This window comes from Stylophora pistillata, chromosome 1 (genome assembly GCF_964205215.1).
Source record: "Stylophora pistillata chromosome 1, jaStyPist1.2, whole genome shotgun sequence".
Lineage (NCBI taxonomy): Eukaryota > Metazoa > Cnidaria > Anthozoa > Scleractinia > Pocilloporidae > Stylophora > Stylophora pistillata.
The window spans coordinates 11,027,928-11,100,016 of NC_142519.1; the positions used below are offsets into that span (position 1 = coordinate 11,027,928).

Sequence of the window (72,089 nt, forward strand, 5' to 3'; positions counted from 1 at the left end):
AAGCAATTTCCTTCGAGACTGCAAAATTGAGAAAACTTTAGGGTATCAGTTAAAAAAAAAGGCAATCTTGCTGCTGCGTTAAATAATAATACTGCAATGGGTATACCCTGCAGGGCAATGCTGAAAAGCCTAGTCATAAATTTAGTCATTTTCCAGTTTTAGCCCTCTTACTCACAAATGTTGTCTTACATGATGAGGCCAAAACTCCTCTCAAAATGAAGTAGGATGCATATCCTCAGGTCACAGTGCTTTTTATGTGGTTTTTCCCAACCTGTGTGTCGACAAAATGAGTTTTTGGAAGAGAATCACAACTAAATTGCATTTTCAAAACGGCTGCTCCCTGCTACATGTCAAAAATAAACTTGAAGATTTCATTTCTTTTAAAAATGTTCTCTGACTGCTATACAAGAAATTACATTTATACCGAACATTCCAACTGGCTGTGGCAACTCCTCCATCCTCAAATATGAATGACCTTTCATATGACATTCCATCTGGATAGGATTGCTTGAAATAGTCAGGCATGCCTGGAGGATACTTAGTGAAGCACCTGTTTCCATATTGAAACGCTGTGGACAGTATGTCAAAGGAGAACGGAAGGGGTTTTCCCTTGGGCTTGGTGATCCATAATTCGCTCATCTGTGTCCCTCTAAAGAAAGATGAAAAGTGGTGTTGGAAATTGTTTTCACAAACGGCTCATGTATAACTGGAAATGCACGAGAATTAGAGCGAACCAACTATTTATTGCCACAATTCGAACTTAAGACAAGTACTGCGAAACCTTTCATATAAGAGATTAAAGTATGGTACATGAATTTAGCTGTGACTGAGCTTCTCGCACTATTCTGGAAGTTGATGAAGAACTCAATGTTATGGACCATAGGTAACTTGCAAACTTGAATAAAAACAAGCTTATGGTTCGTGACTGAAAATCTTCTGATAAATCTTTGGGTAGAATCCTCTTTCTCTGTCCCTTGACGTTCTCTTGTTTCTAATGCATGGTAATGAAATAATCTAAGCTGTTCTGTTTTTTAAGAGACACTTACTCGTAAGGGCTTCCAATTCCTTCACCTTCAATCGTGAATTCATGGCCATTGACACAGCCCTCCATATGGTATTTCGTCCTCATTTCGTTTGTGATACCCTGAATAAGTAAAAAGAAAATAAAAAAGATTTTTCAACTAACTTTAATGATTCTGAGACATTGGCTGCTTTTCCAGCGGATTACATGTATTGTTCCACATTATTTCAAATAATGGTAATTATTTTTTCCACTATCTTGAGCCATATGAAATCATCACGAAGCACCTCACGCCATTTGTGTGTGTTTGGCTGTAAACTTGATTTTCTTACTCTTTGACCTTCTTTTCAAAATATATCCTTGAGCTGCAAAAGTTTTTTGCATCAGAGATTAACACTGGATGGAATTTCGCTCCAAGGTGAGTTGGAAGCTCGCAGACATGCAAAATGAGTCCATGACTGACACATGAAGTTAGCTTATAATTAATTAAGCTAAAGAATAGGATCAATAGCTCTTGGTACGACATGTTTATATCTGTGGTTTGTGGGGCGCGGGGCATGCATCAGCTCTCATAACCTTTCCCTTTACAATTGCGAATCCTACTTGAGAACATGTTAGAACGCGTATAAAAATTTAAAGTCCCCTACGAACTCGAGGATCATTGCTTTATTTCATTTTCATCCGCTTGTCAAATAGAATGCATTTAATTAAAGATTAAGGTCAGATTCCTTCACGGGAAAAGATAAGCCTAAAAAATTCGCCCTGCTCCCAACGTGTGGACTCCTAGTCAGTGGCAGCGCCCAACTGATAGCGGGGCTCCCGCGGCGTGGGGCAGAGCCCCATACCCACGGAATATTGTCAACCTCTTTTCGTTTGGTTGCCACGTGACTGATCGAGCGTACGTAAGTGCCTTCAGATTGTACGGGTAGGGTAGGGAAGACCATCAAAACGAAGGGAGGGGTGTCTCAGGCGAGTCTTGGCAACTGCACATCTTTTATGTTATCATTAATATTACGAACTTGGTAGCTCCGCTTTTAGGCTTGGCTAAATCTATATATTATCTAGGAGGCACAAGTTTAAATCCTGTCGAAGCCTAAATTTTTCAAAGCCTCTTGTCTGTAACTGCTAAAATTGCAGCTCACCAGCCAGGATCATTGCTTTACTTGAGTATAGTGTCAAGTCGTAACGTTTGCAGAGGATGTTTTGGGTGTGGCATAACGGTTTGCATGAGGACGATTCTATTTTATTCCTTGTTTGCAGGATCGACTCAGTTGCAATTGCCTTTGCTTTATCAATTACTATAATTCACTTACTTGCTTTGAATGAGACATGTTGAGGATAACTGGCTTGATTTTCAAAACTTGATTTCGGGTTTAAGATAATCTGTTGTAGTTCACTCCGTCGCCAACCAAGCTGAACTGACTGCAGTGTTAGGGTGGATTGATTTTAAGGCTAAATAGAGCAAAGATTCATTGATGATGATGGTCACACGTGAGCCATTATGTGATTTTTTGATCATGATGATACCACGTGAACTATCATGTGAAATTTAACAATTGGTTCATGCTTAACGCGCGTGTATCGTTGACGTATTCAAAGATAAGAACTCCAAGACCAAACAGTCTCATGCATTCATTGTTTTTTCGAATTGACTCTCATTTAGCATACTTATTTATCATTTGGGCGCCAAAACATGTCTTAATCGGAATGGAACAGAAAAAGAGATTTGAAAGTTTTGAAACCTTGCGGCTAAACTCATAGTGGCTTTTAAGGAATTAGATAGGATTTGCACGCCCGTACTACGTCGTGACGCGGCATATACTTGTTTCCCGCAGTCTTTAGATGAATGATTACATAATCATGGAAGAAAAATTTATCGTCGAATCGTCTAAAATAAAAGTAACTTTTTGATTCCTTGTCATTGGATAAGGGACTGTTTATCACATCACCTATGTAATGTATTGGTTAAGAACCTTTTCCGTTGGTGGAAGGCTCACTTATGGAAAAATCATTTATTTTTGTAATTAACTTGCCGGCTAAGTAATGAGTTATCAAATTGATTGATGCTTTTCTATTAACAAAGTTAAAAAAAGAAAAACAGCGCCTTTAAAGGTGGCACAAAGAGATGGCTGCTAAGCTATTCATGACTGATTCGATAATGTGAATTGACCACCTTAGTGTATGTAATTTTGAAGATGGCATTTTGAGCGTCAGGGTGAATGACGAAGGTCTTACGCTCCAGATTTCAGCTTTAGAATCTCCAATGATCATTTGTTTTTAATCCATTTGCGGTCTAAGTCGGTTGCAGACAGACACAACTGATGACATAATCAGCGTGAACTGTATGTTTTTCGGAATTTTAACTTCGAATTTTAGATCCACCACCGCCGTCTGCATACAACTTTTTAATTTGTTTTCAGAAACAGGCTATTTAAAGTTATATATGAACGCGTTATAAGTATTTTAGCTTCAAGACCGTCACAGTTTCATCAACAAATTGAGTTAAACCTGGAACAGTCTTTTTTTAACTCTAAGTCGGTAAGGCATACATCATGAAAAGTAGCTTTGAGAAGCCACACCGCTTTGAAGTATGCTGGCGCTTTTTTCCTTTATTTCAAAACTTTGCGTCTATTCCTTATCAGAGAATTTCAAGTTTGTTTTACGCTGGATATTTAAAAACACAATTACAATTATCTGTAAAGTCAACGGTAGAAAGTAATTATTAAAATGTGATACGCTTGGCATAATGATTTTTGCCACATGCAGTTTAGACTATGACTCCACATGGCAGTAACAGTCCATGTTTTATGAGGTACATCAATTTTTCTTTTCAAAACGTATACTTCATTGCTTTTCCCAAAAAGATTAAGACGCAGCAACACGCGTGTCAGCGAAACAAATGGCCCTTTTAAGCTGTGGTGAGGTTAGCAACTCACTTGATCGTTTAACGAGAGGTATCAAGACTCTGGACTCTTCTCTTTTCATTCTTTTCTCGAGAGCTACTACAGCTTCGACTACCACAATGCTTCAATTTCTTTACTTAGCGAGGAGTGCCCACGTATTAAATACAAAAATCACAGACATGTTTGGGCTAGCTGACCGTGGGAGTTTCCATAGTATATACGTTCTTTTCGCAAAGGGGGAAATTGGGTGGTTAGCTCCGAAGTACTTGGTGAGCACCAAGAAACCAATTAAACGTCAACGATCGAGCTACACACGAGAATTGCGCGCACAAACAGGATCTTCAGTATGGGCAAAACCCAAGGTCAGCTTTACCGACACAAACACGACCACCTATTAAACTAATTATTCTCAACCACACTGAACAAGCGATTAATATGTCTAACACGGTAATAAGGAAGTCCGTGAACTGAGCCAAGTTCAAGTACATACTAAAAATACGAGCTCGAGATCGAAAGTATAAAACTACCAAGATAACACGTAGGCACAAGAGGCGAGACTTAAAAGAAAAGGGGCTAAAAATAACAGTCCTTCAAAAATACCTCACAACAAAGCACGTGTTTCATTTTTCAGCTTTGACGCACATACAACCAGGTCAATGCAGATAAGTTGTTCAATCATTAGTCTCTGTCGTCTATTTTAATGAAACAAGCGCAATTTAAGTTTTTCTTAATCGAAGCTTGCATGTAAACGTAAATTGTTGCATAAACGTCGAAGTTTTGGTCGAAAAGCCGAGAAAAAAGGTTGCGTGTCAATGTTGCCATGCAGTTGATCTGTAACAGCCGCTAAATTACAACCGATACATGACTATATTAGCGTACTGGTCCATTGAATGAAAGGGATTTTCAATAATACCATGTCTGTTACTCGAATGCACGCCTCATTTTTGAAATACAATTAACTTTCAAAATGAATTGCCTCAAGAGAATTTGGGAAAGCCACTGAATTTATTTAAGAATTTACGGCATCTAGTCCTTTGTAGAATGTTAAATGCCGCCCATTTGTTGCGCTATTCAATTTAATGATGGTTTGCCTAAAGCGGCATCTTTTAAGGCCGAACACAGAGACAACTGATAACATCATCAGCCGGGATCAATCGCAGATCCAAACAGAAAAATGAAAACGACGCACATCGAAAAGTGATTTGATAAAGTTACTCAGTATGCGAGGGTGTGCATTTCTCAATCAACATTTAGCAAAAAAAGGAGTTAAAGCAGAAATGAAAAGAAAAATTATGAGTATTCCCGAGAAAGGGACAAAACCATGATACTTGTGTAATATGTTACTTACGCAACACGTTTACGTGTGTAATCATAAGGAGCTGTCTGAGCGGAAATAGAACATTGTCAGACAATTGAATTTTTTTTTTTTTAAGTCCCTAAAAGTGTTGACTAACTTATCCCAGGGAAAGTTCCAAAATGTTCTAATTGCACGCATATCTAATCGTGTGTGGCAATGCGCGCTATCTTATTAAAAAGGTGCATTGTAGTGATGAGGGCTAAATATAGAGAACGTCCGTGGGATGCTTGAGACACAGGCAGCCCAAGCTCACTGCTAGAAAAGCGGACGTGACTCTTACAGTGTTGCGCAACGTTTTATATTTGTAAAGGTTTGCATGGGATGTTATCGGTGTGCCTTAAAAGAGAGAAAAAATGTCTTGTTTTGAAATAAAATGGACTTACCTTATTGCCTTGTTGTTTTCTTTGTTGATTACCGTCGTCTCAGGCCATTTTGAAGCGTTTTCGGCGAGTTAGCGCTTCAAAATGGCCTGAGACGCCGGTAATCAACAAAGAAAACAACAAGGCAATAAAGTAAGTCCATTTTATTTCAAAACAGGACATTTTTTTCTCTCTTTTAAGGCAAACCGATAACATCCCATACAAACCTTTATAAATATAAAACGTTGCGCAACACTGTAAGAGTCACGTCCGCTTTTCTAGTAGTGAGCTTGGGCTGCCTGTGCTTGAGAGGGTTTCGTCAGGATTATGTCTGCGTATTTTTCTTCTCTTTAAATCCTAGTCTCCTTTATTGTTCAATATATGGCTTCCTTCTGGCTCTAATGTAAAAATGCAAAAGCAACGTGTTCTTAATTCACCTTTGAAAATGAAACTCAAATTGCCTACCTTTGCCATCTTATTTCGTTTGAGCGATTTTGTTGATGCTTATATGCACTAATAGGTGTTAAGAGTTTACCGAACTTGCGTGATACGCAATTGGCGCGCGCAAGCTTTGAAACTTGATAGGCGTCGAAACTTCGTAATCAAGTTATGCGTACGATTTTAAGTTTTTGTGTCAGTTTGGAGTTTCTGATTCGCCATTTTCGAGGTTGTTGCTTCCGAACAAACTGGTGTTCAGCAACCAGACGAACTTTGTAATGTTTTAATCAATAAGCTCTGAGTGCCGAATTTTTAGTTGCAGTCCCCCAGTTGAACAAAGGATTCACTTTTGAGACGGTGTAATCATCGGCTCCAGCGAAATCAAATGGCTGGTTTCTGTATATAATTTAGAGTTATGTATAAGTAAAATATGTCTATTTGATATTATCTGAAATTAGCGCTTCAGGGCAACTACACGATAAATTATTTTCTTAAAGAACTATGCGCTTTCATCAATCTTTGAATGTTATCCTTCAGTAACATTTTGGGTAAAGCAATAAAAACACTAATGTGGCCTTGAATTAATGTAAAATATTGTAGAAGTCCGAGCCTTCGCCGCTCAATGGCATCATCAGGGACGGATAAGATAAAATATTCTGCGAGGGCCGAATAAAAGGGAGAAAAGTGTCACTATACTAATGAGCGAGTGTCACTGTGAGAGGATCCAGTATGATATGGGAGGCGTTAGAACAATAGGTCCGCGAATTCAATGCATTCTTCTCGGGAGTTAAATGTAGGTTTGTTTTTCCTTATGTAAAACGCTTTAAATAGGCTGAGGTTTACCGGGTCGTTTCCCAATGTAATGATTTTGTCTTCAATGCCTTTGTAATCTTTGTTTTGGCATATAGCGATATGTTTGTTTACGGATGAATTTACGCTTCTGAGATGTTCTTTCACACGGTCGTGGATGAAGCGAGTGGTTCTCCCGATGTAGTCTTGGTTACAGTTTTTGCATGTAATTTTGTAAACAGCGTTTCTCAATAAACACAGGTTGGTATGTGCGATGGGGCAATTGTCTCCTGTACATGTACTCTCCGTGATTTTGTAAGAGGGCTTTTCTGAGGGTGTATGACTTGTGTGCGATGCGCACAGGTATTCCCTCTTTACGGAAGATGTTAGTGATCTTGTGGTCTAGCCGTTCGGAGATGTAGGGGATCTTCAGGTATGACTGTTGTGTATTCATTTAGTGGAGACACACACTCTTCAGTTGCTTACTATTATTCTGTCTTTATTCGTTGATCAAGTATCTTCTAAGCTGGTGCAATAGTCTTACTTAGTAACAATACTTTCACATCACTCAGTAATCTTACAGTAATATCACTAACATTAGTACAAGTACTTTTACTGTGTTCTCAATACACTACATCCTTCCTAGGCAACGTTCAAAGAATCATAAGAAATGTAATTAATGCTATCAAAAGTTTTGAAATCAGAATATGGTTACTTCAATAGTAAACGAAATTATCACAATCCTTCGTTGACTCAACTACCCTTCCTGACCTTGTGGTGATGACCTCCGGGTCACTCTGGGAATTTTGCTCCACAACCTTACTAGAGAGCTCGGTAATAGTTTTCGCTGAAGAATCATTAGACTCCTTGGACTTAACACTAGTGTCTACGTCTATGTCATTACCAATATGCTTTCTGGGCGCATGTTTTAGGAACTTCGCATTGCGTGTTGAAGTGGTGCCCGTGTCCACATTGACTAGACTAAACGTTTCTCTCATTTTGGTCTCAATAACTACCTGTTTTGCAGGAGAGAAAGTTGAATCTAGTTTGGTTGGCTTCATATTGGCGCAAAGCACGGTGTCACCGATTTTGAAATCATGCCGGCGGTTCTGCATGTTGCTTGCTATTGTGATAGTCCTTCAAACGCGCTTGATACAAATCGCATTTTGATCGATGTTCGCGGTCGAGTGCCGATAATGCGCTATCTGAATTGAACTCTATGTGCGGTAGTTTTGTTCGAAGTTCGCGATTGATTAAAAGCTTACTAGGTGACTTTCCACTAATTTGATGCGGACTTGCTCTGTAAAGTATGAGAATCTTAGGCAATTCTATTTGCCATGATTTTCCTTCGCTGATGGCTGCTCGAAAGTTTTTCTTTAAGTATGGTGAAATCTCTCTAATATTCCGTTGCTTCGCGCATAATATGAAGAAACACGAATGCGTTTTATTCCACACGATTTTAGAAATGCTTCAAATTCCGCGCTGACAAACTGTTTTCCGTTGTCAGAAACGATTTCCGGCTCTGGAAACCCAAATCTAGTGATCGAATGCTCCCTGAACTTTGTCGTCGAAGTCAGTTTATAACCCGCAGAAGATAATTTAAGGTTACTTCAAAGGCGACGAAGGTAGTTGAAATCTCTTCACAACCGAAACATGAAGTTTCAATTTACTTGTTCAGTGCTGTCGCCCTCAGTGACCTCTAATGAATGAGAAGTTGGCGTCTCAGACCCCGACTACATGCAAGTGGGTTTCAATGGGGTGATGGCTTTTACGGCTTAAGGTTAAAAGTTTGGCCATGTTATGACTAACGGTTAACATTATTCCATTATTGTCAACAGAAATGATCTTACGGTTAACTTTTTCACCACTAACGGTTTAAATTAGATAATATCAACGCCTAACGGTTTAAATTTTTGGCCGTTTCACGGCTATCAGTTAACTCCACCGAGACCCTCAGGCATGGAATATTCCTGCTAATTCGTCCAAGCCGTTAGTCGCTGTTATGAAGTGGAACGATACAGTCAACTCTGGTTCTTGTGGCAGTGCGTTCCCTCTTTACCTTGATTTCATATCCTAACAGGCCACACCGCTTTGAAGTGAGCTGGCGCTTTTCTCTTCTATTTCAAAAGCGTGCGTTTAGTCTTTATCAGTGAACTTCAAGTTTGTGTTACGCTAGGTATTTCATAAAAAAAAATTATCTGCATAGTTAATGATAGAAGCATTAAAACATGATACGTTTGGCATAGTGATTTTTGCCACGTGGAAATAAGGCTGTGACTTCAGATTGTGTATGTAACGACGTATGCTTAGTTGCTTTTTCCAGAAAAATTAGGATGCAACAACTTAAACACATTTCCTCACAAGCGTGTCAGCGAAACGATAACCTTTCTGAGCACTTGGTTAATTTTTAAGTTTTGACGCACATCCAGCCTAGATCAACATAGAGAAGTTGTTCATTTCCCTTAGTCATACACTTTCAAGAAACAAGCGCAATTTAAGTTATTCTTAATCGAAGTACGCATATAAAAGTGAATTGCCGCATAAACGTCGACTTTCTGGTCGAAAAAGCCGAGCAAAAAGGTTGTCTTTCAATGTTCATTACAATGCAGTTGATCTTTAACCGCCGTTAAATCACTTAGTGAACCCTTAAGTGTTTTGGCGGTACAAGGTTAGTGGAATAGTAGATTGAAATTGGTCAATAAAGTAGAGAACAAAAAAAAGAAATATTGCTGAGATTGGGAGTAAGCCTTGTTTTTGAAATACACTCAGTTAACTTTCAAATCGAAGTGCCTCAAGAGAATTTGGGAAGCCCGCCGATTTAATTAATCAAGTTAGAGAATACACGGTGTCTGGTGTTTTGTCCCATCTTCCTTCCTCACGGTATGGGTCCATTCTCTTCAAAAGCTACATTTTGATTTCCAATATCGCGACGCTTTTGAGTTTTATTAAACGCTTCGCCTTTCATTATTCCTTCTTGGCATTCAAGAGTGTGCAATTTTAATAAACATGCCTCCCATATGTTTCCCGGTTAGCTCAATCGATAGAGCGCTGGACTGTTGTGCGGGAGGTCGAGGGTTCGAGTCCCGGCCGGACCAACACTCAAGGTCTTAAAATAATTGAGAAGAATATGCTGCCTTTTTATAACATCAAGAAATGGTTAGATATTCTAATCTTCTCGGATAGGGACCAATAAATGGAGGTCCCGTCTCCTGCAGGGTTAGGGGTAGGAGACGTTTATTTCCCACGCACGAGATTACTGTGTGATGAATGTCCTTCCCTGGGCTGAGATGGGTGGGTTTACTGGGCCCGCAGTAATTGGCGCAAGCTGATGCGGTGTCCCTGCCTGTCGGCGAAGCTAATAATCTAAACTAAACTATTCATTTAATTAATGCTTTGGCTAAAGCGGCATCTTCTAACGTCAAACAAAGATACAACTGATAACATAATCAGCAGGGATCAATCGCAGATTCAAATAGAGAAATAGTCAAAGACTGCATGTGGCTACTGGTATGAAACAATTTTTAAAGCATTGAAAAGAATGGGAGGTTGTATAATGACGCTAGACGGTAGTTTTGAAGACCGTTTGTCTCATAAGCAAAAGAGAAAACTTGCTGCACCCCATATATTCAAGAGTAACCTATTCCACAAGAGAAAGATGATTCAAGAATATATTGTCTAATTGACATTAAGCAATAATTAATTGCTAATAAATAATAATATTAACGATAACAATAACAATGGTAATGTCATAACAATTTAAAGGGGTCAACCCGAAAGCCTCATGGTTCCCCTATCCTCTGGGCTCCAACAATGATTACCCAGGTTTCATTTGATTTCGCCCGTTTATTGTAAATAATTTTCTTGTCTTGTTGCAATTCCTTTTTTTGAGACTTTTGTTTGAAAAAGGCATTGTGCGTCACAAGATATTCCACCATTCCGCCAATCCACCATTCGTGCGCTCCCTCATTCTATTGAATAATTCAAGACTTGCTCGCTTCGCTTCGGCGTAAGTAGCTGATTAAAACTGTAAAATGCTCTCTTTTCAAAGAAAAGAAAAATTCGTCAAAGTTTCTATGAAGTGCAGATTACATCTATTGCGATATTTCTGCAAGGAAAAGTTTTGGTTTAAATTATGCGTCGGCGGTGTCAAATTGTTTTGAAATGTTTATTGTCTTTTGTAGTATCACGGCAAGAATATTGAAAAGATCTTATCTTCGGATCTACATAATTTGCTGATTTCATCTGTAAAATGCTCTCTCTTTAACGGATAATTTCCCTAAGTCTTATGATGTACCGATCACACTTATTAAGATATTTCTGCAAGAAAAAAAATTGTCAGTTTTAAATGCACGGAATCCTGAAATGGTTGCGATATGTTTTGCCGCTTTTTGCTGTCTTCCGTTTTGTCACGTCAGGAGCTGAAAATATAATGTGCTAGTGGCTATAAGCCAGAAATCACAAAAGGAGAGAACTCGACTGTGTATCGAGTGTGAATGTCGAACTACTAAGATACTCCGAAACAGCAATAACCAGCAGCGAGAAACGTTGGGTCACAATTGGGTCAAGATCGGAATTATATTGTTAAACTCACTCACTCACTCACTTATCTCGACAACACATGAGGCTTCGCCTCCAACACAACCAAAGAAGCTGGGCAAAGGGATTTAATACTGTTACCCGGTACGCTAGGGTGTGCATTTTTCAATCAGCATTTAGCAAAAAATGGAGCTAAAGCAGACACTGAATGAACTGTTTTAGCGGAATTCAAACAATATCAGACAATGAAATCTTTCTTTTGTTAACGTTCTAAAAACTATTTATATATGGTTGTATGCACGCTTATCTATCTGAGTGTGACAACATGCATTATCTTTCAAGAGCGGCCTACTGTAGTAAAGGGGGTTGAATGTAAAGAACGTCTGCGGACTGTTTGACAGGATTCCGTGAGGATTAGTTTTTGCGCTTTGTGTCTTGAAAAGGGGCATTTGTATTTAAATTTTTGGGTGGGCCTTTCCTTTTCCCGGCGGTGGTTGGCAGGGGGGGGGGGGGGGCGTGGCTTAGACCATCAAACTCTGCTTATCAACACAATCAAGTGTCTTCGTGTTTATCTTCTCTCTTAATCCCAGCCTCACCTATTGTTCACTATATGAAGATTTCTTCTTCTAACTCCTCCGTAAAACGTCCAAAAGCAAAGTGTTCTTTCATTCACTTTTGAGAATCAGACACAAATTGCCTACCTTTGTCATCTTATTTCGTTTGAACGATTTTGCTGAGAGACAGACGAACTTTGTAAATTTTTTAAATCAATAAGGTCTGAGTGCCGAGTTTTTACTTGCAACCCCACCCCCCCCCCGTTTTTTTTCTTTTGAACACAAAGGATTCATTCTTGAGACGTGTACTCATCGGCTCCAGCGAAATCAAACGGCTGGTTCATATATATATATCTATAATTATAATTGTGGGAAATTGTCGTAAATGCTGCTAGAAAGAAAGTGCTCAATACACATGGGTGTAGAGCGAACTACAATTCAAACTGAATAAAATGCAAGGAATTATGTGTGTTTCATTTTAGTCAGTTTGAAATGTATCTATAATTATTTACATTAAATATGTATATTTGACTCTCTCTGAAATTGGCGCTTCAGAGCAACTACACGATGGATTCTTTTCTTGAAGAACTAAGCGCTTTCACTGCATGATGTTGAGCAAAAAGACAGACGAACCCTATTTTTTTTTTTTTTCATCTTTAAGGTCTGAGTGCCAACTTTCTAGCTGCAACCCCCCTACTCCACTCCCCCCCCCCCTCCCCTTAACTTGTTAGCTTGAACGATGGAATCATCCCGGAGACAGTTTAATCGTCGGCGCCAGCAAAATCAAACGGCTGCCTTCCTATTTGTATGTACATCTTTTAATTTATCTGAAATTGGCCCTTAAGGCTAACCTACCTGATGAATTAGTTTCTTGAAGAACTTTGATATTAAAGCGAGTTCGTCTGACCTGTTAGTTAAGAAAAGCTCTAAAGGTGAGCATGCACATCCATGGCCTTTTGACTCTACAGAATGTCATCGGCTCTTTTAACTGTTTTCAATCGTTCTTCTAGCTTAAATATCATTTAGTGACAAACTCATTAGCACATAAAGAACGGAATTAAGAGCGAATGTTATTAATGGTCAAACATTGGTGGCAACTGCTGAAAAATCAATTTCGCCCATATTTCAAAGTGAGGTAGGCCTCAACGGGAAATAAACCACTGTATACTTCCTTTGGCTGAATATTGATTTGTTTTCGAGAAAATTGATAATAACTGAATTCCACCAAAATGCCACTTTGAAGCTCAAAATTCCAGACGAGTTTCGGTGCATAGCGCCACGAATTGAAAACACTTGGACCGATAAAAAGTACCAAATCTTGAAAAACAACACCAAAACATGTGTTGACGACAATTTGAGCGAGTCTGGGCTCCTGCAATCTTGTTAGTCTTTAAATAATATTTGTCCCATCATGTTATTACCTAAACGAAATGACAGATCGCTTTAACTACTTTTGAATCTATAAAAACTCTGGTGCCAGAGCTCACGCCTTAGCTTAACGATGCGTAGTTTTATGCTATTTTTTTCCCATCATGATAATTTTAGTTAACTATTCATCCTTTTTTGTTGATCACGAAAGAAACGTCAATTTTTTTTAAATTAACTCTTCAAATGACGTGCAACTGATCACTGTTTCATTGATGTAGAAATGGTGTTGTGTCTAGGGATTATACTCGTGTATGCTGATCGAATACTCTTTGAATTTTTTATAACCCGCAGAAGATAATTTAAGGTTGCTCCAAAGGCCACGACGGCAGCAGAAACCTCTTCACAACCGAAACGTGAAGTTTCAATTTACTTGTTCAATGTTGTTGCTCTCAGTGACCTCTAATGAATGGGAGGTTGGCGTCTCAGAGCTCGACTACAGGCAAGTGGGTATCAATGGGGTGATGGCTTTTACGGCTAAAGGTTAAAATTTTGGCCATGTTATGACTAACGGTTATCATTATTCCCTTGTTGTCAACAGAAATTATTTTACGGTTAACTTTTTTAGCACTAACGGTTATAATAAGATAATTTTAACACCTAACGGTTAAGTTTTTGGCCGTTTTACGTCTATCGGTTAACCCCTATTGAGACCCTCAGGCATGGAATATTCCTGCTAATTCGTCCAAGCCATTGGTTACTCTTATTCAGTGGAACGGTACAGTCAACTCTGGTTCTTGCGGCAATGCGTTCCCTCAGTACCTTGATTTCATATCCTCAATAGCGAGCTGGGAGCGAGAAAATATTTCGATATTTGAATAATTTTCGCTGAACAAAATGATTTTATATATTGAAGACCGTCAGAGATTTATTAACAAGTGCAGCAAAACCTGGGATAGTCTTCCTTAACTCTAACAGGCCACACTGCTTTGAAGTAAGCGGCTAATGTTTTTTTTTTTGATTTTAAAACCATGCGTCTAGTCTTTATCAGCGAACCTCAAGGTTTTGTCACGTTGGGTAGAGCATAAAAAAATTATCTGCAAAGTTAATGGTAGAAACTTACTATTAATACTTGATACGTTTGGCATAGTGATTTTTGCAACGTGAAGTTATGACTGTGACTCCAGACTCAGCGACCTCCTTTTAACGACGTGTGCTTAGTCGCTCTTTTCAGAAAAATTAGAATGCAACAACTTGAACACATTCGCTCACGCGCATGTCAGCGAAACGATAACCCTTTTAAGCACGTGTTTAATTGAGTTTCGACGCACATCCAGCGCAGCTCAACTTAGAGAAATTGTTCAATTTCTTTTGTCATATGCTTTCAGGAAACAAGCGCAATTCAAGTTATTCTTAATCGAAGCATGCATATAAGAGTTAATTGCTGCAAAAACGTCGACTTTCTGGTCGAAAAAACCGAGGAACTGAAAAGGTCGTCTGTCAATGTTCATGACAATGCAGTTGATCTGTAACTGCCGTTAAATCACTGAGTGAACTCTTAAGTGCTTTACGGGTACAAGGTTAGTGGAATAGTAGATTGGAATTGGTCGAGAATATAGAGAAAAAATAAGAATTATTGCTGAAATTGGGAGTAAGCCTTGTTTTTGAAATACAGTTAAACTTTCAAATCGAAATGCCCTAAGAGACTTTTGGGAAAGCCATTAAATTTAATTAATGAAGTTTAAAGAATTCACGGCGTCTAGTCTGTTGTCCCATCTTCCTTCCTCACGGTTCCTTCCTAGCGGCCGATACAAGCGAAGCAAAATTTCGACGACAACTATGAGTTTCGCAAATGAAGACACTATGAAGCGAGGATATATTTTACGGACAAGCCTTGAATCGTTTATTTTACATAGTCGTGGTATCCAAGTACTTATCGTAAACTGAGATATGAATTTATAAGGAGAAGCTAAGCTAAATTCGAATAGATAAACCAATATTCCAAACATTCCGATATAAAGGAAAGATGCAAAGCTAGCTAAAAACTGAAACAAACTCACAAAAGATATATATATATATATATATATATATATACAAACTCACAAAAGATATATATATATATATATAAGCACCAGGAAAGGAACATTAGCACTTACATAACAGTCCCGCTTGTAAGAATTTAATCAAAACGAACTTCAATATAAGATAGGTGTTCAAAAGCGAAACGGGAAATCCAAACAGACACCTTTATTCCAACAGGGAAAACTGTAGACTCACAGTAAACGACAAAGACCATTGAACAAACCGCCAAACGATAAACTAAAAAACTTTTCAACTCCTATCTAAAAATGGCACACGTCAAAAATTAAATAGGTCCGCGTGATTTGCTTACAATGGGGACCTTAAGCAAACCACGACGGCGACGGCAACGAGAACGTTGAAAAACAATAGATCTAATTAGCAGAACAACAGCTCAGCAAGTGCATTTTAAAACTTAGTACATTTCTCATGCGTCCTTTGCAAAATGATAACGTGAAATCAGCAAAATTTGCGCCGTCTGCGAACCGAAACCGCAACGGCAAATTATTTCAATTTCCAATTGCAACTCAACGCTACTTTAATACGTTATGTTGAGGTTGAGTTGTACCGTATGAGATGGTAAAGACATGCAGCCATTTTCGAAATTCTAATTAAAAGTAGAAATTCATTTTTTAATCGACGTCTTCCTTGGCGTTGCTGTGCTGACTGCTTAAAGTCCCTATTATTATTATCAACCTACGTAATCCCAAAGCACGCGCACGCGAGTCGCGCGCGCACAAGTTTGTTAACGTCTTCTTAACAGTAGGCAAGAGGCGCTCTTTCGATAAAAACGTCTTATCGCTAGCCCACAGCAAGACAACTAACCAAAATGCGGTTCTGGGAGGAACTTAAAGATCACGTCCCTAAAGGACTAACAGTAGTGTCATTATTGTGGTTTAACACCTTTAACATGAAGCGTAGGGTCGATTGTTTTAACTTTTGAGGGAGAGGGGGGGGGGCGGTGGGTGACTTTGAAAAAAATTTCCTGCATGCGCTTGTTGGAAGAATAAAATTGCATGCAGCTCAAATGTAACAGAGGAAAAAGGGCAATTAGAACGGAAATATATATCCTGCACAGCAGATTGCTAGAAAAAAAATTTCTTGATGACCTGAAATCACCCACCCCTCCCCCTCAAAAGTTAAATGGTCGGCCCCTTATAGTGAATCAGTGTTCGATGGCAAAGGCGTGGCAGCCGTTACAGGTCCATTACTTTCAAAAGCTACATTTTATTTTCAATATCGCGACGCTTTTGAATTTTTTAAACGCTGCGCCTTTCATTCTTTTTTCTTGGCATTCAAGAGTGTGCAATTTTAATCAACATGCCGCCCATAAGTTTGCGCTATTCATGCTTTGCCTAAAATGGTATCTTCTAAGGCCAAACAAAGATACAACTGATAACATAATCAGCAGGGATCAATCGCGGATTCAAATAGAGAAATAGGCAGTCAAAAACTGCATGTGGCTTTTGGTAGAAAACAATTTTTAAAACATTGAAAAGAATTGTAGGTTCTATAATGACGCTAGACGGTAGTTTCGCTCCGACGAAGGGCTAACGCTCAAAACGTCAGCTTTTTTACTCTTTACGGTGGCCAATTTACAATTTAGACTTAGCTGATATTACCAAATTACCTTGTTACCCCCACCGACGCAGCACCACAGTTTCTTTAGAAACTTACCCCCTTTATAGTTTTGAAGAACGATTGTCTCACATGCAAAACAGAAAACATGCTACATCTTATATATTTATTAGTACCCTATTCCGCAAGAGAAAGATGATTGAAGAATGTGTTGTTTACGTGACATTTAAGCAATTATTAAAAGGTAAAAAATAATAAAATTAACGATAACAATAACAATAGTAATGTCATAATAATTTAACGGTACTAGCTCGAAAGCCTCATGGTTCCCTATCCTCTGAGCTCTAAAAATGATTACCTAGTTTTCTTTTGATTTCGCCCGTTTATTGAAGCCACAGGGACATGAAATCAAGATACCGAGGGAACGCATCACCGCAAGAACCAGAATTGACTGTATCGTTCCACTGCGTAAGAGAAACTAATGGCTTGGACGAATTAGCAGGAAATATTCAATGCCTGAGGGTCTCAATGGGGGTTACCCGATAGCCGTAAAACGGCCAAAAACTTAACCGTTAGGCGTTAAAATTATCCGTTAGTGCTAAGGAAGTTAACCATAAGATAATTTCTGTTGACAACAATGGAATAATGATAACCGTTAGGCATAACATGGCCAAAATTTTAACCTTTGCCCGTAAAAGCCATCACCCCATTGATACCCACTTGCCTGTAGTCGAGCTCTGAGACGCCAACCTCCCATTTATTAGAGGTCACTGAGGCAACAACACTGAACAAGTAAATTTAAACTTCACGTTTCGGTTGTGAAGAAAAGGTTTCTGCTGCCGTCGTGGCCTTTGGAGCAACCTTGAATTATCTTATCCGGGTTATAAAATAACTTCGACGACAAAATTCAAAGAGCATTCAATCAGCATACACGAATATTATCCCTAGACACAACACCATTTCTACATCAATGAAACAGTGATCAGTTGAACGTTATTTGAAGAGTTAATTTAAAAAAATTGACGTTTCTTTCGTGATAAACCAAATAGGATGAATAGTTAACTAAAATTATGGGAAAAAAATAGCCCAAAACTACGCATCGTAAAGCTAAAGCGTGAGCTCTGGCACCAGAGTTTTTATAGATTCAGAAGTAATTATAGCGATCTGTCATTTCGTTTAGGTAATAACATGATGGGATAAATATTTTTTAAAGACTAACAAGATTGCAGGAGCCCATACGGCAAGTGCAAACTGTGGTCTTTAAAAACATCAGCAAGTGCTTATTTACAGAAAATTGTACGAGAAAAACGTGTGAGTACGATTTAATATCCATGAAAAGAAAATCACGAGACAGCTTATGCAGAAGTAGCACGCATGAATGACGTTCAAAATTGATTTATTTAAACTGTGTAAAAGTCATCACGCGTTGAGAGAAAAAAAAACAGGTTTCTCAGTGTTTTGAAAGTTCTCTAAGCTAAAAAAATAAACACGGCTTACCACTTCAGGCGTCTGAATCTGATGCTTTGTTTTTTTATACAACGTTTAAAATTTTTTTACTGAGTTTCTTATTCTACCGAATGATTTCTTTTTACTCATCTTGCACCACAGGTGACCCAAGCTCTCTTTGAGAACCACACAAGGAACACAATTTGGATATGGATTTATAAGGATTTGTGTGGGATTTTCTACAAGATATCCATAGAGATAGTTAAAAGTGAAAATATTAAATAAAAATGGCTTAATTTATTCCATACGTGTGTTGTTTGCTCCTGGTGTCGTTATTTTACCGACTTCACTTGATTTAAGCGGTTTTTTTAAATCTAGGAATATTTCATGACGATATTTACTTACTCAACCTCGTTGGTTGATTACTAAACAAGTCTTATTCAACATGTTTTAAGACCGGTGGTTTCCGAAGTAAATTTGAGCAACCTTGTCCAAGAGCTAACCATGATGATGTGTTGAGTTGCCTCGCAGTTTTTTATGAGTTCTCGGAGATAAAACCTTGATGATTGTGCAAGCGGAAGAAATTGCCTTTTTCGTAATATGTAAGTCTGAATTGGGCAGGGGAGTCCATTTGTCGATTGTCGGTTAGAATTTCATTAACGTTGTCGGTAGTCGGTTAAAAAAGTTTTCAATTTTCGTTGCTTGTAGGTTAATCTTAGTTCATGATTTCAAACGTAAGTTAGTTATTCATATTTGTTAGGTAATTCAGACAGTTTCTAGCATGCAATGCAAGCGTCTTATTACTGAGGGCGAGTTGACGTTGAATAGTTTGCAATCGTTGATTTGACTAGCCATGTTTTATTTGGAGCTTGAGTGGGCGGTGCGGAGAAGGGGCTGGATAGGTTATTAAATAGTTTTAAGGATGTTTACAGAAGAAGAATTGAATTTTCTGACGTTGTTTTAGCTCCGCTCAAACAGTTCCTGATCATTACTTAGGTAAACGTGTTATCTAGGTAAACGTATTGTCCCTTTCTCTGGAATACTCATCATTTGTCCAATTAAATATTTTTTTTGATGTTTTTTTTAAATGCCGATTGAAAAATACACAGTATAATAATAATAATAATAATAATAATAATAATAATAATAATAATAATAACAATAATAACTTAAAGGGATTAGTTCGAAAGCATCATGGGTGCCCAATCCTCTGGGCTCCAACGATGATTACATAAAGTACGGTTCTTTTCATTTCTCCGTTCCATCGTTTCATTTTTAAAACATAGAGACCGTTTCTGCAATCTAAATTCACAGTCTTAACTTCACGCTGCAATAGCCGTTGTGTGAAACTTATCACGATTTAATAACTACCACTAAATTTGCAGATAATTGTCATCGAACTGTCCAGCGTAACACAAACTTGAAATTAACTGATAAGGAATAGACGCAAAGTTTTGAAATAAAAGAAAAACGCGCCAACTCACTTCAAACTGATGTGGTTTTCACAGCTACCTTTCATAATGTATGCCTCACCGACTTAGAGTTTATTCTAGGTTTAGCTGCATTTCTTGAGAAAGCTCTGACGATCTTAGAGCTAAAATACTTGTAATGCGTTCATAGATAAGTTTAAATAGCCTGTCAGTTCTGAAAAAAAAGATTAAAAAGTTGCATGCAGACAGTGTTGGTGGATCCAACCATGTCTGTCTGCCACTTTTGATCGACTTATACGGCAAATCAATTAAAAGAAATGATCATACCATAAACGAGCCTTTGATCGACTGAACGGGTCACTAACCAACAAATTGCCTTAAACGCCAGAAGCGAGCCTTCGATCAACGAAACAGGTTACTAACCAGCACATTGCATAGTCTATAAAATGTCTCATATCCAACAACAAGGAATCGAAAGAGTACTTTTATATCAGAAGATCTGACATGTGATTTCGGGCCTCTTTTAGTTAAGCTTCGGTGCAGGGCAAACATTTTACTGAAAACTGAAGGGCTTTTAGAAGGAATCCTCCTTATCTCCTTTCAGAAGGACTTCAAGAGAGGTGTCCATTTCATCATTCAGTTAAGTAGGCTGTGTTTACTTGAGTTAAGCGCAGTTAATCGCTATAAAAAATCATACAGGCTAATCGCATGGAGGCGGGCGAACACCACGTGTACGCGTCTAAGATTAGTGGGACGTTAGTATTTAGATTGCAGGAACAGCGATGCAAACATTGTAAACCAGGGGTCGAAAGTTCAATTCTCTCACGGGGCTGAGCAAGATTCGTTTTTAAGTACGATCTCTAAAACATTCGCAGCACCACCTCCATTTTAATTATCTTAGCTGAGATCGGGCGACTTGATTCAGGATAATACGAGCTACACACGAGTTATCGAGCTCTCTGCTCTCGCTTCACCTTAGCTCGGACGTTAATCGTTTTTTGACACTGTACGGCCGGAGTCCTGTCCTTAGACGTATAAGAGAAAATATTCGGGATAACCAACAAGGCTGAACTCAATAGTCCCCTGAAGGGAACGTTCCACGGTGCGGATCAAGGCAGATTACAGTTGGTGCCAACGACTAGCCTTAAACGCGCTCATTGTAATAATTTCAATCGGCATGATATAATATCAGTCAGCTAGTTGTGTTGCTTACCGAGACAGCCACAGTGCAATCATTACTATTTGATTTCCCCAGTTTTTGTTACTTTTGTGTGGCCAGGTTTTCACCTCTCTGGTTGTGTATGCCTGGAAGGGATGTACAGTTTTGGCTTTGTCAGCATAGGTCATGATACTTACTCGGTGGGAGTGTTATTACTTTATGCCATTCATGTACCATTTGTGCTGTTGCATCTTTTGTATGCCTATAACTACCTTGTGGTGTTATAAATCACTTATTTGTGCCAGATTGTTTTATACTTTCATCTCTCTTCCTTTTATTTTATTTAATGATCCATCTTATGTGGGTCCTAACAGTTCTGACTTTGTCAGCATGGGTCATTATACTTACTCGGCGGGAGTGTTTTACTCTGTGCCATTCATGTACCATTTATGCTGTTGCATCTTTTGTATACCTATAACTACCTTGTGGTGTTATAGATCACTTATTTTTGCCAGATTGTTTTGGTTGTGTATGGAAGGGATCTACAGTTCTGCCTTTGTCAGCATGAGTCATGATACTTACTCGGTGGGAGTGTTATTACTCTGTGTCATTCATATAACGTTTGTGCTGTTGCATCTTTTGCATGCCTATAACTACCTTGTGGTGTTATAGATCACTTATTTGTGCTAGATTGTTTTATACTTTCAACTCTCTTCCTTTTATTTTATTTAATGATTCATCTTATATGGGTCCTGAGGTTGTAGATTCTGCGATCGATGATTTAGTTCGTTTTCTACTCGACATATTCGCCCTTCGTGTCGTCGGCATTTGTCATGTTATCTCACGTGTCTTTTCATGTGCCGCGTCTGAGACTTCGTTTCTCAGGAGCGCTCTAGCCCCGAATTAGTATTCTAGTGCAGTTTTAGAGGAATGGCCAAATGTTTCTTTGTTGGGAACACAAATTTTTTTTTCTCTCCCGGGTAAAGATTTATATTTGCCGGACCGGGTTCATTTGAATTCCAATGGCCAATACCTATTGTACCGCAGTTACCGGGGCGCCATCTTAAAAGCAATTCGCATGCTTTAAAGTAATATTAATAATAATAATAATAATAATAATAATAATAATAATAATAATAACGGTTTATTCACAGTATATCCACATGAAAAGGTGTGGCTCTTCATCTGTGAAGGCTTACGATACTAAAATTTAATATTAAAACTAATTTATAATGACTAACTAAATTGTAATAAAAACTATACATGAAAGTAAATATGCAGAATATATTGGTTGGTGGTGGTGTTTGTTTCTATATCTTTACAAGGAAGACAAAGCGCGTGCCTTCAAGAACGCCTTGCAGAGCCTGCAGTATTCTTTAAAATCTGTGCAATTCCTTATATTTGCTGGAAATTCGTTAAAAATAATGGCTGCTGAGTGCTGAAAGGTGCCTTGTACAAATGGAACATAAAGCCTTGGAGCAACACTGGAACGGATATGCCAGACGGGTATAACGACTTGCAAATTTAAATAGGAGGGCCAGTTATCAGAATACAGTGCTTTAAAAATAGTCTTTAGTAGCGAGTAGTCCCTTAGCTCCAGGATAGGTAGCCAGCCAGGATCCAAAATGGTAGATATACTGTTTGCATATTTACAAGTGATGTAACTAGCCATAGCGAACTGGAGCCTTTGTAATCTAGCTGAGAGGAACTTTGGTAGTGGATAAAAAACAATGTCACAGTAGCTTATTTTAGACAGAATTAATGTTTCTACCAAATGTTTCCGTAGTTTAAAATTAGTAAAGTTCCTTATTTTTCTTAAGGTTCTCAGAGTCGCATAACAAGATTTAAGAATAATATTGATGTGAAATTCCCATTTAAGATTTGAGTCAATGTGTACCCCCGGGAGTTTTGTAACATTTATACGTTCCAGTGATTGACCGGAGATTTCTAATCCCAACTCCAGATTTCCGAGAGAATGAACATGAGCCATCTGTAGAGTTGAGATAAGAATGGCCTTGGTGTTCTTAGAATTTAGGGCCAGGTTTGAATCATTGTCTTGTCAGGTTTGATTTGTTTATTTTTGGCGATGAAACTTACCCCCTTTTGGCGGTCTTTTAATTAGGCTTTAATGCTGGGCTTTCTATGGACACCTTTTTCTTTTGCATTGTTGGTGTTATATTTCTTAGGTTTACTTCGAAATTCTTGGCTCCCCCGTGTTGTTTGTGTTGACATGTTGCTCGCACATATTGTGATGGGATGATATACCATCTGTTGTTCGTGTCTTTGTCTCCCTACCTCTTAACAGTTAAGCTATGTTGTACTTGTAAGGAATTTTGTGATAATTCCTGGTTGTTGGGGGAGCCGTTGTTGTTTTTTTGTTTTCTTTTGGCCTTTTTTATGGGTCATGCTGGTGCGTCGACTCTCTTTCTGACATGGCTTGATCCGGCCTCTTATTTTATTAGTCAGGTGTGCATTATTCCAAAGCCCGTTTTTCCGTTTTACTTTGTTTGAAAGGATTATATCTGCAGGATTCTCCTCTTTTTTCATCTGTTTGCAGATAATGCAACCTAAGAGGTCAAGAACCACCAAATAGGTCAGTGAGATCTCAGACGAGTTCACAAGACGACTTGCGCCAACCTCCCAGTCTTCTCCGAGAGCCACATCCTCCAAAGGGGATGACGTCACAGAAGCGCCAGCCTTTGGGGCCCCTCCTCAACGGCGAACCTGTCGACACCTCTTATCCAAACCGCTGTGAGTCAGGTCCAGGAACAACTTTCAGGTTACTCAGGTAGTCCAACTTTTCCAAATACCTTCTTCGTCTCATCAAGTTTACCTGTTGATGCTCGAGTTTCTTCGAAACTCAGAGCAAAGATTCTCAACAATGAATTTATTGACTTTGGGGCTTTGATCACCAACCCAATTTTAGATAATAAGTATCAAGTCATTTTACAGAATGATAACGGGTCTACTCCAGCACTGGCATTAGAGCCTGTTGCTAAATCCAAAAAGCTTCTAAATACTTCTTCGTGGACAAGCAGTTTTCTTATCTACGTTCGAGTGTATACTAGCCAGTTTCCTTCAAAGGCCCCCGCCCTCATGAAGTATAGGGAGATCATACAGGATTTGGCAAACCGAGGGCATGATTGGCACTTTTATGACGAAAATTTTCGTTATTTGCGGTAGAATTAGCCGTCTGCTTTCCCATGGGGTACTATCCATTGGGAATGGTGGATGTAATCCTACTGATAATACGGTATCTCGGAAGCTGAATCACCCTGTAAACTCTACCAGGTCGAGCCCTTCGGAATCCAGTTCTGTTCCCAAGGGTTATTGCTTTAAATTCCATAGGGGCAGTGACTGTCGAGGATGTGCCTTTAAACATTCCTATCCCAAGTGTGAAGGTGCACATCGCATGGGTGTTTTTGTAATTTCATGGCCAATCAAAACAAACAACAAGACATAGCCTTCATGCCAACTCCTCCGTTGCCAAATCCTTCTTTCCCAACACCACTAAAATTTGAGAGATTGTTGAATCGATTGTCCGGGTATCTCCATTCAACTGTGTTTTTTTTTTTGTCTGGATTTAGAACATGTTTCCCTTTACATTTTGATGGGTCACGCGAGTTAATAGGGACCTTAAGCAGTCGGGACGGCAACGCCAAGGAAGACTTCGATTAAAAAATAAATTTCTACTCTTACTTAGAGTTTCAAAAATGGCTGCATGAGCTTACTGTCTCATACGGCGCCAGAGCTCAACTTCAGCATGACGCATAAAAGTAGCGTTGAGTTGCAAATGGAAATTAAAATAATTTGCCGTCGCGGTTTCGGTTCGCAGACGATGCAAATTTTGGCGATTTCACGTTGTTGTTTTGCATAGGCCGGCTAAGAAATGTACAAAGATCAAAATGCACGTGCTGAGCCATTGTTCTGCCAATTAGATCTCTTGTTTTTTCACGTCCTCGTTGCCGTGGCTGTCGTGGTTGCTTAAGGTCCCTAATGCAGGCTGCAAACCTTTTATCTGCTCGTCAGCAACCAGAAGTGGTTGATGCCAAAATTGCAAAAGAACTAGCTGCTGGTCGCTTAGCCGGTCCATTTCAATCGCCCCTATATCCCAATTTGTTGTTTCCCCCCTAGGTGTAGTCCCTAAGAAATCACCAGGGAAGTTTCGCCTTATTCATCACTTGTCTTTTCCCAAGGGTTCATCTGTGAATGATAATATTCCCGTGATCATAGCACAGTTAAATACGCATCTATCAGGGATGCCGTACGGGTTATCAAATTGGCTTGTCACGGTTGTTTTTTAGCCAAAACTGATATTCAAAATGCTTTGCGTATCATACCAATCCCACCAGATGATTATGGACTCTCGGGTATGCAGTGGCGTGACCCCCCCCTTTTTACTTTGACCGCTGTATGCCTAAGGGTTGTATAAGCTCTTGCAGGACATTTGAAATTTTTAGCACTGCAGTTTAATGGGTTGCCCATCATAAGCTAAAAATAGATCATATCATTCATCTGTTGGATGATTTTCTAATCATTGCCCCAGGAAAGCACATTTGTCAGACTCAGCTAGATTTGTTTATTGATCTGTGTTCATATATTGGCATTCCCATAGCACCTGAGAAAACCTGTGGCCCTCTTACTACGTTATCTTTTTCAGGGATTGAACTAGATTCTGTGTTGCAGGAAGCTCGTTTGCCTCCGGAAAAAAATACGTAAATGTTCTTCTTTGATTTTAGAATTTTTACTTAGGAAGAAAGTCACCCTGCGGGAGATACAAATCTTTAACGTTCCTTTTAAATTTTGCTTGTCCCCATTGTTTAGCTTCTCTGCCTGACCCCACTAAATCTGAAATGATCAAACTCGCATTGCGGGGTTACAGTAAAATGAACCCTTCGAGGGACACTCGGTTACCCATTACTTTACCCATACTAGAAAATATCATCTTGGCCTGGGAACACACAAAATCATCCCTGTATAGCAAAAAATTAACTCAGGCAATGTATGCTGTTGCTTTCTTTGCGGCCCTTAGAGTTGGTGAACTTGCTCATTGGGGCAGTCAACCGGGTCAAAATATCATCAGTACCAGTCAAATAGCCCCTTTTACAGTTGTGGGCTTGGTGGCCAAGCCTTTGAACAGGAGTGAGGCAAATATAGTTCATTACCTTATGGAGCTCTACAGTGTATTAACGGTGTTAAGGCTGATAGTTTCGAAAGAAACTGTTTGGGGCTGCGTCGGTGGGAGTAACGAAATAATTTGGATATATCAACAAAGATGAAATGGTAAATTGGCCACCGTAACGATTACAAAAGCTGACGTTTCGAGCGTTAGCCCTTCGTCGGAGCGAATAGAGGAGTTGTGGGTTGTGTGTGCTTTTAAAGGCAGAAAATGGAGCTACGTTATTGGTGGGAACATGGCAGCGAGAAAAACAAGAATAAATTAGTGAACTGAAAAGTGATCATTGATCCCTGTGGGATTTAGACTGCCGGTTTGAAAGATGAGCTTTTGTTCAAGATTTTTACGGCTTTCCGTGCTACCTAAGTGTAAGGAAAGACCGCAGATTGCCATGTGTTGCTTAGAATGATTAGGTAAATTAAAATGTCTAGCGACTGGTTTCGATGTGTCCTTGTCATTCCTTTCCTCGTGTCGAAGGTGTTCTCGAAATCGGTCACCTAGTCTTCTGCCTGTTTCGCCGATGTATATCTTTTTGCAATAAGTGCAAGTTATGCAATAGATTACCATTGGCGGAGGTGCACGTGAAGTGATCGGTGATCTTAATGGATCGTTTAGGTCCCGATATTCTATCAGTGTTGTGAATAAAAGGACACGTTTTGCATCGTGCACGAGCGCATTTAAAAGTGCCTGGTTGGTCATTAGTCTGAAAAGAACTTCTGACCAAAAAATTGCCTATGTTTTTGTCGCGTTTGAATGAAATGAGCGGAGGCTGCGAAAAGATAGTACTTGTCTCTGGATCGTTTTAAAGTAATTTAAAGTTTTTAAGAATGATGGATTTAACTGAGCGGTTGTGAGGGTGAAACGTGAGAGTGAATGGAATGCGGTCGGAATCTTCCTTATGCGACGTTTGTAGTGCTGAATGTCGATCAATAAGTTGGGCGCGGTGGTAACCCGCTTGAACGACAGAAACAGGGTAACCACGTTTATCGAAAAACTGGCACATCGACTCTGATTTGTGGTGGAAATCAGAGTCATCACTACATAAACGACGAAGTCTTAGAAACTGAGAAAAAGGAATGGAATTTTTAACGTGAAATGGATGCGAAGACGAATATAACAAGTAATTATGCGAGTCTGTAGGTTTGCAATACACACTAGTGCATAAACCGTTACCTTCAATTGAAACTTTGATGTCTAAGCGACACATGGCAATCTGCGGTCTTTCCTTACACTTAGGTAGCACGGAAAGCCGTAAAAATCTTGAACAAAAGCTCATCTTTCAAACCGGCAGTCTAAATCCCACAGGGATCAACGAACGCTTTTCATTCCACTAATTTATTCTTGTTTTTCTCGTTGCCATGTTCCCACCAATAACGTAGCTCCATTTTCTGCCTTTAAAAGCACACACAACCCACAATTCCTCTACTCGCTCCGACGAAGGGCTAACGCTCGAAACGCCAGCTTTTGTATTCGTTACGGTGGCCAATTTACCATTTCAACTTTGTTGATATATCCAAAATATTAACGGTGTTAACCTGAAGGGATTAGGTAGGGCCTGCTTAGGAGCATTTGTGCAGGGGCCAACTGCTTCCTAAAATGGCAAATGTCCCGAGTATAAATTGAATGTGTAATCATAAGCCGCTGTAATTTACAAATGGCTGCCGAGCAGGGGCCAGCAGTTTGACCTTTTACGATAGGTTTATTTGGTAGTGCTGGCTTCGGGGACATTGGGGCAAGGGCCCAATGTTTCCCCTCTGGTCCACTTCTCTGGCCTGCAAGTAGGTGAGGTTAATAAAGTAATTTAGTTAACGGTTTGTCATTTCATTCTAGGATGACCTGCTTAAGGGGCGGTTGGGCAAGGGCCAACTGTTTCACTAGCACGATAATAATTTCATTGGATACTAGCTTTCAGTTTATCATTCCCGCCAGGGCGCACTAGGCTGGTTTACTTGCCAGTTTAAGCCGCGTTGTTTTCTTACAGTAGTTTTTGTTCAGGCACTGTGCATTGCTTGGGCTTCGGATGGAGCGGCCCTGTCTCTCGGGTCGATCAGGGCTTTGGCGTGTTTGCCCTCACCTTTGCTGGGGTTAGGTTTTATTTCCGGTTTTACTGTTATTTGATTTGGTATTAAAAATAAACGGGCACTCAACTGAGGGGCCAAATTACGGCAAATAAAGGTTGTCCGTTTAATTCTCCCAGCAAACCGAGCTCACCCCTAGCAATGCACAGTGTACAGCACTAAGTTATTGGCAAGCGAGCAAGAGGCATAAATGACATTTATTACCAAAGGGATTAAATTATTTTATGCAGCCTGCGCCGCGTTTTATCATTATCCCGGATGGTTACATCCGGGACTTACAATGGCAGATACTTAAACATCCGAACATGTGATTTCGGGCCTCTTTTAGTTAAGCTTCGGTGCAGGGTAAACATTTCCTACCCTATTAACCCGCCCATCGTTTTCGAGCATTCTCATAGGTGCGTTGAGTTCTCATTCGAGGGGTGTTTGCCCTCACCTTTGCTGGGATTAGGTTTTATTTCCGGTGTTATTGTAATTTGATTTGGTATTAAAAATAAACGGCCACTCAACTGAGTGGCCAAATTACGGCAAATAAAGGTTGTCCGTTTAATTCTCCCAGCAAACCGAACTCACCCCTAGCAATGCACAGTGTACAGAACTAGGTTATTGGCAAGCGAGAAAGAGGCATAAAGTACTTTTAAATACAATTTGAAGTCAAATTTTACAAAACCGGGCGGGGTTAATCCCCGCCCGGTTTTGTAAAAAAAATTATGCTCTAGAAAAAGTTAGTTTGTATTTTAGCTTCCATGATTATTCAATCATTCGTTTCGTAAGAATGCGGAAAATAAGTAAATGCCGCGTCGCAACGCATTGCGTGCGTGCAGATCCTATCTAGCCCTAATTCCTTAAAAGCCACTACGATGGCCCTGCCTACATGAGATGACGAGTGAAGTTTCACTTTGCTGCAAAGCTCCGGTAGAGTTTGGGCCGCGATGTGTTTTAAACTTTCTTTTCTGTTGCATTTCAATTGAGACAGACGTTCTAGCGCCCAAAATGATAAATAAGTCTGCTAAACGAGAGTCGATTCGAAAAAACAATGAATGCATGAAGCTCTTTGAATTTGGAGTACTTAGCTTTGGATACTTAAATGACACAAGCGCGTTAATTTCAAACAGGATATATTCAGGTCTGATTTTCGCTATTGCATAAATAGCGCTATCTACTGCGAGGATCGTGCATCATACGTAAGGTTGAGTAAGTAAATATCGTCATGAAATATTCGTAGACTTAAAAAAACGCTTAAATCAAGTGAAGTCGGTAAAATAACGACACCAGGAGCAAACAACACACGTATGGAATAAAGTAAGCCATTTTTATTTAATATTTTCACTTTTAACTATCTCTATGGATATCTTGTAGAAAATCCCACACAAATCCTTATAAATCGATATGCAAATTGTGTTCCTTGTGTGGTTCTCAAAGAAAGCTTGGGCTACCTGTGGTGCAAGAAATCATTCGGTGGAATAAGAAACTCAGTAATAAAATTTTAAATGTTGTATAAAAAAAAAAAGCATCAGATTCAGACGCCTGAAGTAGCAAGCCGTGTTTTTTTTTTTAGTTTAGAGAACTTTCAAAGTACTGAGAAACCTGTTTTTTTTTTCTCTGAACGCGTGATGACTTTTACACGGTTAAAATAAATCAATTTTAAACGTCATTCATGCGTGCTCCTTCTGCATAAGCTGTCTCATGATTTTTTTTCATGGATATTAAATCGTAATCACATGTTTTTCTCGTACTATTTTCTGTAATTAAGCACTTGCTGATGTTTTTAAAGACCACAGATTGCACTCGCCGTATGGGCTCCTGCAATCTTGTTAGTCTTTAAAAAATATTTATCCCATCATGTTATTACCTAAACGAAATGACAGATCGCTTTAACTACTTTTGAATCTATAAAAACTCTGGTGCCAGAGCTCACGCCTTAGCTTTACGATGCGTAGTTTTGAGCTATTTTTATCCCATAATTTTAGTTAACTATTCATCTTTTTTGGTGATCACGAAAGAAACGTCAATGTTTTTCAATTAACTCTTCAAATGACGTGCAACTGATCACTGTTTCATTGATGTAGAAATGGTGTTGTGTCTAGGGATAATAATCGTGTATGCTGATTGAATGCTCTTTGAATTTTGTCGTCGAAGTTATTTTATAACTCGGAGAAGATAATTTAAGTTTGCTCCAAAGGCCACGACGGCAGCAGAAACCTTTTCTTCACAACCGAAACGTGAAGTTTAAATTTACTTGTTCAGTGTTGTTGCCCTCAGTGACCTCTAATGAATGGGAGGTTCGCGTCTCAGAGCCCGACTACAGGCAAGTGGGAATCAATGGGGTGATGCCTTTTACGGGCAAAGGTTAAAATTTTGGCCATGTTATGTTTAAAGGTTATCATTATTCCCTTGTTGTCAACAGAAATTATATTACGGTTAACATTCTTAGCACTAACGGATAATTTTAACGCGTAAAGGTTAAGTTTTTGGCCGTTTTACGGCTATCGGGTAACCCCCATTGAGACCCTCAGGCATTGAATATTTCCTGCTAATTCGTCCAAGCCATTAGTTTCTCCTATGCAGTGGAACGATACAGTCAATTCTGGTTCTTGTGGTGATGCGTTCCCTCTTTACCTTGATTTCATGTCCCTGTGGCTTCAATAAACGGGCGAAATCAAAACAAAAAACTAGGTAATCATTTTTAGAGCTCAGAGGATAGGGAACCATGAGGCTTTCGAGCTAGTACCGTTAAATTATTATGACATTACTATTGTTATTGTTATCGTTAATTTTATTATTTTTTACCTTTTAATAATTGCTTAAATGTCACGTAAACAACACATTCTTTAATCATCTTTCTCTTGCGGAATAGGGTACTAATAAATATATAAGATGTAGCATGTTTTCTGTTTTGCATGTGAGACAATCGTTCTTCAAAACTATAAAGGGGGTAAGTTTCTAAAGAAACTGTGGTGCTGCGTCGGTGGGGGTAAGCAGGTAATTTGGTAGTATCAGCTAAGTTTAAATTGTAAATTGGCCACCGTAAAGAGTAAAAAAGCTGACGGTTCGAGCGTTAGCCCTTCGTCAGAGCGAAACTACCGTCTAGCGTCATTATAGAACCTACAATTCTTTTCAATGTTTTAAAAATTGTTTTCTACCAAAAGCCACATGCAGTTTTTGACTGCCTATTTCTCTATTTGAATCCGCGATTGATCCCTGCTGATTATGTTATCAGTTGTATCTTTGTTTGGCCTTAGAAGATACCGTTTTAGGCAAAGCATGAATAGCGCAAACTTATGGGCGGCATGTTGATTAAAATTGCACACTCTTGAATGCCAAGAAAAAAGAATGAAAGGCGCAGCGTTTAAAAAATTCAAAAGCGTCGCGATATTGAAAATAAAATGTAGCTTTTGAAAGTAATGGACCTGTAACGGCTGCCACGCCTTTGCCATCGAACACTGATTCACTATAAGGGGCCGACCATTTAACTTTTGAGGGGGAGGGGTGGGTGATTTCAGGTCATCAAGAAATTTTTTTTCTAGCAATCTGCTGTGCAGGATATATATTTCCGTTCTAAATGCCCTTTTTCCTCTGTTACATTTGAGCTGCATGCAATTTTATTCTTCCAACAAGCGCTTGCAGGAAATTTTTTTCAAAGTCACCCACCGCCCCGCCCCCCCCCCCCCCCTCTCCCTCAAAAGTTAAAACAATCGACCCTACGCTTCATGTTAAAGGTGTTAAACCACAATAATGACACTACTGTTAGTCTTTTAGGGACGTGATCTTTAAGTTCCTCCCAGAACCGCATTTTGGTTAGTTGTCTTGCTGTGGGCTAGCGATAAGACGTTTTTATCGAAAGAGCGCCTCTTGCCTACTGTTAAATATTTCTTGGCCATTTTAGTCTTGCTTCTTATTGATAGATTCCATGGAACTTGAGATCTCTTCACTCACGGACAAATTTGCATAATCCCTTTGAAATATGATCCACATGCCCATTTTCACAGATGCGAAAATATTTAGCGATTTTTATCTTTCGTCTTGATTTTTGAGTTAAAACATAATATGCACCTATCGCTTTTTTCGCCGGAAATAAGTTCTTTAATTAGTCCTCTTTCACTGGAGCTTGTTTTTTGGAAAAGCTGATTTTTAAAAATTTACTGCGCATTGTGTTAGCCTTCTTGGTTTCTCCAAAATTTTGACTTTTCGTCGGCACGTGTTACACGTAAGTGGCAATGGGTTAAGCAAACCACGACGGCGACGGCAACGAGAACGTTGAAAAACAATAGATCTAATTAGCAGAACAACAGCTCAGTAAGTGCATTTTAAAACTTAGTACATTTCTCATGCGTCCTTTGCAAAATGATAACGTGAAATCAGCAAAATTTGCGTCGTCTTCGAACAGAAACCGCAACGGCAAATTATTTCAATTTCCAATTGCAACTCAACGCTACTTTAATACGTTATGTTGAGGTTGATTTGTACCGTATGAGATGGTAAAGACATGCAGCCATTTTCGAAATTCTAATTAAAAGTAGAAATTCATTTTTTAATCGACGTCTTCCTTGGCGTTGCTGTGCTGACTGCTTAAAGTCCCTATTATTATTATTAACCTACGTAATCCCAAAGCACGCGCACGCGAGTCGCGCGCGCACAAGTTTGTTAACGTCTTCTTAAGGTCCCCATTGTAAGCAAATCACGCGGACCTTTTTAATTTTTGACGTGTGCCATTTTTAGATAGGAGTTGAAAAGTTTTTTAGTTTATCGTTTGGCGGTTTGTTCAATGGTCGTTGTCGTTTACTGTGAGTCTACAGTTTTCCCTGTTGGAATAAAGGTGTCTGTTTGGATTTCCCGTTTCGCTTTTGAACACCTATCTTATATTGAAGTTCGTTTTGATTAAATTCTTACAAGCGGGACTGTTATGTAAGTGCTAATGTTCCTTTCCTGGTGCTTATATATATATATATATCTTTTGTGAGTTTGTATATATATATATATAGCGCATGCTCGCTAGTGTACTCTAGTTTGAGCACTCTGGCATGGCTTAGACGATACCACAAAGGTTGGATCGTTTGGGGTGACCATATTGGTTCTCCTCCATCCTAGCATTAGCACTGCACTACTCGGCGGAACCATTGCACTCCGGTTCCGTTAAGTATATATGTCGTCCGGCCGTTGCAGCACTGACCATTGCACTAAAGGGTCCGTGGCCGGGGGCGCCTGAAAAACAAAAAAAAAAACTGCACTGATGAGGCCCAGAAGGCCGAAACGGTACTGTCTGCAGTTAGTTATATATATATATATATATATATCTTTTGTGAGTTTGTTTCAGTTTTTAGCTAGCTTTGCATCTTTCCTTTATATCGGAATGTTTGGAATGTTGGATTATCTATTCGAATTTAGCTTAGCTTCTTCCTTATAAATTCATATCTCAGTTTACGATAAGTACTTGGATACCACGACTACGTAAAATAAACGATTCAAGGCTTGTCCGTAAAATATATCCTCGCTTCATAGTGTCTTCATTTGCGAAATTCATAGTTGTCGTCGAAATTTTGCTTCGCTTGTATCGGCCGCTAGGAAGGAACCGTGAGGAAGGAAGATGGGACAACAGACTAGACGCCGTGAATTCTTTAAACTTCATTAATTAAATTTAATGGCTTTCCCAAAGGTCTCTTAGGGCATTTCGATTTGAAAGTTTAACTGTATTTCAAAAACAAGGCTTACTCCCAATTTCAGCAATAATTCTTATTTTTTCTCTATATTCTCGACCAATTCCAATCTACTATTCCACTAACCTTGTACCCGTAAAGCACTTAAGAGTTCACTCAGTGATTTAACGGCAGTTACAGATCAACTGCATTGTCATGAACATTGACAGACGACCTTTTCAGTTCCTCGGTTTTTTCGACCAGAAAGTCGACGTTTTTGCAGCAATTAACTCTTATATGCATGCTTCGATTAAGAATAACTTGAATTGCGCTTGTTTCCTGAAAGCATATGACAAAAGAAATTGAACAATTTCTCTAAGTTGAGCTGCGCTGGATGTGCGTCGAAACTCAATTAAACACGTGCTTAAAAGGGTTATCGTTTCGCTGACATGCGCGTGAGCGAATGTGTTCAAGTTGTTGCATTCTAATTTTTCTGAAAAGAGCGACTAAGCACACGTCGTTAAAAGGAGGTCGCTGAGTCTGGAGTCACAGTCATAACTTCACGTTGCAAAAATCACTATGCCAAACGTATCAAGTATTTATAGTAAGTTTCTACCATTAACTTTGCAGATAATTTTTTTATGCTCTACCCAGCGTAACAAAACCTTGAAGTTCACTGATAAAGACTAGACGCATGGTTTAAAAATCAAGAAAAAAAACACTAGCCGCTTACTTCAAAGCAGTGTGGCCGGTTAGAGTTAAGGAAGACTATCCCAGGTTTTGCTGCACTTGTTAATAAATCTCTGACGGTCTTCAATATATAAAATCATTTTGTTCAGCAAAAATTATTCAAATATCGAAATATTTTCTCGCTCCCAGCTCGCTATTGAGGATATGAAATCAAGGTATTGAGGGAACGCATTGCCGCAAGAACCAGAGTTGACTGTACCGTTCCACTGAATAAGAGTAACCAATGACTTGGACGAATTAGCAGGAATATTCCATGCCTGAGGGTCTCAATGGGGGTTAATCGATAGCCGTAAAACGGCCAAAAACTTAACCGTTAGGTGTTAAAATTATCTTATTATAACCGTTAGTGCTAAAAAAGTTAACCGTAAAATAATTTCTGTTCACAACAAGGGAATAATGATAACCGTTAGTCATAACATGGCCAAAATTTTAACCTTTAGCCGTAAAAGCCACCACCCCATTGATACCCACTTCCCTGTAGTCGAGCTCTGAGACGCCAACCTCCCATTCATTAGAGGTCACTGAGAGCAACAACATTGAACAAGTAAATTGAAACTTCACGTTTCGGTTGTGAAGAGGTTTCTGCTGCCGTCGTGGCCTTTGGTGCAACCTTAAATTATCTTCTGCAGGTTATAAAAAATTCAAAGAGTATTCGATCAGCATACACGAGTATTATCCCTAGACACAACACCATTTCTACATCAATGAAACAGTGATCAGTTGCACGTCATTTGAAGAGTTAATTTAAAAAAAAATGACGTTTCCTTCGTGATCAACAAAAAAGGATGAATAGTTAACTAAAATTATCATGATGGGAAAAAAATAGCATAAAACTACGCATCGTAAAGCTAAGGCGTAAGCTCTGGCACCAGAGTTTTTATAGATTCAAAAGTAGTTAAAGCGATCTGTCATTTCGTTTAGGTAATAACATGATGGGACAAATATTATTTAAAGACTAACAAGATTGCAGGAGCCCAGACTTGCTCAAATTGTCGTCAACACATGTTTTGGTGTTGTTTTTCAAGATTTGGTACTTTTTATCGGTCCAAGTGTTTTCAATTCGTGGCGCTATGCACCGAAACTCGTCTGGAATTTTGAGCTTCAAAGCGGCATTTTGGCGCAATTCAGTTATTATCAATTTCTCGAAAACAAATCGATATTCAGCCAAAAGAAGTATACAGTGGTTTATTTCCCGTTGAGGCCTACTTCACTTTGAAATATGGGCGAAATTGATTTTTCAGCAGTTGCCACCAATGTTTGACCATTAGTAACATTCGCTCTTAATTCCGTTCTTTATGTGCTAATGAGTTTGTCACTAAATGATATTTAAGCTAGAAGAACGATTGAAAACAGTTAAAAGAGCCGATGACATTCTGTAGAGTCAAAAGGCCATGGATGTGCATGCTCACCTTTAGAGCTTTTCTTAACTAACAGGTCAGACGAACTCGCTTTAATATCTAAGTTCTTCAAGAAACTAATTCATCAGGTAGGTTAGTCTTAAGGGCCAATTTCAGATAAATTAAAAGATGTACATATAAATAGGAAGGCAGCCGTTTGATTTTGCTGGCGCCGACGATTAAACTGTCTCCGGGACGATTCCATCGTTCAAGCTAACAAGTTAAGGGGAGGGGGGGGGAGTGGAGTAGGGGGTTGCAGCTAGAAAGTTGGCACTCAGACCTTAAAGATGAAAAAAAAAAATAGGGTTCGTATGTCTTTTTGCTGAACATCATGCAGTGAAAGCGCTTAGTTCTTCAAGAAAAGAATCCATCGTGTAGTTGCTCTGAAGCGCCAATTTCAGAGAGAGTCAAATATACATATTTAATGTAAATAATTATAGATACATTTCAAACTGACTAAAATGAAACACACATAATTCCTTGCATTTTATTCAGTTTGAATTGTAGTTCGCTCTACACGCATGTGTATTGAGCACTTTCTTTCTAGCAGCATTTACGACAATTTCCCACAATTATAATTATAGATATATATATAAACCAGCCGTTTGATTTCGCTGGAGCCGATGAGTACACGTCTCAAGAATGAATCCTTTGTGTTCAAAAGAAAAACAACGGCGGGGGGGGGGGGGGGGTGGGGTTGCAAGTAAAAACTCGGCACTCAGACCTTATTGATTTAAAAAAAATTTACAAAGTTCGTCTGTCTCTCAACAAAATCGTTCAAACGAAATAAGATGGCAAAGGTGGGCAATTTGTGTCTGATTCTCAAAAGTGAATGAAAGAACACTTTGCTTTTGGGCTTTTTACGGAGGAGTTAGAAGAAGAAATCTTCATATAGTGAACAATAGGTGAGGCTGGGATTAAGAGAGAAGATAAACACGCAGACACTTGATTGTGTTGATAACCAGAGTTTGATGGTCTAAGCCACGCCCCCCCCCCTCCCCCCCGCCAACCACCGCAGGGAAAAGCCCACCCAAAAAATTAAATATAAATGCCCTTTTTCAAGACACAAAGCGCAAAAACTAATCCTCACGGAATCCTGTCAAACAGTCCGCAGACGTTCTTTACATTCAACCCCCTTTACTACAGTACGCCGCTCTCGAAAGATGACGCATGTTGTAACACTCAGATAGATAAGCGTGCATACAATCATATATAAATAGTTTTTAGAACGTTAACAAAAGAAAGATTTCATTGTCTGATATTGTTTGAATTCCGCTAAAACAGTTCATTCAGTGTCTGCTTTAGCTCCATTTTTTGCTAAATGCTGATTGAAAAATGCACACCCTAGCGTACCGGGTAACAGTATTAAATCCCTTTGCCCAGCTTCTTTGGTTGTGTTGGAGGCGAAGCCTCATGTGTTGTCGAGATAAGTGAGTGAGTGAGTTTAACAATATAATTCCGATCTTGACCCAATTGTGACCCAACGTTTCTCGCTGCTGGTTATTGCTGTTTCGGAGTATCTTAGTAGTTCGACATTCACACTCGATACACAGTCGAGTTCTCTCCTTTTGTGATTTCTGGCTTATAGCCACCAGCACATTATATTTTCAGCTCCTGACGTGACAAAACGGAAGACAGCAAAAAGCGGTAAAACATATCGCAACCATTTCAGGATTCCGTGCATTTAAAACTGACAATTGGTTTTCTTGCACAAATATCTTAATAAGTGTGATCGGTACATCATAAGACTTAGGGGAAATTATCCGTTAAAGAGAGAGCATTTTACAGATTAAATCAGCAAATTATGTAGATCCGAAGATAAGATCTTTTCAATATTCTTGCCGTGATACTACAAAAGACAATAAACATTTCAAAACAATTTGACACCGCCGACGCATAATTTAAACCAAAACTTTTCCTTGCAGAAATATCGCAATAGATGTAATCTGCACTTCATAGAAACTTTGACGAATTTTTCTTTTCTTTGAAAAGAGAGCATTTTACAGTTTTAATCAGCTACTTACGCCGAAAAGGGCCGCTAACTTGCGAAGCAAGCAAGTCTTGAATTATTCAATAGAATGACGGAGCGCACGAAAGGTGGATTGGCGGAATGGTGGAATATCTTGTGACGCACAATGCCTTTTTCAAACAAAAGTCTCAAAAAAAGGAATTGCAACAAGACAAGAAAATTATTTACAATAAACGGGCGAAATCAAATGAAACCTGGGTAATCATTGTTGGAGCCCAGAGGATAGGGGAACCATGAGGCTTTCGGGTTGACCCCTTTAAATTGTTATGACATTACCATTGTTATTGTTATCGTTAATATTATTATTTATTAGCAATTAATTATTGCTTAATGTCAATTAGACAATATATTCTTGAATCATCTTTCTCTTGTGGAATAGGGTACTCTTGAATATATGGGGTGCAGCAAGTTTTCTCTTTTGCTTATGAGACAAACGGTCTTCAAAACTACCGTCTAGCGTCATTATACAACCTCCCATTCTTTTCAATCCTTTAAAAATTGTTTCATACCAGTAGCCACATGCAGTCTTTGACTATTTCTCTATTTGAATCTGCGATTGATCCCTGTTGATTATGTTATCAGTTGTATCTTTGTTTGACGTTAGAAGATGCCGCTTTAGCCAAAGCATTAATTAAATGAATAGTTTAGTTTAGATTATTAGCTTCGCCGACAGGCAGGGACACCGCATCAGCTTGCGCCAATTACTGCGGGCCCAGTAAACCCACCCATCTCAGCCCAGGGAAGGACATCCATCACACAGTTATCTCGTGCGTGGGAACTAAACGTCTCCTACCCCTAACCCTGCAGGAGACGGGACCTCCATTTATTGGTCCCTATCCGAGAAGATTAGAATATCTAACCATTTCTTGATGTTATAAAAAGGCAGCATATTCTTCTCAATTATTTTAAGACCTTGAGTGTTGGTCCGGCCGGGACTCGAACCCTCGACCTCCCGCACAACAGTCCAGCGCTCTATCGATTGAGCTAACCGGGAAACATATGGGAGGCATGTTTATTAAAATTGCACACTCTTGAATGCCAAGAAGGAATAATGAAAGGTGTAGCGTTTAAAAAAACTCAAAAGCGTCGCGATATTGGAAATCAAAATGTAGCTTTTGAAAATAATGGACCCATACCGTGAGGAAGGAAGATGGGACAAAACACCAGACACCCTGTATTCTCTAACTTGATTAATTAAATCGGCGGGCTTCCCAAATTCTCTTGAGGCACTTCGATTTGAAAGTTAACTGAGTGTATTTCAAAAACAAGGCTTACTCCCAATCTCAGCAATATTTCTTTTTTTTTTTTCTCTACATTATTGACCAATTTCAATCTACTATTCCACTAACCTTGTACCCCCAAAACACTTAAGGGTTCACTAAGTGATTTAACGGCGGTTAAAGATCAACTGCATTGTAATGAACATTGAAAGACAACCTTTTTGCTCGGCTTTTTCGACCAGAAAGTCGACGTTTATGCGGCAATTCACCTTTATATGCGTGCTTCGATTAAGAATAACTTAAATTGCGCTTGTTTCTTGAAAGTGTATGACTAAGGGAAATGAACAACTTCTCTATGTTGATCTAGGCTGGATGTGCGTCAAAACTTAAAAATTAACCAAGTGCTTAGAAAGGTTATCGTTTCGCTGACACGCTTGTGAACAAATGTGTTTAAGTTGTTGCATCCTAATTTTTCTGGAAAAAGCAACTAAGCATACGTCGTTACATACGCAATCTGAAGTCACAGCCTTAATTGCACGTGGCAAAAATCACTATGCCAAACGTATCATGTTTTAATGCTTCTATCATTAACTATGCAGATAATTTTTTTTTTTATGAAATACCTAGCGTAACACAAACTTGAAGTTCACTGATAAAGACTAAACGCACGGTTTTGAAATAGAAGAGAAAAGCGCCAGCTCACTTCAAAGCGGTGTGGCCTGTTAGAGTTAATGAAAAGTATCCCAGATTTTGCTGCATTTGTTCATAAAGCTCTGACGGTCTTTAATATGTAAAATATACACTACAGCGAAAGTTATTCAAATACCCAAGTATTTTCTCGCTCGCAGTTGCTATTAAGGATATGAAATCAAGGTAAAGAGGGAACGCACTGCCACAAGAACCAGAGTTGACTGTATCGTTCCACTTCATAAGAGCGACTAACGGCTTGGACGAATTAGCAGGAATATTCCATGCCTGAGGGTCTCGGTGGGGTTAACTGATAGCCGTGAAACGGCCAAAAATTTAACCGTTAGGCGTTGAAATTATCTAATTTAAACCGTTAGTGGTGAAAAAGTTAACCGTAAGATCATTTCTGTTGACAATAATGGAATAATGTTAACCGTTAGTCATAACATGGCCAAACTTTTAACCTTAAGCCGTAAAAGCCATCACCCCATTGAAACCCACTTGCATGTAGTCGGGGTCTGAGACGCCAACTTCTCATTCATTAGAGGTCACTGAGGGCGACAGCACTGAACAAGTAAATTGAAACTTCATGTTTCGGTTGTGAAGAGATTTCAACTACCTTCGTCGCCTTTGAAGTAACCTTAAATTATCTTCTGCGGGTTATAAACTGACTTCGACGACAAAGTTCAGGGAACTTTCGATCACTAGATTTGGGTTTCCAGAGCCGGAAATCGTTTCTGACAACGGAGAACAGTTTGTCAGCGCGGAATTTGAAGCATTTCTAAAATCGTGTGGAATAAAACGCATTCGTGTTTCTTCATATTATGGGCGAAGCAACAGAATATTAGAGAGATTTCACCATACTTAAAGAAAAACTTTCGAGCAGCCATCAGCAAAGGAAAATCATGGCAAATAGAATTGCCTAAGATTCTCATACTTTACAGAGCAAGTCCGCATCAAATTAGTGGAAAGTCACCTAGAAAGCTTTTAATCAATCGCGAACTTCGAACAAAACTACCGCACATAGAGTTCAATTCAGATAGCGCATTATCGGCACTCGACCGCGAACATCGATCAAAATGCGATTTGTATCAAGCGCGTTTGAAGGACTATCACAATAGCAAGCAACATGCAGAACCGCCGGCATGATTTCAAAATCGGTGACATCGTATTTTGTGCCAATATGAAGCCAAACAAACTAGATTCAACTTTCTCTCCTGCAAAACAGGTAGTTATTGAGACCAAAGTGAGAGAAACGTTTAGTCTAGTCAATGTGGACACGGGCACCACTTCAACACGCAATGCAAAGTTCCTAAAACATGCGCCCAGAAAGCATATTGGTAATGACATAGACGTAGACACTAGTGTTAAGTCCAAGGAGTCTAATGATTCTTCAGCGAAAACTATTACCGAGCTCTCTAGTAAGGTTGTGGAGCAAAATTCCCAGAGTGACCCGGAGGTCATCACCACAAGGTCAGGAAGGGTAGTTGAGTCAACGAAGGATTGTGATAATTTCGTTTACTATTGAAGTAACCATATTCTGATTTCAAAACTTTTGATTTCAAAACTTTTTGCCTAGGAAGGATGTAGTGTATTGAGAACACAGTAAAAGTACTTGTACTAATGTTAGTGATATTACTGTAAGATTACTGAGTGATGTGATTTTTTTTATGAAATACCTAGCGTAACACAAACTTGAAGTTCACTGATAAAGACTAAACGCACGGTTTTGAAATAGAAGAGAAAAGCGCCAGCTCACTTCAAAGCGGTGTGGCCTGTTAGAGTTAATGAAAAGTATTCCAGATTTTGCTGCATTTGTACATAAAGCTCTGACGGTCTTTAATATGTAAAATCTACACTACAGCGAAAGTTATTCAAATACCTAAGCATTTTCTCGCTCGCAGATTGCTATTAAGGATATGAAATCAAGGTAAAGAGGGAACGCACTACCACAAGAACCAGAATTGACTGTATCGTTCCACTTCATAAGAGCGACTAACGGCTTGGACGAATTAGCAGAAATATTCCATGCCTGAGGGTCTCAGTGGGGTTAACTGTACCAGCTTAGAAGATACTTGATCAACGAATAAAGACAGAATAATAGTAAGCAACTGAAGAGTGTGTGTCTCCACTAAATGAATACACAACAGTCATACCTGAAGATCCCCTACATCTCCGAACGGCTAGACCACAAGATCACTAACATCTTCCGTAAAGAGGGAATACCTGTGCGCATCGCACACAAGTCATACACCCTCAGAAAAGCCCTCTCTCACAAAATCACGGAGAGTACATGTGCAGGAGACAATTGCCCCATCGCACATACCAACCTGTGTTTATTGAGAAACGCTGTTTACCAAATTACATGCAAAAACTGTAACCAAGACTACATCGGGAGAACCACTCGCTTCATCCACGACCGTGTGAAAGAACATCTCAGAAGCGTAAATTCATCCGTAAACAAACATATCGCTATATGCCAAAACAAAGATTACAAAGGCATTGAAGACAAAATCATTACATTGGGAAACGACCCGGTAAACCTCAGCCTATTTAAAGCGTTTTACATAAGGAAAATCAAACCTACACTTAACTCCCGAGAAGAATGCATTGAATTCGCAGACCTATAGTTCTAACGCCTCCCATTTCACACTGTATCCTCTCACAGTGACACTCGCTCATTAGTATAGTGACACTTTTCTCCCTTTTATTCGGCCCTCGCAGAATATTTTATCTTATCCGTCCCTGATGATGCCATTGAGCGGCGAAGGCTCGGACTTCTACAATATTTTACATTAATTCAAGGCCACATTAGTGTTTTTATTGCTTTACCCAAAATGTTACTGAAGGATAACATTCAAAGATTGATGAAAGCGCATAGTTCTTCAAGAAAATAATTTTATCGTGTAGTTGCCCTGAAGCGCTAATTTCAGATAAATCAAATAGACATATTTTATTTATACATTATACTCTAAATTATATACAGAAACCAGCCATTTGATTTCGCTGGAGCCGATGATTACACCGTCTCAAACGTGAATCCTTTGTTCAACTGGGGGACTGCAACTAAAAATTCGGCACTCAGAGCTTATTGATTAAAACATTACAAAGTTCGTCTGGTTGCTGAACACCACTTTGTTCGGAAGCAACAATCTCGAAAATGGCGAATCAGAAACTCAAAACTGACACAAAATCTTAAAATCGTACGCATAACTTGATTACGAAGTTTCGACGCCTATCAAGTTTCAAAGCTTGCGCGCGCCAATTGCGTATCACGCAAGTTCGGTAAACTCTTAACACCTATTAGTGCATATAAGCATCAACAAAATCGCTCAAACGAAATAAGATGGCAAAGGTAGGCAATTTGAGTTTCATTTTCAAAGGTGAATTAAGAACACGTTGCTTTTGCATTTTTACATTAGAGCCAGAAGGAAGCCATATATTGAACAATAAAGGAGACTAGGATTTAAAGAGAAGAAAAATACGCAGACATAATCCTGACGAAACCCTCTCAAGCACAGGCAGCCCAAGCTCACTACTAGAAAAGCGGACGTGACTCTTACAGTGTTGCGCAACGTTCTATATTTATAAAGGTTTGTATGGGATGTTATCGGTTTGCCTTAAAAGAGAGAAAAAAATGTCTTGTTTTGAAATAAAATGGACTTACTTTATTGCCTTGTTGTTTTCTTTGTTGATTACCGGCGTCTCAGGCCATTTTGAAGCGCTAACTCGCCGAAAACGCTTCAAAATGGCCTGAGACGATGGTAATCAACAAAGAAAACAACAAGGCAATAAGGTAAGTCCATTTTATTTCAAAACAAGACATTTTTCTCTCTTTTAAGGCACACCGATAGCATCCCATGCAAACCTTTACAAATATAAAACGTTGCGCAACACTGTAAGAGTCACGTCCGCTTTTCTAGTAGTGAGCTTGGGCTGCCTGTGTCTCAAGCATCCCACGGACGTTCTCTATATTTAGCCCTCATCACTACAATGCACCTTTTTAATAAGATAGCGCGCATTGCCACACACGATTAGATATGCATGCAATTAGAACATTTTGGAACTTTCCCTGGGATAAGTTAGTCAACACTTTTAGGGACTTAAAAAAAAAAAAAAATTCAATTGTCTGACAATGTTCTATTTCCGCTTAGACAGCTCCTTATGATTACACACGTAAACGTGTTGCGTAAGTAACATATTACACAAGTATCATGGTTTTGTCCCTTTCTCGGGAATACTCATAATTTTTCATTTCATTTCTGCTTTAACTCCTTTTTTTGCTAAATGTTGATTGAAAAATGCACACCCTCGCATACTGAGTAACTTTATCAAATCACTTTTCGATGTGCGTCGTTTTCATTTTTCTGTTTGGATCTGCGATTGATCCCGGCTGATGATGTTATCAGTTGTCTCTGTGTTCGGCCTTAAAAGATGCCGCTTTAGGCAAACCATCATTAAATTGAATAGCGCAACAAATGGGCGGCATTTAACATTCTACAAAGGACTAGATGCCGTAAATTCTTAAATAAATTCAGTGGCTTTCCCAAATTCTCTTGAGGCAATTCATTTTGAAAGTTAATTGTATTTCAAAAATGAGGTGTGCATTCGAGTAACAGACATGGTATTATTGAAAATCCCTTTCATTCAATGGACCAGCACGCTAATATAGTCATGTATCGGTTGTAATTTAGCGGCTGTTACAGATCAACTGCATGGCAACATTGACATGCAACCTTTTTTCTCGGCTTTTCGACCAAAACCTCGACGTTTATGCAACAATTTACGTTTACATGCAAGCTTCGATTAAGAAAAACTTAAATTGCGCTTCTTTCATTAAAATAGACGACAGAGACTAATGATTGAACAACTTATCTACATTGACCTGGTTGTATGTGCGTCAAAGCTGAAAAATGAAACACGTGCTTTGTTGTGAGGTATTTTTGAAGGACTGTTATTTTTAGCCCCTTTTCTTTTAAGTCTCGCCTCTTGTGCCTACGTGTTATCTTGGTAGTTTTATACTTTTGATCTCGTATTTTTAGTATGTACTTGAACTTGGCTCAGTTCACGGACTTCCTTATTACCGTGTTAGACATATTAATCGCTTGTTCAGTGTGGTTGAGAATAATTAGTTTAATAGGTGGTCGTGTTTGTGTCGGTAAAGCTGACCTTGGGTTTTGCCCATACTGAAGATCCTGTTTGTGCGCGCAATTCTCGTGTGTAGCTCGATCGTTGACGTTTAATTGGTTTCTTGGTGCTCACCAAGTACTTCGGAGCTAACCACCCAATTTCCCCCTTTGCGAAAAGAACGTATATACTATGGAAACTCCCACGGTCAGCTAGCCCAAACATGTCTGTGATTTTTGTATTTATTACGTGGGCACTCCTCGCTAAGTAAAGAAATTGAAGCATTGTGGTAGTCGAAGCTGTAGTAGCTCTCGAGAAAAGAATAAAAAGAGAAGAGTCTAGAGTCTTGATACCTCTCGTTAAACGATCAAGCGAGTTGCTAACCTCACTAAAGCTTAAAAGGGCCATTTGTTTCGCTGACACGCGTGTTGTTGCGTCATAATCTTTTTGGGAAAAGCAATGAAGTATACGTTGTGAAAAGAAAAATTGATGTACCTCATAAAACATGAGGACTGTTACTGCCATGTGGAGTCATAGTCTAAACTGCATGTGGCAAAAATCATTATGCCAAGCGTATCACATTTTAATAATTAGTTTCTACCGTTGACTTTACAGATAATTGTAATTGTGTTTTTAAATATCCAGCGTAAAACAAACTTGAAATTCTCTGATAAGGAATAGACGCAAAGTTTTGAAATAAAGGAAAAAAGCGCCAGCATACTTCAAAGCGGTGTGGCTTCTCAAAGCTACTTTTCATGATGTATGCCTTACCGACTTAGAGTTAAAAAAAGACTGTTCCAGGTTTAACTCAATTTGTTGATGAAGCTCTGACGGTCTTGAAGCTAAAATACTTATAACGCGTTCATATATAACTTTAAATAGCCTGTTTCTGAAAACAAATTAAAAAGTTGTATGCAGACGGCGATGGTGGATCCAAAATTCGAAGTTAAAATTCCGAAAAACATACAGTTCACGCTGATTATGTCATCAGTTGTGTCTGTCTGCAACTTAGACCGCAAATGGATTAAAAACAAATGATCATTGGAGATTCTAAAGCTGAAATTCTGAGCGTAAGACCTTCGTCATTCACCCTGACGCTCAAAATGCCATCTTCAAAATTACATACACTAAGGTGGTCAATTCACATTATCGAATCAGTCATGAATAACTTAGCAGCCATCTCTTTGTGCCACCTTTAAAGGCGCTGTTTTTCTTTTTTTAACTTTGTTAATAGAAAAGCATCAATCAATTTGATAACTCATTACTTAGCCGGCAACTTAATTACAAAAATAAATGATTTTTCCATAAGTGAGCCTTCCACCAACGGAAAAGGTTCTTAACCAATACATTACATAGGTGATGTGATAAACAGTCCCTTATCCAATGACAAGGAATCGAAAAGTTACTTTTATTTTAGACGATTCGAAGATAAATTTTTCTTCCATGATTATGTAATCATTCATCTAAAGACTGCGGGAAACAAGTATATGCCGCGTCACGACGTAGTACGGGCGTGCAAATCCTATCTAATTCCTTAAAAGCCACTATGATGGCCGTGCCTATATAAGAGGACGAGTGCAGTTTTACTTTGCTGCAAAGTTCCCGTAGAGTTTAGCCGCAAGGTTTCAAAACTTTCAAATCTCTTTTTCTGTTCCATTCCGATTGAGACATGTTTTGGCGCCCAAATGATAAATAAGTATGCTAAATGAGAGTCAATTCGAAAAAACAATGAATGCATGAGACTGTTTGGTCTTGGAGTTCTTATCTTTGGATACGTCAACGATACACGCGCGTTAAGCATGAACCAATTGTTAAATTTCACATGATAGTTCACGTGGTATCATCATGATCAAAAAATCACATAATGGCTCACGTGTGACCATCATCATCAATGAATCTTTGTTCTATTTAGCTTTAAAATCAATCCACCCTAACACTGCAGTCAGTTCAGCTTGGTTGGCGACGGAGTGAACTACAACAGATTATCTTAAACCCGAAATCAAGTTTTCAAAATCAAGCCAGTTATCCTCAACATGTCTCATTCAAAGCAAGTAAGTGAATTCTAGTAATTGATAAAGCAAAGGCAATTGCAACTGAGTCGATCCTGCAAACAAGGAATAAAATAGAATCGTCCTCATGCAAACCGTTATGCCACACCCAAAACATCCTCTGCAAACGTTACGACTTGACACTATACTCAAGTAAAGCAATGATCCTGGCTGGTGAGCTGCAATTTTAGCAGTTACAGAAAAGAGGCTTTGAAAAATTTAGGCTTCGACAGGATTTAAACTTGTGCCTCCTAGATAATATATAGATTTAGCCAAGCCTAAAAGCGAAGCTACCAAGTTCGTAATATTAATGATAACATAAAAGATGTGCAGTTGCCAAGACTCGCCTGAGACACCCCTCCCTTCGTTTTGATGGTCTTCCCTACCCCACCCGTACAATCTGAAGGCACTTACCTACGCTCGATCAGTCACGTGGCAACCAAACGAAAAGAGGTTGACCATATTCCGTGGGTATGGGGCTCTGCCCCACGCCGCGGGAGCCCCGCTATCAGTTGGGCGCTGCCACTGACTAGGAGTCCACACGTTGGGAGCAGGGCGAATTCTTTAGGGTTATCCTTTCCCGTGAAGGAATCTGACCTTAATCTTTAATTAAATGCATTTTATTTGACAAGCGGATGAAAATGAAATAAAGCAATGATCCTCGAGCTCGTAGGGGACTTTAAATTTTTATAGGCGTTCTAACTTGTTCTCAAGTAGGATTCGCAATTGTAAAGGGAAAAGTTATGAGAGCTGATGCATGCCTCCCGCCCCACAAACCACAGATATAAACATGTCGTACCAAGAGCTATTGATCCTATTCTTTAGCTTAATTAATTAAGCTAACTTCATGTGTCAGTCATGGACTCATTTTGCATGTCTGCGAGCTTCCAACTCACCTTGGAGCGAAATTCCGTCCAGTGTTAATCTCTGATGCAAAAAACTTTTGCAGCTCAAGGTTATATTTGAAAAGAAGGTCCAAGAGTAAGAAAATCAAGTTTACAGCCAAACACACACAAATGGCGTGAGACGCTTCGTGATGATTTCATATGGCTCAAGATAGTGGAAAAAATAATTACCATTATTTGAAATAATGTGGAACAATACATGTAATCCGCTGGAAAAGCAGCCAATGTCTCAGAATCATTAATGTTAGTTGAAAAATCTTTTTTTCTTCTTTTCACTTATTCAGGGTATCACAAACGAAATGAGGACGAAATACCATATGGAGGGCCGTGTCAATGGCCATGAATTCACGATTGAAGGTGAAGGAATTGGAAGCCCTTACGAGTAAGTGTCTCTTAAAAAACAGAACAGCTTAGATTATTTCATTACCATGCATTAGAAACAAGAGAACATCAAGGGACAGAGAAAGAAGATTCTACCCAAAGATTTATCAGAAGATTTTCAGTCATGAACCATAACCTTGTTTTTATTCAAGTTTGCAAATTACCTATGATCCGTAACATTGAGTTCTTCATCAACTTCCAGAATAATGCGAGAAGCTCAGTCACAGCTAAATTCATGTACCATACTTTAATCTCTTATATGAAAGGTTTTGCAGTACTTGTCTTAAGTTCGAATTGTGGCAATAGTTGGTTCGCTCTAATTCTCGTGCATTTCCAGTTATACATGAGCCGTTTCTGAAAACAATTTCCAACACCACTTTTCATCTTTTTTTAGAGGGACACAGATGAGCGAATTATGGATCACCAAGCCCAAGGGAAAACCCCTTCCGTTCTCCTTTGACATACTGTCCACAGTGTTTCAATATGGAAACAGGTGCTTCACTAAGTATCCTCCAGGCATGCCTGACTATTTCAAGCAATCCTATCCAGATGGAATGTCATATGAAAGGTCATTCAAATTTGAGGATGGAGGAGTTGCCACAGCCAGTTGGAATGTTCGGTATAAATGTAATTTCTTGTATAGCAGTCAGAGAACATTTTTAAAAGAAATGAAATCTTCAAGTTTATTTTTGACATGTAGCAGGGCAGCCGTTTTGAAAATGCAATTTAGTTGTGATTCTCTTCCAAAAACTCATTTTGTCGACACACAGGTTGGGAAAAACCACATAAAAAGCACTGTGACCTGAGGATATGCATCCTACTTCATTTTGAGAGGAGTTTTGGCCTCATCATGTAAGACAACATTTGTGAGTAAGAGGGCTAAAACTGGAAAATGACTAAATTTATGACTAGGCTTTTCAGCATTGCCCTGCAGGGTATACCCATTGCAGTATTATTATTTAACGCAGCAGCAAGATTGCCTTTTTTTTTAAGTGCTAACCTAAAGTTTTCTCAATTTTGCAGTCTCGAAGGAAATTGCTTCATCCACAATTCCATCTATCATGGCGTAAACTTTCCCGCTGATGGACCCATAATGAAAAAGGAGACAACTGGCTGGGACCAGTCCTTCCAAAAAATGACTGTCTCTGAAGGGCTGTTGAAAGGCGATGTGACTATGTTCCTTCTGCTCAAAGGTGGTGGTTACCACAAGTGCCAGTTTCACTCTACTTACAAGTAAGATGTTTGTGTCTGCGTCAACTCCGACGATAGTGAAATGTTGTCCTTTTTTAATATTTGGCTCTCTTCTCTTTTGTGTTTTCCAAAATTAAAGAAGTTGAGGAGAACCCAGGGATGAGGGGGGCCTCAACAGACCGGCAGAGTAATAATTTATCTTATAATTAAATATTCGGTATCGAATGAGTGAACTCCACAAGTAACAAAAAGTTAACTCATCCCCTTTTAAGCCTTTTGTTTACGCAATAATTCCATGGGCAATGGACAAAATAACCACTAAATGATCAAAAGAATTGTTGTGTAAACTACTTAATTAAATTACTGAACACTGAGTAACTTAAAGGCAAAGTTTTAATTAGAGTTGTTCATAAAGCAAGTGTTGTCTATTTTTTCGTAGTTCTTTTTAATTGTTTGTTTTGTTTTTTTTGTTTCTTTACCCTTTTTTTTTCTCTTTCTTTAAGTATTATTTTTTTTTCGCACAGATCAGAGAAGCCGGTCACACTGCCCCCGAATCATGTCGTGGAACATCACATTGTGAGGACCGACCTTGGCCATAAAGAAAAAGGGTTTACAGTCAAGCTGGAAGAACACGCTGCGGCTCACATTAACCCTTTGAAGGTTAAATAACTCTTTGTAAGATGGAAGCATTTTCATTACTTACAATCAATGTCCTGAATTCATTGTAACTCGAATCAGGTCAATTGAATAATAAAAAGAAAATTGATATAATAAACTGTGTATTGTCATCCTCTCATTTCTCGCAACCATAAACGCTCCCCGAGACTAAAAACTGGGAGCACACGTATTGGCGATTCATTCGCAACTATTTTCCATGACTGGCTACACATAGTTAGACGCCCACAACTCTTTTTCAATAACTGTCCTCCTCCCTATCGGGTCATGTAATAGGAGAGTCAATTGGTCAGCGCCGGAAACTGAATGAACTGCCAGCCAGAAGAGCGAAGACTGTAATTAATTCATCGCTGAATGAAAGCAATGACACAGAGAAACTGAGAAGAAATTTGAAAAAAACCAAACGAGAAATAGCGATATGCTAGATGAAAGCTCAAACCATTGATTGCTACTAGAGAGGGGACATTGAAATTTACGGTGTTGCGTGTTGACCCTTTTTAGCTCATTCATGCGCTTGCACAATGAATGAGTATAGTTACGGGCCAAATGTGGACATTTTTTGTAGACACTTTTTGTAGACACTTTCTGTGGACGGAAGTGAATATCGCACCGGAAGTGATTGTGATGTTCCTCTCCACCCCTACCCCGTTTGGCGTAATTAAAGTCCAAATATACTTCGATTTCGTTTTAATCAGTAATTGCAAAGAATGAAATAAATGTTTTTATTACACGACTCGGGCGGTCAGAGGGCCAATAACTAAAATCAACCAATTAAAACGCTCTATTGCCGGTCAATATTCTCTCATTATTGGACCGGGCACTGTCCTGAATGGTCCCGAATGATACCCCACTTGTGTCCCTTTGAACTTCAGTCGTATAATAAATCTCTTATCAACCAAGCTTGCTCGGGACCGTACTGGAAGAATATCGGCCGTCGGTCTGTTTTGTACGGACCTCGCTGCGCTCGGTCCGTACTGTCAAGACCTAGGCCCGATATTCTCCCAGTACGGCCCTCGCGCTTGGTTATTAAGATATATGTATGGTGTAGTAATTAAAGAAAACAATAAGTCATATTTCGGAACTTCTGAAAAATCGCAATATGGATTTTGAAGCCAGGATGTTCGCAACTAAGGGGAACCCAAACGGTTTTTTTTTTCACGCCATCACGTGCACCAGACAGACCATCAAGGCCGCCATATTGGAAAGGCTTAGCTAGCTTATTTGCGTTGGTATTGCTAAGTACGTAAATCATCACTCTATTATTGTGCTTTTCCTTTGGAGCTCTTCACAATACAACGCACACATCGATAATAGTGGCCAAGATAGTCGCACTAAAAGATTCGAGCTCCTGTTTCGGCCCAGACTTGAGGCTCGCTCGTACAAAAGCTGAAAAAGTGCTTTACAATCTGCTTTACAATTTGCTTTACAATCTGCAAAACAAACCACGAAACAATCTCTTATTTAAAACTTGCTTGAGATGGCTACCAGTCACATTAAATCAATCACTGGAAATATTATCGTTTATCAAGAGTATTTGCCAGTGAAGAAAATGAAAGTCAGGGTAAAAGATGTTCCCTATATGACCACAGCATGGAAATCTGCTTTAAGGACTAAACGTAAGTTTGCCAAAAGGTTCAACCAAGACAAAACACCAGAAAGCTTTGAGCTCAAGAGAAAATGGAGGAATGAGGCTACACGACAAAGGCGAATAGCCATAAAGCAATACTGGGAGGAAGTATCACATGATCTGAAGAATAATCCTAAGAATTTTTTTCAAATCTTCAAACCATTCTTGGATAGAAAGGACAAAGAGGACAACAGAAAGAGAGAAATACATCTATCTATTAATGGTACATTGGAAAAAGATAGGCTAGTGGTGGTAGGGTATCTTTCTGAGTATTTCTCATCCATGGCCAAAGGAATAGGAGGTGAACAGGTAGCTGATTTAACTGAGGAGCATTTTATTGAGCATAGCAGTCTACATCTCATTTCTACACATATGGCAGAATCAAATGATTCCTTTTGGTTCAGACCTGTAAATCATTATGAAGTGAAGGATGCCCTTGAAAATCTTAATACTCGCAAAGCAATTGGATATGAAGGTTTGCAAGCCAGAATGTTAAAATTAGTAGCTGAGGAATTGGCTCCTTCACTAACCAGGATTCTCAATACTAGCATTGAACACGGGACGTGGTTATCTGACTGGAAGAGAGGGGTATGGGTACCTGTCTACAAGAGTAACAACAGACAAGAAGTGAAGAATTATCGACCAATTACAGTTTTACCCACCCTCGATAAGTTGTTTGAGAAACTATTGGGAAAGCAGTTTACAGAGAATATGGATCCTAAACTTAGCAATAGCCTGACAGCCTATCGAAAGAACAATGGATGTGAAACCACATTACTGAGACTGAGATACAATGAAATATATGAAGTTCATATATTTTGTACTGCGGTATTAGATACATATGATGCACGATCCTCGCAGTAGATAGCGCTATTTAAGCAATAGCGAAACTCAGACCTGAAAAAAAAAAAAATCAGGCCTGTACGGGACTCGAACCACTGACCTCTGCGATACTAGTGCAGCGCTCTACCAAATTGAGCTAACAAGCCAACTGGGAGCAGGCCGTTAAATTACTGACTAGTTGAGAAATGGAAGCTGGATCTAGATAGTAGAAAAGTTGTAGGAGTATTATCCTCTGACATGAGTAAGGCATTTGACTCTGTTAGTCCACCACTGCTCATTAAGAAAATGGAATCATACAACTTTTCAGGATCAGCCCTCAACCTTCTGCGTACGTATTTCTCTCACAGATGGAACAGGGTCAAGTTGGGTCCTGTGGCGAGTCAGTGGAAAGATACAGTAAGAGTTGTCCTCAAGGGTCCTCCTTTGGTCCCCTCTTGTGGAACTCATTTCAAAATGATCTCGCTTACATAACTGAGGAGGGAATCTCCATGTATGCAGACGATCATCAAATTTTTGCATCAGGCTCGTCTGCTAGTACTGTTGAAGAGAAACTGCTGAGTGAAGGTAGCAAAATTACTAAATGGTACAAAGAAAACCTGCTACAAGTGAATGTTCAGAAATATCAATCCATGCTTATGGGTTCTAGAACTGAGGCCAAAAATAGTATAAACCTGCAAATAGATGGGACTGACATTGAACAATCAAATTCTATCAAACTGTTGGGAGTACTCATGGACTCTGAACTAAATTTTAGTGAGGATATTACCTTAGTCTGTAAAAAGGCAAGTCAACAGATAGGAGTTTTAAGTCGTCTAAGAAAACTAATACCCACTTACGCTAAACTACAACTTAATAAAGCCGCCATTCTACCTCACTTGACCTACTGCAGTATCATCTGGCATTTCTGCAGAGGCTCAGACAAACGTAAAGTTGAAAGACTACGGGAGAGGGCCTTGAGAGCAGTTTTCAACGATAAATCACTCTCTTATGACGGCATACTGAAGCTGGCTGAAATTCCATCACTGGTGAACAGAAGGCTCTAGGACATGGCAATCCTTATGTTCAAGGCAAAAAAGAACTTACTTCCTTGTCAAATACAGGAACTATTTATGTCAGAAGTAAACTGCGATAGAAGATATTCTCTAAGAAATGCATATTTTAGAATCCCTCGCTTTAATACAGTAAAATATGGTAAACACTCTATAAGATACTATGGCCCTCTCCTCGGGTCGAAACTTACAAAAGAGTTACGCAGTGAAGACAGCCTGCACGGATTTAAGGGCAAAAGCAGGAAAACGGACATGACTGTCGTGATTGACGATGGATGCAAAAAATGTGCGCTCTGTAATAGTTGAATTTAACTCTAGGACATTGTAAATAATTTTAACTGTTAATAGGTTTGGTAAATAATTCTGTAAATAGGTTACAGATTTCTTATTTTTAAAGTTTTTACTCTGTGTCGCCAATTAGTGCTATGCGCTAGGTTTTCACGACACATAAATAAAGTTCACTACTACTACGACCACGACCACGACCACGACCACGACCACGACCACGACCACGACCACGACCACGACCACTACCACTACCACTACCACTACCACTACTACTACTACTACTACTACTACTAATGAGCTACAATGACCTACAATGGCCTACAATGACCTACAATGAGCTACAATGGCCTACAATGGCCTACAATGATCTACAATGAGCTACAATGACCTACAATGACCTACAATGACCTACAATGAGCTACAATGGCCTACAATGGCCTACAATGACCTACAATGATCTACAATGAGCTACAATGACCTACAATGACCTACAATGACCTACAATGGCCTACAATGAGCTACAATGGCCTACAATGGCCTACAATGAGCTACAATGACCTACAATGAGCTACAGTGACCTAAAATGAGCTACAATGATCTACAATGAGGTAGAATGACCTACAATGACCTACAATGAGCTACAGTGACCTACAATGAGGTACAATGAGCTACAATGAGCTACAATGGCTTACAATGACCTACAATGACCTACAATGAGCCACAATGAGCTACAATGAGCTACAGTGACCTACAATGAGGTACAGTGAGTTACCGTGGGAAAAAGGAATGACCTACAATGACCTACATTGATCTACAATGAGCTACAATGAGCTACAATGACCTGCAACGAGCTACTATGGGGGCCCAAACTGGTCAAAATGAGGTTAATAATTATTTTCGTATTTTAAATAATTATATGTACTTGAAAAGATAATTTTTCGTGGTGGAAAATTTAATTATATGTAGTGTTCATTATAATTATTTTTATCTAATTGTTGTATTTATTTTTACGAGTGTGTCAATTATTTATTTCTCTTTGACAATTAATTAAGGCAAATCCCACAATGCAGTGCGCAGGATTAAAAGTCCCATCAGCCATTGCATACCACCTTTTCAAAATGGCGGAAGAGGGTCGGAAGGACAAGAAGGACGTAGAGATAAAAAAAATCGCAGAATCTGCAATTGAAAACATAACAAAAATTGCAAATATCGTCCAAGGACGGGCTACAACGTCTAACGCTTTGTCAGAGCTGCAAAGAAGATTTCCAACAACTTCAGGACGGACAGCAGCAAGCTCGATCAACACAGGCACAAACAGAGCACGTGCTTTTCGCAGTCGATCTACACCATATTCCAATCGCAATCCTGGGCGACCACACGGCTCATCTACTGTAACTAAAGATGTTATTGTTATAGAGTATGGAAAAGATAGAATTCCGAGCAAATCGGAAAAAGTTGAGCTTGAAAAGTCTGGAAGGATTATTTGTGGATTTGAACTCTCTCGTGAGTGGACGGCTGTTCAACTGGAAAAAGAGTTATCTTATCTTTTAAAAGGCTCAAGCATGGACGGATTTTCTTTTGAAATAATGAAAAACTGTTCAGGTACTTTAGTAAAGCCAAACATTCCACTTGGAAAGAGAATAGACTCAAAACTACTATTGAAGTCCATTGCTCCATCTGGAGGTATATACATTCGCTTGCTAGCTGATTTGCCAAGCGACGACGATGATGACTTTCTTTCATTATCCTCATTTGAATCTCCAACCACTAGAAGTATTACAAGTCTCAATAGCACTCAATCTTTGAACCCCTCTGCAACATCTACAAGCGCTATAACAGCAAGTGCATCACCAGCTGCTAACATAACAACATCTACTGCTAATGCAAGCATTGCAGAGGTGGATCTTACTGATGAAAAACCAGAAATCAGTAATGCTTCAAAAGAGCAAGATGCTGTTCCAGTGCATACTTATCAGGCAAATCCAGTTGAATGTCCTTTTAACATAGACTCAATCATCGACTCAGCCAAGAATCAAGATCTGTTGGAACCAGTAGAGGTATTAAGGTTTTTACAAGAACATATCATTCAAGGTAGAAAGCTGGATATAGTTTCTGTAGAACCTACTGATGGAGAGACCAACTTTATTAATGTAAACAGGGACACAGCTCTTATTTCAACTTTCAGTGAACTAGAGTTTATAGAGAATTACAGGTTTACATTCAAGGTGGGATTTACTGGTGAAGATGTCGTAGATCTTGGAGGACCAAGGAGAGAATGGTTAAGAATAGTATGCAGAGAAATCAAGGAAAAGTATTTTGACCGAGGACTACGACGATATCTTGCTAAAGATTATTTTAATGTTGGAATCATGTTGGCTTTAACCCTGCTACAAAATGGTCCCATGCCTGCATTTATTGAAGAGGAAATACTAAATGATGTCTTAACATCTAGTCCACAAAGCAGTAATCCTTGCATTGCTGAAGTGCAAGCTGGGCTAGAAAAGCTAGGCATGCTGTCAGCACTACAGAAGCTGCCTATGCTCCACTATCTCTTGAGACCAAACAGTCAACACCCAATTACTGTGCCAAAGTTGCTGGGATTGCTTAAGCCAAAATACAGTGAGCAAGGAAGCAATGCTCTGAAACATGAGAAAGAACTTTATCAACTTTTTGTGAGGTTTCTTAGAGAAGTTGCTAGTGGTCTTAGGTCATGTGGAAATGAAAAACTTCAGCTGAGCCATATTTTGACTTTTGTAACAGGTTCAGCTGAAGAGCCTATTCTTGGGTTTGCATTGGATCCATCAATAGAGTTTGTAAAGACTGATCTTGGAGATGGATTTACACCAACAGCCCACACGTGCAGTAACATTTTGAGTATTCCTGTGGCTTCAAGTGTCAACCCTTTGCCAAGTCAGGAGAAGTTATTTGAAATTTATGACCTTGCATTCTCCCAATCATATTTCGGTAGTATGTAAGTATGTCCTGTTATTTCAGTAGTGCTCAAATGCCTACCAGTGTGTTTGCAAGGACTGTTTATTATTGTTGCAGTTGGTGTTATAGTAACATATTTACATATTTATTATTGTTGCAGTTCATAGTTAACCTAGTAATTTTGGTTGTTTTGTCAATGACTTTTTAGAAGTATATTTGGCTCAATAATGATAGAGTGTCTTTACATAATCTACATATAAACTTTTGTGTCATTGATGTGTAGAGAGCATAGAGGTTTATACAACAAAAATTAACACAAAACAAGTAATGTATGATTATCACTTACATCACAGCTCTTTTGGCATGTTTGTTACAGTTCAATGTTGTTATTGTTGGCATAAGACTTGCTACAAATAATTGGTCAAGTTAAGTAGAGTGGATGCTAAAAAATGTGTATCAAAATATAACATTTAGTTTTACGTTTGTCTTCCAGTTTTCTAACTTGTAAAATATTTGGAAGGTTTGGGTTTTTATTACCCAAGTGATGTTGGCATCCACTGTATTTTAACAACCTTTATTTTGTTTCAATTCTTAATGCATTAAAAATTGAAACTTTATTTTGTGGAGAAATAAAATTTGTTTGAGATTGCTTTTGCCTCTTTTTTGTCCATGGGAATGGATTATGAGAATAGATTGATAATGCCTTTCTATAAGGTAACCATTTCACAAATGGGACTAATGATTACACATAAACTTAAATATTGATTGAGACTATATACTTTTGGTTTTGGGCTTCCTGTGGTAACAAAAAAAGATGACTTTACCACAGAAGCCCAAAAACCACCAAACCTAAAATATCTAAGTAAAAGAACATCTGCTCTGTAGGTTAACGCTATGAAGTCAGCCATTGAACTCACATTGTCCAAAGCTATATTGAATAACTAAATAAATGTTTGCTGGGTGGGTGGAGAAAAGTTGCATGAAATTTCAAGTATTGTTTGTCGTCCATGTCTTTCTTATAAGAACCTGTTTAAATACATGTTCTTATTCATGATATTTTACTATACAAAATTAAAGATTGCACCACAGAAATTAAGTGAGGAGTCAAAACCATGTTATAATAATGTATGCTATGGCCTAGAGCTCATTAAAGAATAGACAAACTGAACACAATGGTTGTAAATGTCTATACCACAGTTATTGTCATCTTGCAATGGGCATGGCAAACAATTAAGATGACCATCTGACAAATTTACTGTTGGCGGAACAATATTCACTTGATAGTCTTCATCTTCCACTAAATATCCATTTTCTGGATCCAAACCAAACTCATCAATCTCTGAAGGTGATAAGGCTGTGTGCCCTGAATGCATATTTTCTAGCATCCCTCTCTCCCACATCTGTAAAGGTGACTGGTTTTTCTCAGTAGAAACAGGATGGTGGTTCATTTGGTCAACAAATTCTTTCAATGACTTATTTATTCTAGCTAGATATACATAGTGGAGACAAAATAGATGTACATCATCAAGAATGTTAAGAAGTCCCTCTTCTTCCATTGTTTCGAATATTCTTGAATAGAATGCCAGAACCCCAGAATATATATCACGATGAGTTCTCTCCACCCTTGAATTGTGAACTGAAGATCCTGTTATTATACTTCCTCTGCTTTCACCTCGGTTTTGAATCATGTATTGTCCAACATAATAGTTCTCCATTCCATAATCAGATCGTACACGAGATGGAAGGCCCCATTGTTCAACCCCTTTTTCAAACAAAGACAAGACTGTGTCTGCTTTATTGTTATTGCAACAGCAAACATATATAAGCAGCCTTGTTTTACCATCTATACACACATGAGTTACAAGTTTATGTCTAATAAGCTTATGACCAGAGTCAATGTGCCAAAGACTATTGGGAGTTGGTACCCAGTATTTTCTGCGATGTATTGTCATTCGCCATCTCAGACTTGTACCTACGGGGTCTAACCTGTGTAAGCAATCTGTTACTCGCCACCTTTGGACATGTAGGCCTCTACTTCGTAGTGCACCAATAAAACGCCTTCGGCCTATATTTGGAGTAACAGGGCCCTCACTTGCGTTGCCAGTGATACTTAAGTATATTTGGTCTAGCTCATCATCTGTTATATTTGAAAATCCTTCAAATACATCTCCAAGTCCAAACTCTCTGCGCCTTCTTTGAATTGTAGAAATACTAACTTGAAGCATGTTGGCTATCTGTGTCCAGGAAAAAAATAATGATCGTAAGTGTTCAAGCTGTTCTTTAGTGATGTCGTATTTCTTCCTTCCGAGTCCAGAAACATGAGGAACAAATGGGGCTGAATAACTATCCTCGTTACTTTCATTCGACTGCATTGTCGCATCTCTAAGAATTAGAACTATACTCCCAATGTCATTACTTAAATTAGTCAACGGTTCTTTCAGAGTTTCTCCTGTAAGGCCTGTGGGATTGGGGTCGCGTCGTTCGATGTCACGTTGCAACAAAGACAAAGTACCATTAGCTTCAATCAACTGCTGACGAACTTCAACCAATTCTTCATTTGTAATTTGTATATCAGAGCTAAGAAAAATCTTCAATATCCCCTTTAAATTCTGCAGAAAACTAGAAAATCCACTTTCATTTCTCTCTCGTAACACTCTCCTTCTGTTCGCCATTTTGAAATGCCTATAAGCTGGTTTGCAATGGCTGATGGGACTTTTAATCCTGCGCACTGCATTGTGGGATTTGCCTTAATTAATTGTCAAAGAGAAATAAATAATTGACACACTCGTAAAAATAAATACAACAATTAGATAAAAATAATTATAATGAACACTACATATAATTAAATTTTCCACCACGAAAAATTATCTTTTCAAGTACATATAATTATTTAAAATACGAAAATAATTATTAACCTCATTTTGACCAGTTTGGGCCCCCATAACCTACGATGAGCTAGTGAAATTTCCCTGTAATGAATTTAATGAAGATTTTAGAAAAAAGGCATAAAATGAAAAAAAAAAAAAAAACAGGACACGTGTGCATTAACGTAATGTGTTTCCTTTTTGTCTACTGAGTAACAGGCCAAATGATGACAGAATTTCTAGCTTGGAGATAAATTTACCGTGTGTTATAATGAGACATGTATAATGACGATAATGATAAAAAAAATGCGAAAAACCTTGGCTTAAGATGTCTTTGAGGGTCTTGTATAACAAGCCTCCCATAATTTAACACTATCATGAGGTTAAGAGTCGTATTTGGCCTGTCAACACCTGTTACTAATTGATAGTTTCAGATCAAAACCATTAATAAAGTCACCTATCACAGCGTTGCGAAAATATATGAGACGTATTTGGCCTGTCAACACCTTTAACTCATTGATAGTTTTAGACAGCAAAACAAAAAGGTCATCACACCATCATCAGGCTATGTCAGTCTGGAATGGAGAACACAATTTCAGGGTCCTTTCCAGACCATACAAAATTAACGAGTTTTGACATATCCTATTTGAATTAACAGACATAATAGGACAGAAAGATGACAAACAGTTTACAGAGTTGCTTAATCGTCTGAGAGAAGGAAAGCATTCTGGACATGATATGGACTGTTTAAAGGAAAGGCTTTTGCACACAGCCCCTGGAAGTCAAAATTACCCAATGGAAACAAACCATTTGTTTACTACAAATGCATCAGTAAATGCACACAACAACAGCATGTATGCTAACTGTGAAAGTGATAAATGCCAAGTAAAGGCAATAGACATTAATTGTAGTAGGAGATATTTCTGGTGAACTTAAGAAACAAATGAAGGACAAAATACCAAATGATCCAACAAAAACAATGGGTTTATACTCACTTCCTCAATAGCTACCAATGCAAAGTATGAGTTAACAACAAATGTTGATGTAACAGATGATTTAACAAATGGTGCAGAATGTGTCATTAAAAACATTGACTACAGGGTGGAAAACTCTAGTAGACCAAGTATTATATGGGTATTATTTGCAGATGCTGACAAAGGTAAAAAACAGCGCAGAGAAAATATACATTTATACAACACCAAAACCATTACAGATAGGACATGGACACCAATTCTGGAAGTAACAACGCAATTCAGAGTAAATCGGAAAAGTCAAGTACAGATTTTTCGCAGACAGTTTCCATTAAGACCAGCAACTGCAAAAACAATTCACCATTGTCAAGGTGACACTAAATGCTGCAGTTGTTGATTTCCCACACTCCACCCAAGAACACATGCACTATACTTTACTTTACTTTAATCATTTTCTCAACAAGCTTAACATATATACAAGGCTGAGGGGAAGGCCAAGAAACAGGAAAGGGTTCCCATACAAAAGGCCACCCCAAAAAGAAAAACACTACACATACCTATATATATTTGTAATAATATAATAATAATAATAATAATAATAATAATAATAAGTTAGGTTAATTCAGTGTCTAACTGGTATAAATAAGCCTTACAAAGACTCTTAAAATCAGAAAGAGACTCAGACTTTCTGACATGCACAGGTAAACAATTCCAGGCTTTAACTGTTCTATGGAAATAGGAATATTTTAGCATGTTTGTTCTCGCATATTGAGTTTTAAATGACAAATCAGCATTTCTTAGTTCATATGCTGCATTTTTTCTGGAAATAATAAAACTAGATAAAATAATATTTAAAAGTCCCTTTAAACATTTGTAAAAGAAGATCAAGTCAAGTAGAGTCCTTCTAGACTTAAGGGTTAGAAGATGGTGAGATTTCAACCGCTCCATGTAAGATCTTCCTTTGATCATGAGTCGCGTGGCTCATCTCTGAACGCTTTCAATCATGTCCTGCAAAAAGGCTTGGTGAGGGGACCAGATTTCACAGGCGTATTCAAGGTGAGGCCGCACAAGGTGTATGTAAAGCTTGCGAATCACAGCTAGGCTGTGATTCGCAATGTAGGCTTAAGTCGAGTCTGAAACAAATCTAGTCTACATATTATCAACTTAAATGAGCATAAAATTTAAGGGTAAGTGAGAAGGTTGTGAATGAGATGAAGAGATCTAGACAAAGGACTGAAGCATACCTTCCACCTTAATCAAAACCCCTGAAAATCTTGTGAAATTATTCATGATAAATTCACAGATTTTTCGGAGGATCTTCATGGTTAAATCAATGGCATTTTCATGGTCTCGGTGCCATGAAAAATCCCATGAAAAACCTGTGAAAATTTTCATATTCACGACCCATGAAATATTGTGTAAGGTGACCTAGAAGCCATGAAATACCCATGAAAATGGCATTTCATGGCCTTTTCAAAGGTACTGAAAAACTCATGAATTTCATGTCAAACAAATTCATAGTGATAAAATTCACCAGGTTTTAATGAGTTGTAGCAAATCATGAACCATCAATATCTTGTGAATATGTAAAAAATTCATTGACCATGAAAATTTTCCCTGAATTTTCATGGCCTCTCCATGGCATTTTCATGGCACATGAAAGTTAATCTTCAGTAGTTTTCATGGGGTTCTTGGGAATATGGAAGCACCATGAAAATTCCTTGGAAACCCCATTACTTTGAAATGAAAAAGTCTCCACTTTACTTGCACCAAAGACTATACTACAGTGTATATATAGCTGCATGCTGGCAATACAATAAAACTCTTGTGTGCTAAAAATTCAAATGTGAGCTGTCAAGCAGCATTTTCATGTTATACTATTATTTTGTTTTTGTTGATTCTGCAAATTGAAATTCAAAGATTTCTACTCAATTTTGACTTAACACTCATGAGAGTGAAGGGCTTAATTACAGTTGAATAATTGATTTTTGAATTAAAATCTTGCTGTAACTGTAACAATAAATTGTAATGAAGTTATCTTAAACTGCAGACTAAGCAGCTGTTTATCTTTTTTTTTTTTTTGCTAAGCTTGCACCTTGTTAAACGTGACTAAAATAATCCTGAAACATTCAGCTTAATTATTGATAGATTTATTTCATTGTAAAGCGGAAGCTTCAGACATTGTGACCAAGTATTATATGGGTATTATTTCCAGATGCTGACATAGGTAAAAAAACAGCGCAGAGAAAATATGCATTTATACAACATCAAAACCATTATAGATAGGATATGGACACTAATTCTAGAAGTAACAAGGCAATTCAGAATAAATCGGAAAAGTCAAGTACAGATTCTTCGCAGACAGTTTCCATTAAGACCAGCAAGTGCAAAAACAATTCACCATTGTCAAGGTGACACTAAATGCTGCAGTTGTTGATTTCCCACACTGCATCCTGAAACATTCAGCTTAATAATTGATAGATTTATTTCATTGCAAAGCGTAAGCTTAAGAAATTGTGACAAGTGAGCGAATGGATTCTCAGTTTTGATCACGTACCGAATATCGTAATTTGAACTCACCACAAACTTTCAAAATCGTCCCTTTATAAATGACCGCTCGACCCTTGTACCGACCAGTCGATATATGAACTGTTGTCCCTTCTTTTATCTCCACGGCGCCAACGATCGACTTGCTTTTCATTTTTCCACTCACGATGTTCTCGTTTTCCCACCGAACAACCGTAAAACCCGTCTTCAGAGATATTATGTTAAGCAAAACATAATAGAGAAAAGAAATAGCTTAACGCACAAGCGATCAACCGATGAAAAGTATATTCAAAGATGAGCGCAAAATGGAGTTTTCTTTGGCAGGGCTAGCACTAACGCTTTTGGTGTTTACATTGGACATAAAATCTGTCATCGCGTGCTTGCGACATGTTGAAAATTTTAGTCACTGGTTTTCTCTACAAACATTTTATCTGGTCTTTATGGCGAATTTCAACCCATATACCAATTTAAAAATTTGCAGTATTCACCTGTTTATTCTCAGTATAGGAATGGCTTGTTTTCACCCTGTGGCTCGCAGATTTTTCCCATATTTTTGCACCCGTCGACGTCGGTTTAAAGCGGCAAGAGCCAACATCTTCCGTTGGCGAATTTTGTACAATGCGTACAAGCCGACAAGGATTTGTACATTGAACAAATTAAACAGAGATTGAAGAAATGTCGCTTATAAAACTAGCACCAGCTTCGTGTCTACAAAATTATATTTGGCGCTCTTTTCACGCGTGAAGTATTATGAGTTGTCAGCCTGGTTTCAAATATCATTTATATCGCGCACATGTGATGGTGACCCCCATGACTCGACTCCAGTTGTGTAAGTGTCGCGACATATTTGTGGGCCAAGTTATGACGCGACATAAAAAAGACCACAGTGCGACCCCTGCCTTTGTTTCCGATCACCGCTATTATCACGTGGATGTTTTGGGAATTGTCATTGGCTTGTAAAGAGAATCCGCTGGCTTGCCCGATTGCAGTCTCAAGAAAAACGCGCAAAATTAACCTGAGTTGTCACCGGTATTCTGCATTTGGACGATGGATTAACACAGGTGGTTAACTTGGACCCATGTTTTAAAGATGATATAAATAATTTTGTGAACTCACTCTACGTAGAAATAATTGAAAAGAATCGAACGTACTACAAATGAACGGTTTGTGGCCAAAAGTTGTCAAGGAAACAAAGACTTGAAACCCTGACTCGAGTTGTGTTCACGGCAAAGGTGAGAAATAACAGAAGCCGATCACAACTTTGAATGTGATTGCAAACGTGTTTTACCCTCATTATTATAAAAGATAGATACCACCGTAGGAAGTATGAGAGATATCAAGATGATTACAGTGTACCAGTACCCAAATCAACAAAGTTTGACCGTAACAAGAGTTCAGCAACACGTTCCAACATAGCCATCTCGATTCCTTAGTCTTTCCCTTCCAATGAACTAGCAGTGGTACCGAGTCAAGTACGTCTCATAACGAAGAAACATTTGTACAAGAGAAGAAAGCGACTATGATGAGTTGGAATTCTCGCCTATAAATGGATGTGCATATTCCCGAAGCGTTCTCATGTTTATCATTATGTTTATGTTTTATGATTTTGGCACATTGTGGACATGAGACATTTTGCATCACAATAAAAGCTTTCTTGATTATGGAATCCAAGAGGCCTTTGAGGTTAGAAAGCAAGTCTATGATTGACAATCTGCAATGAACATAATTGACTGCTACTTCATGAAAAGATGCCTATTAATGTTAAGATTTACTAAAACTTAGTTTGAGTAATAAATTTCATGATAAACATATACATTTATGTATATCTCTTGGTACGTTTTGTATAGCATACCTTTTTATTGAACCAAAGTTTTAATCCTCTAAAATTACTCCTTGTGTTAAAACCTTTACATTCAAGGTATTGAGAATTTCTTGGAATTATTCGATTGCCATTCATGGGGCATGAAATTAATTCTTGTGACTTTCTGAGGAAACTAATGGGTCATGAAAGTAGACTTTCAAGAAATTCATGGGTCATCAAAGTAGGCTTTCAAAGAAATTTGTGGGTCATGAAAGTAGGCTTTTAAAGAAATTCATGGGTCATGAAATTAGGCTTTTAAAGAAATTCATGGGTCATGGAATTCATTCTGGTGACTTTCAGGGGAAATTAATGGGCCATGAAAGTAGACTTAAAAGAAATTCATTGGTAATGAAAAAAATGCCCCTAGTTCATGGAAAGTTCAGGGCTTAAAATAACCCCATAAATTTTCATTTTGCAGTATTCATGGGCCATGAAATTATCTTTTTGGACTTTTCACTAGAAATTCATGGCATTTTCATAAAACTACAGTTCATAGTGAGCTTCAGGGGCACGAAAAACTCTTGATGACACTTTTACAATTGTCTTTCAAAATGTTAGATCCTTACATCTTCACATTGATGATGTGTTAAGTGACTACAACATTCAAAAAGCTGATGTGAACATTTTTGTTGAAACTAGACTTCATGCATTGGACCAAGATGATGTGTACAACATGAAAAGATTTACACTATAAAGAAATGACTATAATCAATGCCCAACTAGATGTCGCTATGGATCAGCTGTCTATGTTAAGAACCAATTTGACTACAGGTACAGAAATCCCCTGCAGATTTCATTTCAATGGAGTAGAAATTACAATAATGGTCATTGAACAAGTAAGTCTAAACTAAATGTCATTGGTATTTACAGATCCAGTTCAAATGTAAATTTGACAAAATTTATTGATGCTCTAAATTATCTTCATGACTCAAAATTAACAAATTCTGACATCCCAGTTGTACTCCTAGGTGATTTTAATGTCAACTTACGAGAAAAGGCATCTGAGCAAAAAGCACTAACGAGATGTTTAGTAGAAGAAATAGGTTATACACAGCTAATTAAGCAGTACACTGCAGACCATTGCTCACTATTAGATCACATCTACACTAATATTCCACATTTTGTAAAGTCTTCAGGTGTCTTAGAGTCATACTGCAGTGATCATAAACCATTGTTTATTTAATAGAAAACTGAGTAAGAATTTCCATTTTTAAAATAATGACTTCTGTAGTATCATAATATTATACATAATATTTAGAAATATTTACCATGTTGAATAAAAAATTCAAGGCCAATTTACCATTTTGCAATACATAGCCTTACCATAATGCATAATTATAATTATACACACAGACAAATCCATCAAAACCACCATCAAACAAGATAGGGAACCCTCCAGGCTGATATCCCTGTCTTGAGTTTGCTAGGACCCCGAGCACACAAGGCAGGTAAGTTTTAAATACATGTATATCAAGCCTAAAGGACTGAGAGGTTTGTATACTATTAGGCTTTAGATGCAATTTCATATAAAAATTACCAGTATTTATCTTACAATAACATTTAATTGTCTCTTAATTTGCAGAAAAAAACTAGAGTAGCATGGAAGGAAAATACACAACACAGAGATGTATTCAACACAAAAAGGCACAGACATCTCTGGGATGCAGCTAAGCAATAACTGATGCTTTTATACTGGGTTAATTCAAGGCATTTTTCAAGAGCTAAAGATGATTGATATCAGCTTCTGCAACATGTGCTGTTTGCACTGATGTCAAACTACCATACAGTAGTAGCAGAGATGTGTGGAATGAAATAAAAGTGCTTGCTCATAGCCATGATATCCACTTCTGATTTCAGGACAGGAGAAATTTTACTGTTAAATTATGACAACACTCTGAGCTGAGTACTGTCTACTTCAAATAATATCAAGCATCTGGTACGTGTGCTTACTGCAGCTGACCAAGTTAACTTATGTCAAACTGCTAAACAGTAGATACCAGAGGTGTCAAATGAAACAAAATTGCATGGTAATGGTCATTGACACTGTCATCTGATTTCAGGATATTGCAAAAAGGAATGAGATCATACCTTGCTGGATACTGCCCCTTTCAAAGGAACAGACCTTGTTGCCTTCCAAAGTTTTCATCATGATGATTGCTGTGTAGTTGGTGAAACTATATGAGGAATACATAAATATGTAAAAGAAGGTAATTTAGAATTTGATGGTATTTTACTTGAACTTCGCTGTAAAATTGCATTAAGTTTGAGGTGGCCCCAAGCTTCAAATCAGTTCAAATAACATTCTTTTTTCTTTTCCTTTGCAGTCGCTTCGCTCACAAAGCTTTAAAAAATGTTCCAGCCTGAAGATTGAGTGGCTATCACCACAACCTTTGGCAAATTCTCATTCGAGAGGGTTTGGAGAATTTTCTTAGTTATGGCTCAGAACTGTCTTTGGCCTTTTTGCTCTCCAAGTTTGTTGTACATGGTAGGTGGGCATGTGTCTTGACAACGGTTATAGCCTTACTTCAATTAACTCTGGTTTTGGCCTATTTTTTTACTGTGTTAATGTGGTAACTTTTATTAATGCCTTTCAAGCTTGAAGCGCTAACTAGCGGAAAAACATTGGTAGAACTTATTTATTACATGCATGGCCCCCAAATCCCTTACTAATGTCAGTTCGTTGTTTATTTAATCAGCTTTTGGTCTGACTAGTCCCTTTACCTCAAATAAATGCATGGGCTTTGTCTCATGAGTTCAAACTGGCACCATTTTCTTCATGTTCATGTGTTATTCGAAACAAATGGCATCAGCTTTTTCTATCTTGAATTGTTTATTTCAGTAGAATGTTTCTGCCTTTCAAAATTAGTTTTAAGTCAAATTTTTGGATGAAACTTGCTCAATAATTTAATCAAACTTGTTCTGATTCATCAAATAGGATACAGCAAATGGACAAGTACTTAATTATCATAATCCTGCTCTTTCTGCTTCTATTGTCTAATTAAACCTTTTTGAACATTTACTTTAGCCTTAAAATTGCCAATTTTGAACCATGTAAACCATTCTTCCAGTCTCACATAACCATCCTTTCTAGATATTTCACAAAGTTGCTGACATGCCCAGATGAACTGGTTGCAATAATGCCACCCTGGAGACCATGACTGTGTATGGCTTTCAAAAAGACAATTACTTGTTTGATTAAAACATATTACCATTTACTTGTCTGGTGGCACAATCAATACTGCTGCAAATGATGGATGCACATGATGGTGTTGTGTACGGTGGTCTTCAAGGTCTCTCACAGTAAAGGAACCTGGGTTTGAAACAATTTCAAGTTTCTTCACATTTGTATCACCTTGTCCATGCTGAAGGACTTGTCTGACTTCCAAATTTGGTTGCTGAACTGGTACATTGAAAGAGTCATATAACTGATTCCCTTTTATCATGAGATTGGTATATACATAGGTATTGTGATGTTGAGATCTTGTAACTGCTTGGGAATTTGAATGGTTCCTTCCAGAAAATGAAGTGCAGCAAGCACTGAAATTACGGTGCAGACATTACTGCCACCAGCTCTTCCACCCATGGAGGACTGGCAAATGTATGAGGGCAGAAGCCACTCAGCAATATCAAGATGTTTTGCAACAGTGACATTTATGCGAAGAGTAGTCTGGGAATCTGGTCTTGGTAATGGAGCTGATTGGTTCTTGCAAGTACTCTGAATGCTCTTGTTCAGGTTTGCTGTGTGCCATGAACAAGGACAATTTGAGCAGCTGACGTTCACTGACTGTACATATATCATTTTCACAGAAAGGACATTTAACCTGTACATTGTTCCTCTTGCGTCCACGTAAAGGATGGTGACATTGTGTACAGTGGGGAGGTGCCTTGTTGGGTGAAGGTGTGGTTTGGTGATAAGTTTGACTCTGGCTAAGGTTTGGAAGAGGTGACTGGTTGGGTTGCTGGATTAAGGTTGGAAATATTTCATTGTTCAGCTGTCTGATGACCCTATGAAACTCCTCCCTCTCAATTTCTCTTACCCCAGAGATTTCATCTAAAGAATCTGTTGGCATTGCTGATGTTTCTTTATTAAGATCATGTTGATTCAGTTTCATGCATGTTAGATGCAGGATGTAGAATGGCTTTTTTTGCTGTCTCACCAAGCTCTTTTACTTTTTTTTCCAGAAAGCCCTTACAGAGTGGGCATGAAGTTGATCCTTCAAGGCAAACATCATGGAATGAGTGATGACAACCATGCTAGAGGGTCCAGTTCTCATCTAGGCTGGAAATATTACACTGAAGTAAATCGCATTGTTTTGTTTGATCTGGCTTGATATCACAGTGATACCCTAGAGGTAAAACAGCAGTCCTCATATTTTTGTTGGGAGACATTGTTGGCAGTGTGACATGAGTTGGGACACTTGTGTTGCATCTATTGTTTGAGAAGAGGAGACTCTGTCCTGGACTCTGAGAGATTTTTTCAAACATGGAGGACAGTACTCGAGTACATTTTACTTTTAATAAGCAAAGTTGGTTGTGTGAGAAGGAAAACTGCTCAGGTGTGGTGTAAAATGACCTGTAGTGGGACTGTTTAGCCTTCTCCTGGAAAATGGATTTTGCCTTCTTCCTGAGTTCTTCTGCAGTATCAGAACCTTTTGTCTGAGAACGAAGTATACTATGAGTGTTTTCCACAGGATACTCATCAAAAATAGCAATGTAATTCATGATTAGGTGATATAGTTGTGGAGCATGTTTTCCTCAGCGATAGCACATGGTGATCCAAACAAGTGGTGCTTTGTTGGTAGTGCCGGCGTTGGAGGCAAGTAAACATTATCCAAATTCTGATCATTGCTCTTAAGTACTCAGAGATATTATTATGTTTGAAAGAAATGCTATATATTGACAACACCAAAGGTATATCAGGGTTGCCACTGTCAGGGAAAAGTCAGGGGAAAACAAAAATTTTTCAAGGTCAGGGAAAAGTCAGGGAATTTTGCAAAAAGTCAGGGAAAATCTTAGTTCTCGTCAAAGTCAGTGAAAAGTCAGGGAATTTTGTTCTGAGGGTTCCAGGTTTCTGAAGTAGTCGATCGAGTGTAGCAAATCGGATAGAAGGCTTAAAAGCGATGGAGAAATGTAAAAGTGGATTTGGCCTGTTTCATAATTAATTTAATTCAAGGTCAGTGAAAAATGTTTTGAGGTCAGTGAAAAGTCAGGGAAAGGTCAGGGAATTGTTTGGGTTCCAAGGAGTGGCAACCCTGTGTATAGCTGTCTAGTAAATTGAATAGGGTCCCATACTCTACATCTTTGAACGTGGAGAACTTTGCCATTACGATGTACCGTATAAGCGTCCAACCACCATACACAATCTCGAGAATCAGACAAACTTTCCGGGGTTTGGGATTATCTGCCAATTTGCTTCTTGGGAAAATTGTTTCATATATTTTTTCGAAAAATGGATGATAGGAATTAAAGATATGTTCTCTGCTATTTAAGGAGATGTGAAGTGGCCCAATAGTGGGTACTACAGACAAAATGGATCGCTGTGATGTTTCTTGTGGCAAGCTGTGGTTCAAGAGATTATCGGTAGTACCGGATGTCATTGGAATAGAATGTGAGGAATGATCAAATGGAATAAAGTCCTGTCGTGGAGGAGTATCTGTAAAAAAAAAGGATGAGAGCTGACAAACTTCTCAAGTGATTCGTATATGATTTGTCTACAGTAAAATTGGCATGGCCAATCCCCTGGCTGAAAAACAATAAATTTCTTTAAATAGACAGCCAAGCCAGTGCTCATTGCTACATCATGGGCAGTATCAAAGTCTCCCTTTGACTTCAGTCTAATTTCTACAAAATCTAAGAAATGCAAATCATCCATTTTACGCATCGTTCTCACATTGTCACTGTCACAGTATTGATGAATGTTTAATCTATGTCTCTCAAGTTCAGGATTAAAAAATGCTTTTGTCAGCCACTCATGCATCACAATAGCGTAACTGTTACTGATGTCATGCATATACGATGCAGCAGTAATTAGTTGTAGGCAAGATTCAATGTCTATACCATTTTGGTCATGTGTAAAAAGGGCATGTGTTGCTGTTACAGCTTGAATATCTTTAAAAGCTTAAACAACTATAGTACACATTGTCTTTGCCTCTGACAATTTTTCCTTCTGTGGCCTTCTTTTCGTGTGGATGGCTGTGTAATCATCAATTATTAGATCTATTTGCCATTTGCGATCTGTAGCTGTGGCTAGGAAATCTTCAAAAGATTTCAAATGGAACTCTGACATTTTGTGCATAACATTGTTAAATTTAAAAAGTTCTCCTGGAACATGTATGCCCCATGATATGTTCTGTTTCAATGCCGTCTTGATTTATCTGATTGCTCCTTGTAGCACAAATCATAGATGAATGAAACAATCTTTTTTTTGTTTAGGCGTATGCGGTCTGTGGAATGCTGAAAGCTAGTGATGGAACCCGGAATAGTGTCGAATAACTTTGTTGCACCTGCTGATATGCAAAACTCTCTGAAACTGTCTGGATCATACAGTGCTTCTTCCTTGTTAACTACTATGTCACCATAGATCTTTTTCTTGACCGATTCAATCTCCTTTGTCACGCCACATCCTATATTACTGAGGTGGGAAATAAAATTTTAAAAGTTTAAAATAAAAGTGAAAACTCAATTTCATATAGTTCAAAGTCATGATACTTGCAGGTTTATGTTAAAGCCGTATGGTAGTTCTTCGAAACAGGTTTCATTGTGCTACTTCTGCATCACTGTATGATATGATACTGTTA

General features: G+C 38.6%; 3 protein-coding genes and 2 pseudogenes across 3 annotated transcripts in view; 3 read left to right on the forward strand and 2 right to left on the reverse strand.

Moving 5' to 3' along the window:
* LOC111347142 (GFP-like fluorescent chromoprotein amFP486) overlaps window positions 1-2,481 on the reverse strand; it is a 3,396-nt gene extending 915 nt beyond the window's left edge. Inside the window, exons 1-4 of the mRNA XM_088736422.1 lie at window positions 2,335-2,481; window positions 1,047-1,144; window positions 425-649; window positions 1-18 (exon numbers count right to left, since the gene is read on the reverse strand). The exon at window positions 1-18 is cut by the window's left edge and continues 192 nt beyond it. Coding sequence (XP_088592548.1) covers window positions 1-18; window positions 425-649; window positions 1,047-1,144; window positions 2,335-2,352 — 359 coding nt within the window. The 5' untranslated portion in view covers window positions 2,353-2,481. The remainder of the gene's footprint in view (window positions 19-424; window positions 650-1,046; window positions 1,145-2,334) is intronic.
* A 20,542-nt stretch (window positions 2,482-23,023) lies between these two features.
* LOC148741202 (uncharacterized) lies at window positions 23,024-24,535 on the forward strand (annotated as a pseudogene).
* Window positions 24,536-47,129: 22,594 nt separating this feature from the next.
* Window positions 47,130-50,411, forward strand: LOC148741203 (GFP-like fluorescent chromoprotein amFP486). The gene is made up of 5 exons (XM_088736511.1): window positions 47,130-47,162; window positions 48,349-48,446; window positions 48,840-49,064; window positions 49,469-49,678; window positions 50,161-50,411. The coding sequence occupies exons 1-5, from the start codon at window positions 47,145-47,147 to the stop codon at window positions 50,303-50,305; spliced, it is 696 nt and encodes a 231-aa protein (XP_088592637.1). The 5' UTR covers window positions 47,130-47,144; the 3' UTR covers window positions 50,306-50,411.
* A 1,377-nt stretch (window positions 50,412-51,788) lies between these two features.
* On the forward strand, window positions 51,789-53,128 carry LOC148741204 (uncharacterized). The gene has a single exon (XM_088727335.1). It carries the CDS (start codon window positions 51,789-51,791, stop codon window positions 52,800-52,802), a length of 1,014 nt encoding a protein of 337 aa, XP_088583461.1. The 3' UTR covers window positions 52,803-53,128.
* A 17,359-nt stretch (window positions 53,129-70,487) lies between these two features.
* LOC148741205 (uncharacterized) overlaps window positions 70,488-72,089 on the reverse strand; it is a 3,660-nt pseudogene continuing 2,058 nt past the window's right edge.

Coding starts and splice junctions, on each gene's coding strand:
- LOC148741203 (XM_088736511.1), top strand. Junction 48,447..48,839: donor GGAATTGGAAGCCCTTACGA/GTAAGTGTCTCT, acceptor ATCTTTTTTTAG/AGGGACACAGATGAGCGAAT. Junction 49,679..50,160: donor CAGTTTCACTCTACTTACAA/GTAAGATGTTTG, acceptor TTTTTCGCACAG/ATCAGAGAAGCCGGTCACAC.
- LOC148741204 (XM_088727335.1), top strand. CDS start 51,789: ATGGCTACCAGTCACATTAAATCAATCACTGGAAATATTATCGTTTAT.